Below are 54,722 nucleotides of genomic sequence, written 5' to 3' on the forward strand. Positions count from 1 at the left end.
AACTTCTCTGTTTGTTTATATTACTCGCAAGATGGGCAAGCATCGGTAAAAATTGCACAATACATTCAAAAACACACAATAAACAACATGGGATACATTTTTATAAGTAAATTGATCCGATTGTATTCCGTGCGATGTAGCGTATTTATAGAGACGTACCGCGTAAAATTGACAACAATTATTTATTCGTAAGGGCTCCTCTATTCTTATTGGTTATTACATTTCTCTGGTTAAATCACGCCGTTTCCGACCCGAATTGTATAAAACGAACCTAGATCAAAATTCTCTTTCTCTCCACCTCCCAGTTACCCAGAGTTTGAGACCGAAGGAGAACATATCTGAAAAAAACAAAATGAGGCATGATTAATTGAAACGATGGATGTATGTGCAATACAATGTGGTTTGGAACCCCTGAGTCCGCATAGTAGAGCTAGTGTCTAGTAAAGTAGTGGTAGTAGTGTCAGTGTGTAGTGGTGGTGGTAGTGGTAGTGTGAGTTTACTGGCGGCTGTCGGCTGTCGGCTGTCGGCTGTTGGCTGTCGGCTGGCGGCTTTCGGCCCACAACAGCCACAGCCACAGCCACTTTTGTTCCCCTGCGAGCTTCGTCAGTTGCGCGCCGTCGCTTGTGCGGTGCGGACGCCCCTCCGTTGTTGTCGCTCTTTCGCTACTATCGTCACCAACAGCCAATACTGCTTTCAGTGTAACGTGTCGCATTCGCACTCGCACTCGCACTCGCTCTCATCCGCCATACAAAACTGAGACACGGCTCGGTCGAAGAAGAGATGGTCGGAGGCGCCGCAGACCTCGAGCTCGCCCCCCTCTACTCCTGACCCTCCTCAGACGCCCTCATCCCCACCCCCACCCTACAATACTCTTCGAATCGACTTCACTTCTTCGCCCATTCTTCAGGTAACTACATATTCACATTTACCACTATTTCTGTATCTGTATGCACTCTCACCAGCGACCGACACTGCCACATTCGTTGTAAACATCGCTCACTTCATTGAGCAAATTTTGTACGTGCGGTCGCTCCGAGTTCTCCTTTGCAACTGTCAAATGGGCTATTTTTTTTCATTCTTTTGTTTTGTTTTTTTTTTTATTTAATTTTTTTTTTTTTTTGTTCTTAAATACATATGCATAGTGTTCAAATTTGAATTTATTTCTTATGGTTGTTAATACACGTATGTATGTATGTGTGCGTGCGTTTTTTTTTTATCTATTGTCAGATGAACATGTTTCGTTTTTTTCTGTGTGACGTTTGTTGTTATAAGTATTATTATCGCCCAAGTGTTGGGAAAATCGTTTTTCGCGCGCGTTTATAGTCTTTAGTGTGTCGGTGTGTAAACGCGTACAGTTTTAGAAACTGCGCGTGTCGTATCCGCGTCTACGCTCGTCCGACTGTGGGTCGCGTTCGTTCTCATTTTATACACACATACATACATACATATGTCGTGCTTTATTTTCCAATGAGAAAATGGCGATTAGTATTAATTTTCGTTTTAAATTTGACTAAGTAAAGTTTCCGAACGATAATGTCCTCTAAATGGGTCGCGAGCACTCCTCGTGTCGCTTACATTATCGTAGTTTCGTTATCTTTTGAGATTAAAACTAGTATTTAATTTTATTTTTGATGTGGAGTTTAAATCCCCTTTTTTATTTATGACAATAACTTATACTGAAAGCGTTGACAGTGAAATTTAAAATTTGTACAAGTTTTCCGCGCAATGCGCACTATGAAAATTCGTCTTATCGGTAACTGTCCGTTATCTACCCCTGTAATGATTGATTTTTTTTTTTGTATGTATTCAATTATAAAATCAAATTTGATTTTTGTTTTTTTAATACTTTTCATTTTCATTCTTGCGTATTTTTTGTTATTATGTATTTGAAAAAAAAAAAGCATAATTCTGATACCACATTAAAAAATAATTACTGTCGTGTAGCCATAAGCATTAGATGCACAATGAAACTAAATATCTCGAGATAAAATAGTATTGACACTAATTGGAAGATGACAGTGTGTCCGTTGATCAAATAATCAACCTTGACTTATCTTGATGTATTCTTCATTGACTTCTGAAAAATTTTAATCAACCATAGATTTATTTTTTCACCATATTTCGACGCAAAATATCGTAAAAAACCTAAATAATCTAAAGTTTTCTTAATTCACTTTGTCATTTCTCAGGTTCAAGCAAGAAAAAACCTTTCGATGTCTATGTTTACAGTATTCATTAATTTGTATCGTAACGTATTGTGCATTGTATACTTCTCACAATGAGACACTCAAGAAACTATTTTTTATACGCAAACTATCAAAGGTTGAGTGCATATTTAACTCGGTAACCGCATTTGAGTCACTAACTATGCAGAAACATATTCTTCGATGAAAAACTTACGCTCGATGGATGATTATTCAATTTATAAAAATGCAGTCCGTCATTTTACGCGCTTTTTAATTGAAATATGATATTTTGTATATATTTCTCTGAATTTATTTCTAAATAATTTATTGTAATAGTAATTTCTAAATTAACTTAGGAAGAGGAGTCATCGATGTTCGACCTTTAAATCAACCCCGCCCCTTTTCCCGACCCTGTTAACGAATGCTTTTAAATTATCCTTAATTAACACCCAAAATATTAACTTTTATGTATTTTTGAATTTCATCCCTTTTTTTTACTTTTTATGCAAACAAATCCGTATTTGATACGTTTTTAATTGACGTAAAAAATCAGCAAATGTAACAGCGATCATTTCAAAATGTAATATACTTGCCTACTTTATATAAAATTAAAGACCGGGAAAATCGCATTATTCAACAAAGACCACTGAAATAGTAATTAATTAATCGCAGATAATTGTGTTTGTATACTTTCAGGCGTAGATAAAGTAACAACGAAGCCAACCGTTCGCATATTGACTGATAATATTGAATATTATTAAATTGTTTAATATAATCATTTTTTATTATATGTACATATATATTTTAACGTTATAAACTTTCCAGTTGAAAAGTATGAGTATGGAAACTCGCTTGTGCTGAAGACTCGACCTTCGATAGCAGAACGTTCGAAGCGCGCTCACTATTGATCATGTGTCCCTATATTTAAATACTAAAAAAAAACATTCATAATTTGTCATAAATTCGATATAAAATGGCTGTAGGACACCAACGACACGTCGAAACGGGGAACGTATTGAACTTTGCAAATTGAGGTTAAACTTGTGTCCTTTGAAAGGATTGTTAACGTCTGAAAATACTTGAGTACTCAATTCATTACATGCCACGTGCTATTATATGTGGCTAATTTTACTTCGTGTCGAAATGTAATAAGATTTTTTTAATATTTTAAATTGAGGTAATTTTCCATCGGCCGATATCGGAAACTTGCTTGTGGCATTATTTTTTTTTTTTGTATTGTTAATTTATTGCAAAAAATACTATCGGTTCGGTTATGAATCGTGTTTCATATTTATAACGTTACATTTTTTTAATTATACGCTTTAAATTAATAAATGTATTAATTATTAGCTGCCGTATTATTGATTTAAAACTGCGTTAATAAGATGCGGTAAAAATGTTATGAATGTCGGATGTCGGTCAACCGGAAATGGTATTTGTTTTATTCTCGTATCGTTTGTCATTTCAGTTACATATCTGCTATTATATCGATTTTTATACAATGCTTCAGCGAGCAAAATATTTATTTTTTTCTGCTTTCTTAACAATATATGTAATCTGATTTCAATTACTATCCAATCCACTCTTGGCGAAGAACTTGTGTGTGCTGCAATTTGTCGATATGCATACATTCATATGTACCAGGTGCATACAATGTGTGTAGAAAGTATAGCAAAAACGTGCATGAACAAGACGCGATGAAATTATAAGGACCGAAAGTGATGCTTTCATCAATATTATTTTTATTGTTATATAAAAGTGCTTATTCAGATAGATAACGGTCGTACTATCGTGAAACTGCAACAGAAGGTGGACGATAAGATTACATAAATATTTTCGAGCCCATATTTTTATATATGTATATTCAACTTGTGTGGTATCCATTGATATTTCAACGGATGGTTTTGGAAAGGAATTTATGAACATGAAGCACACTCCAGGCTATTGTCTCTAGCAGTTTCAGTATGCATAACCATTGCGGTTAATTTGCATATAAATATGTATCTAAACTATATTATTGTGTTCATTATTTAATGTTGCCCTCGCCACCCCCTCGCTGCCCTCTCATTCCATCCCCGCACGCTCGCCCGGATGTCAGCCCTTATGAGCATACGTATGTGTCGTCGTCGGTGGTCCCTTCTGTGTTCTAACGTACTCGCAGTATATAAAATAATATTTTTCAAAATTTATTCCATCCCCGGCTGTTCACCTTAAAATCAGCAGTATGTGTGTTTTTGTTAGTAGTCTCGGCGTGATCTATTTGATTCTTATGAACTCATTATAGTTCGTACATATGTATATCCAGGGGCGGTTCGGCTTTAAGAGAAACCGGGGAACTGCCCCACACACATTTCTTCTAACCAAAAAGAATAGAAATTTTGTATTTTGTTGGTGACTCGTCAAAATTTAACACGTGTTTATTTATTCAGCTCACCATGCGGTGAGCGGAACCGGTTTGTAATTCAGTTCGGGGCAGTTGATTATCTGTCGTCGTCCCGTGGTCGCCAGCTTCAGTTTAGTTGCTACTCTGGTACTTGCAAATGGTACTGAGTGTAGACCGTTTAATTTAATTAAATATTTTTTATTAATCACATTTTTGCTTTTTTAGGACACATAACGAAGGAAGTCGATAAAGTAATTTTTCTTGCATAAAATGTTACTAAAAATGTATTAAGTTTTTTTTATGAAAAAAATTATATGTAGGGGGTTGGTTTTTTCCTCCTCGTACCCCACCTGATTTTAATGTCACGAGCCGCCCCTGCAGACTTCCCTTCCTTTTTTATACATTATATACATATGTATATATATATATTATATATGCTTACTAGAACCAACCCACGTAAGTAAATCGTCGACATCCACAACTTCGGTCTACTTAAAATTTAAAAATAAACAAGCATTGTTTATTTATGATTTGAAATTTTTACCATTGTCCAAAAAAAGTTGTTTCAAAAAATTGCACATGTGGGTTGGTTTCATTGAGCGGAATTGCGACCGTATGAAAATGCACGTTATGAAAGCCCGTTCGCGGAAAAGTGTAATATTATAATATATGCAGCATTTTCTCGGAATTTTCCCACAATTCATATTAATGGAAAATACTTTCCAAAATTAAAAAAATGTATGTAAATATGTAATATATAGTATATAAATGGATATTCGCTAACAGATTAATTTGCAAGAGTGAATGTAGGTACATATACAATGTATGTATGTACATATATGTGAAGACACTCCCTTCACACATATAATGGTGCTTACGGACTAAACCAACGACGATTTTGGGCCAACTTTTTAACAAGCAGTAGCGTACAAAATATCGAAATAAAAATTAAATTTTAAAATTGAAATTAAATATCAAAATCAAGCTAAAGAGCGAGATTGAGCTAAAATTAGATCATCGTTGATGTTTTGAATTACGACGATGCGCATTTAAAACCAGAGAAATATTATAATTTCTCTGCTTACGAGCGAAAAAAAAATATTGTTAAAGTCGTCACGAGATGTTACTGTATTTCTACCGTCGACGATCGATAAAAAAAAACAATTCATAAAAAAACGCGGTGTCGGATGTCGGTGATTTGTCTAAGGGTTTTTTTTCTGTCGTCGAAATAAAATTAATAATCACACATTATCCGATAAAATGTACCTCTGAAATGATTTAATTAATTGATTTATTTCGACGAGAGAAACAATTGAAGACTAAAAAAAATTCGTTTGATAAACCGACAACATACCGGGTTGGGACCATCGCTCGGTCACCCATACTTATACATGAGATATTCTCAGTAACTGCGCATTACGGGGATAATAAATTAAAAATAATAATTCTTTGATTTTTTTTTTTGATCTTAGTGCGTATCTTCGTAAGTCAAAACATCTTCGACAAACAAAAGTCGAGGATTACCTGCATGTGATTGTTGATGATCTAATTTTAGGTCAATCTCGAAAATTTATTTAAATTGGGCATGTTCTGTTTTAACTTTCAATATTTTATTTTAATTTTAATATATTGATTATAATTTTATTTTGATATTTGAATTTAATTTTAATATAATAATAATATTTTTAATTTTAATATTTAATTTCAATTTTTAAATTTAATTTTTATTTCGATATTTTTACGCTACTGGTTTTATCCTGCTGGTTAAAACGTTGGACCAAAATCGTCGTTGGTTTGGTCCGTACGCAGCATTAAACGAGTCCTCTTACGAATTTTACTTACATATGTACATCACGCAATATGTAATATACATATGTACATAACGACTTCTCGATATTAATTACTACAGATTTTTTTTATATTTCCGTCTCTATAACGTCTGATATAGCGATTAGGCTATTTTAATTAACCTCATAATTCCAGTTGAAACGTTATCGACTTTGTGCCTCAACACCGCAATGTATACATTGCCCCATCGTGTACACTCATATATATATATGTATGTACATATTGTATATACATTATCTTAGTAGAGTTTCTAGCTATATACATACATGGTGTGGTAGCTATGTACAATTTTTTTTTGATTTAAAGTTTGATCAGAATCAAAATCAATACTTAAGCCTTTTCTATATATGTACGTACATACTGGCGTCTATTAGAAGGAATTGTTTGCCTTATTTGTTTTGTAAAACTTTTTATACTGAAAAATTGCTGAATTGTATGAGAATTTCAATGGAACGCAATGAATCCGTACGAAAGTAATGTTTTAATTTTCATTTTTAAGGCGAAGGTACGAATTTTAATACAATTCAACGTGTTCACGTTTTCTGTAATTATTCATGTAGCCTTTTGTTTAAATACTCAAATGTATGTATTATACATGCTATTGTAAAAGCATTGAATAATAAGGAGTGTTTCTTAATGATCGTCAATATCTTCAAGACTAACAAAGGACCTGTATAATTCATGATGAAAGTTTTGTCGCCCTAATATTTGCTTAATTTAATCTTAAGTTTTCCCTTGAGAGGCATTTCAGTGTGTTAAAATAAGAAAGTTGTCTCAAATACTCCAAAAGAGTGCAAAAACTGACATAACTTGGATAGTCTTTATGCAATATCCTTAAAAGATTTTACCCCTGAGCGACACCTTTGGTTTTAAATTTGTACATATATAAATTTATAGATTATAAATTTGAAATCATATTCAAATGGTAGGTATGATGGTTTTGCCAATTTGATGAGGAACCGTTTCAACAATGAAATCGGATAAATTGGAGTCACAAATATTCAACTCTGACCAGCAGCACTGCAGAAATACTCCAGATAAATTATTTTCAATCGAGGTCAACCCAAGGTTTGAACCTGGGAATCTCAGTGGTTAGCATTAACGCAACCACCGAGCTATACTGTTAGCTAATTTAATTTTACAAATGGCTTCATGGGATTATATTATTTTTGAGTCTCTTTTGAAACACTAAAATATAAAATTTTAACAGCTTGGACTGTGCTTGACTTGTATAGCACACTTGTCGCATTGGAACAATCTGTTAATTTTTATTTTTTACAGATCGCTCCTTAGCGACGAGTGCACTTAAACAGATACAATACAATCAATATACGAGTATATACATTTTCATACAATGCGAACTCATAAAAATATCCACAGTGATATATATGGAGAAATTTTTGCAACATTTTATAATCAAATTGGCGAATCTCAAAACGTTGAATAGCTTGAGATTAGCGAAAGAGATAGGAAAGGAGATGCCAATTCTACAAGAACCGTTTCAATGATAAAAATCGATCGACCTGGAGTCACAAACCAAGGTCTGGCCAGCAGCGGGACTGTAGTGGGACTCGAACCCGTGACCTCTCTGCTCGAAAGTATAATATGCTAACCACTATTCCACGCCGCTAGTTAATACGAGTGTGCATGGTTGATTTAATAAAACATAAATAAAAATAAAACTTGAGTGCCAGATATTCCGTATTCGCGATTTCCGTGACAACGATTGTCGTGTTCGCAATTGCAATGTGCGAAATAATCAGTTTACTAATAGAAAAACTACGTGTCAGGTCTGTATACATTGGGTATTGGTGAGTCACTCTTAATTAGTAAGTCAATATGGGTCTACGTGACGAGCCAGAATGTTAAATTACAGAAAACACAAATATCGGAAGGCAAAGATCTTAAGTCGAAAGATAAAAAAAGGGTGCAAGGGTATTCTGCGCGCGCACATTAATATGGGAGGAAAAGCCTGTTCCTCTTGTTCCTGTTGTATATCTGCTCGCGCAAATTAAGTGAGTATGTACCGTTTACCATGCACCCTTTTTTTTTGATCTTTCGACTTAAGATCTTTCGATTTTCGATCTTTGCCTTCCGATATTTGTGTTTTCTGTAATTTAACATTCTGGCTCGTCACGGAGACCGACTCAATACACATAATAAATGTGATTTTAACGCAGAGTCAATCTGCATGATTTAAACGCGAAATCGGAATCGCTCGGTGTTTTTAATTAACGACTTCGACTCGGACTCCACAGCCCTGACATATACAGAAAGCATTCCTAAGCCGTGTGCGTACATACATATGTATGTATATGTATGCTCTTACTCATAAGCCGCTTTTAAATAAATTTTCATTTTATTTAAAAGCGTCAATCGTGCTCAAAACGGTATATTCGTCATTAGGGTGTATTTGCTCTGCATCGATAGTATACCGGGCATGCAGATCCCTGCGATTATGGAAATTGCACGATCGCATCGGTCAGAGGCGAAGGCGAGTTTTCCATGGAATTTTCCGAGGTTTCGTCCGTACGGCGTACACTGTTTGAGAAGCTCTGCGATTGGTTCACGTCCGGCTGGGTTCTTTACCTGTTACTTACTGGTGCCCGCGAGTTACAACATGCACAATCGCTGAGGACGTCTACCTGAGGCCGAACCTCACCTGCAAACCGACCGTCCTGAGGCCTGGGGTCACCGTGACCCCACCGCAATCGTACTTGCGCACATATTCGCAATTATTATCATATTATATACATATACCCGCTGTGTAATGAAATCATTACGTGAGGTGGTACTTTGGATTTGAATTGTTCAAAAGTGTTCGATTCTAGTGTTGTCAGGGCTGTGAGTCAGGCGGGGAGTCGCAGGCCTAAAGAATTCGAGCGAATCTGACTCTCGTCTCGTGTTTAAATTTATTTATTTTTTACGGTAAACGGATTATTGCGCAAATTGCGACAATCTTTGCCGCAAAAATCGCGAATACGGAATCTGGCACTCGAGTTCTCGTTAGTACAATATTTCGCGTTGTTAGCTGTCGATTGATGAAGTTTTTGGGTGCCAGATGTTCCGTCATAGAGATTTTAGTGACTTTGTGACGAGCCTTTTGTGACCAGTAATCACCGAACCCGAAAGAACATGATATATTATAGATATATCATGATAGAACATGATATATATTTGGGTGCCAGATGTTCCGTAATCTGACGTGTGCGTACATATGTCAATATGAGGAAAATGGGTCTACCTCACGGTACGTTTAACGTTCGAAGTAATTTCTTTTTTATTTGCGTCGATTTTTATGTACAAATAAACTAATTTTATCATTGCGTTTGGCAATTGAATTGAAGCGAACTTGAATAAAAAAAAGTATTATGTATACCTCTTAAATTTAAGTACAGTCTAGATCGTTTCACCAAAGAGGCGTAAAGGTGCAAACATACAGAATGGTACGCGGCACGTGTTTTATTTTTAGATAAAACACTGGCACGCCTGATCTATGCTGTGGCAATCCAGGCTAAAACTCACCCCCCTATAGTGTTTTCAGCGGTGGCCGTCACTGCAACGAAAGTGACTTGATCGAAAGTCGAAAAACCAAGATTGTTCGCGATTTTTATGACAATATGTGAAATAGTCCGTTTACCATGCATACATATGAAGAGCGGGTAGTATTACCATACATCGGTCTCCCTCTCGTGCCCGAAAGTGAAACGCCCGAAAACGCAAATATCGGAAGGCAAAGATCGAAAATCGAAAGATCTTAAGTCGAAAGATAAAAAAAGGGTCTCTCCCCCCGTCGTACATACTCACTTAATTTGCGCGAGCAGGATACAACAGGAACAAGGGAACAGGCTTTTCCTCCCGTATTCTGCGCGCGCACATTAAACAAGGCTGTATGACAAAAAGAGAGATAATTTCACCGCATGCCACTCATATATATTATATATACATAGTACCGTTTACCATGCACCCTTTTTTTTTTGATCTTTCGACTTAAGATCTTTTGATTTTCGATCTTTGCCTTCCGATATTTGCGTTTTCGGGCGTTTCACTTTCGGGCACGTGAGGGAGACCGAAGGAAAATATATCACCGAAAACACTCCAGGGGGTGAATTTTAGCCTGGCATAGATCAGGAGTACAAAACTATAAAAAAAGAGCACGTGCCGCGTACGATTCTATATGAAGTGTGTATGCGCCTTTAGTTTCCTGTATATAAATAAAATTAAAAAAAATAAATAAATGTCAATGATTTACATCAGCTCACTGTATCAGTACTCCAGTGATATTCAAAATTATAAAATTTATAAAACCAGAGCCGGAGATGTGTTTTTTTTAATGACTCCGCAGATCCGATCATTACATTTGAGCCCACTTGCATCATTAGTAGACTTAAAAAAAAGCAGTCAAATTGTTTAGTCAATTTCAAAAATGTGTCCAATAAAAAATGGCGTGAACAGGAATCAATACCAGATACAAAGCTAAAATCTCGAAATTGAAATTTTTCACAAATGTGATATTTTGTTGATGTTACGTATTTCATTTATTCTTTATTTAAAACTCTAGTTGTTTAAACAGCTTAAACATGGCGAATCTAACAGTAAATATTCATTTTTATTAAATTTATTTGAATCGAAAAAAATATTATATTCAACCAATTGAATTTTTGTCATAGAGACTTTGTTTTGTTTACGAAGTTCCCAACCAAAGATACTTACATATATATATATATAGGAATGATTTTTAAACGAGTCGTATGTGTGGTTGGCCAAACTGCTAGGGATAAAGTATGTTTGGTATGCATGGGAGAGACCGGATGCGTGTTGCTATGATCACTTGTTGGAGAACAAGCCAGACGACATGGTTATAATAAATAGATCTGACTGAATCTGCGCTTTTCACTTGGAATCCTTCACATCCGGATCCTATATATACATACTAACATACAAAGTCTCTTTCGAAATTATATATTAGATTACTCAAAGAAGTATGGAACGTTGTGTGCTCGGCATAACGAGGACAAATAGGAAAGGAATGCGTAGGTGAGAAGTATGACAAGCGTAGTTGAAATAGTGGAGAGAGTGTAAAGAGATTGAAACGGCAGGTCATGTAGCTAGAAGAATGAATGAAAGGTGGACAAATGAAGTGCTGGAACGGTACCTGAGAGAATGTAAAAGGGAGAAAAAAAGGCCGCAAGGCAGATGGGTAGATGAAATTAGATAAATGTGTGGGGTGATATGGGTGAGAATTGCGCAAAACAACGGGTGGGAGCGTGTTGGGGAGGCCTTCATCCAGCAGTGTATAGCTAGTGGCTATTAAACATGAATGTTTGTTTATATTTCCGCTATACAAAACTTCAGTTTTCAATTTAGAAATACTAAATTTGGTATACTTTCTCGAGGTTACGTAGATTGTAGACGGTTTTTGGAACGGGTTGAAATTTAGGGTCAAATTCTTGTGAGAAAATTCCGTTTTTTTAATTTCTATAATGAAAGAAAATTGTCTATTATGAAAAATATTTACACGAATCATTTTTAAAAATTTTGAAAACAAATAAAAATAGAAATAAATGAAAATAACCAAAGGGAGAATAAACAGAATTTTTGTGTTTGATGAAATGATATATACATATGTATAAAATAATTGACTAGGGCGCAAAATTAAGTTATAGAAAGCAATGAAAGTTGTGTACTAAAAAAGCATGTGATTACTTTTTTGCATTAATTTTTTTATTTGTAACAAATTTTAAAAAAATTATCTCGGTGCTGGCCCCCCTCGTGGCCTGGCCCATGATTTTATATATACATACATAAATTTGTCAAAAATATGTACATTAAAACTATCAGTGTGGCAATTTTTTGCCTTTAATGCTTATCTATTTACAATTTAAAAATACACTGAGATTAGGTTATATTATACATCATTTTATAAAACTGTGCATAGACGATTGTCATGTATGTATTATGTACGATTTGCTTTATATCATAGACATAGATTACATTATAAATTTTCATTTCCGACACTATCTGACAGTCACGGAGTATTTTAATAATGAAGTTAAACTACATGTTTACATATATGATGATTTATTAAACTATTTTCGTTTTCTTTTCAGAATTTGCAGTCGATTACGATGGGGACCAACATGAGCGAGAGTCAGCCGTTGAAGGATCAAATGAATCCGTCACCTTCCGTGTCTGCACCGGAGTCGAGTGTCGAGGAGTCTACAATTTGCAATCCACCTTCGCCAGTTCTACCGATAGCACCGCCGAGTGACAGTGCAGTTAAATCAGACACATGTGACGATTCCAACTTTCGCGAAACGTCTGAGGAGATAGACGAGAATACCAGCAATGTGGACACCGTTACAAAGTCCAGTGACATTAAATTGTACTCTTCGTTCAAAATAAACTCTGAAGTGAGTGATGTCGTTAATAAGGAGAGTGAGTTCAATTCGAATTTTAAATCTGATATAGATGTGAAGTTTCGCATGACGGACGCTTTAGCGGACAGTGCGTCTGTTGACGATGGTAAAATTGAACAAGATGTGGTGTGCGATTTCGAAGATAACAAAACCGACGTGGCATCTGCTGACAGTGAAGATTCTGCGTTGGGAAGTCTGCCGTGCGAATCAGTCGCCATACCGGAAACTGAAGATGAACCTCAAGATAGATCTGACGGCAGCGATTCCGGTCTAGGATCTGAGATAACCGAAGAGCAAACCGTACAACAACCTTTTACCGAATTGACTTCGCCTGAGGTTGAAAGCAGAGTGGTGTCCCTAACAACGGACAGTGCCAATTTTAATATAACTAATGATAATTTAGAATGTAAAAATCTTGTAAATAACACCGATGAAGCTTTAAATACATTACAATTCAAGAATGAATCGAAGTTAAACGAACTCAAGAGTGCGTTATCAGTACGAAGTAACTTAAAAAGGAAATTATCGGTGGATATCGATACTGAACCAGCACCTAAAAAGAAAAGAAGTATTACATTTGACGATGTTACAGTGTTTTATTTCCCTCGAGCTCAAGGGTTTACGTGTATACCGTCTCAAGGAGGATCAACCCTTGGGATGGCTAAGCGTCATACGCACGTACAAAAGTTCACTCTCGCCGAGCACACGTCAGAACAACGTCGGTTGCACCGACAAATCCTTCAACAGTTGAGGTGCGAACGTCATTCATTGCAAGGCTCATCGGTGTCGTCGAGTGATTATAGCGATTCCGAAGATGAACCGAGTGAAATGTCGGAATCGGAACTCGATTTGGATAGCTACTACTTTTTACAACCTGTGCCGACTCGGCAGAGAAGAGCACTCTTGCGAGCAGCCGGCGTTCGAAAAATCGAAGCCTTCGAGAAGGACGAGTGTCGGGACATACGCACTTCTAGAGAATTTTGCGGCTGCAGTTGCAAAGGATACTGTGACCCTGAAACCTGTTCTTGCAGTCAAGGTGGAATCAAATGCCAGGTAGACCGATTGAACTTCCCATGTGGTTGTACGAGAGACGGTTGCGGTAACACCACCGGTAGAATAGAGTTTAATCCGGTGAGGGTGCGAACTCACTTCATACACACACTAATGAGATTAGGCTTAGAGAAGAAGTCGGAAGAAAACATATCCAAGATAGACACTGTTGACCAGAGTCACTGGTCCGATCCGAGCAGTAGATTGTCAATGCCGAACAGTTCGTACAACCAAAGTGAATCATTAACATGTGGCAACTCGTCTAATAACAATAAATATAATGGAAATTTGCTAAGAGATGTTAATTTATCAACCCATCTCGAAGTCGAATCGTGCGTCAACACGGGAACGTTCAATAACATGCATTACGAAAATGCCAACACTTCCAAATCGGGTCCAAATTTACAGTGTCGAGAAGATTCTTTGGATCTGTACGCATTCCGAGAAGAAAATTACAATGAGGAAAACGGTAACGACACTTCTAGATTACCGACCAACAGTAATAATACTCAAAACCAACAAATCGACAACAACTACGCAACAAACAATGCAAAAAGTAAATCAACACCACATTATACAGACTCCAACCATCCGAACTTCTCAGCGAACCCTTCCACTCTTTCGAGGTTTTCATGCGATATCAACTTTTCATACCCTCAACATCATGACTCTAATCATTATCCGAATCAACAATTTTCCGCAACCAACTTCGAAGACTTCTCCCAGTCGTCGATGACGAATGTTTTCAATCATTACAACCCAATGTACATGAACGATTATGGTGCAAAAGCTAGCGCACAAGAGAATGAAGAGAATCCGGCGAACAATCCAGAATATCATTCGGCACAGATGAACAACTACGGTGTGTACAGAACTTCAGATAATACATGTTACACGCACACGAGCGATGCAAAAGAAGCCAACCAATACACCAATTTGAATTCGGCCGCATACCCTCTCAGTAATAAATTGGAATCTTTCTCCGAGTTGATCCAAGGTCGATACACGTACAATACATACGAAAACGGAGAGAATATGCAACCAGTAGCGCCGGCAGCCGAACAAGTGGATTCTGCTGAAACCAATTCGAATCCCGTTACAGTTTCGAATACCGAAACGACCAGCGCTGATTGTCCGCAACAAAGTAGTCCTAGTGACGGTGATGAAAATTTTGGTGAAATTATCAAAAAAACTATGGTAGAAACAGTTTCAGCTTAATTGCTTTTTACCTATTGTATATTCCTTTATAATGTAATAATATACGTACATACATATACATATAATATTATTAAGGTGTAAATACATTTTTAATAAATATATAATAGAATTTTCATATGTATTTTCTTTACTGGATTAGGAATTATAAAAACATGCAATATAATCAATACAATTTATTACAAAAATATTTTAGCCCTTCATATACATATCACAATCTATGAAGTATAATCGAATTTTTATTCATATTGAATGTTTGCAACAATTAAAAAGTAGGATGTATGATTTTTTCATTTTGGCTTTCATTTCGATTGATGAAGTCAATCATCCTAAATTATTTTGGTTCGGTGATTACTAGTCAAATGTGAACCGGTCACAGGACAACCGGTCGCTCTAGATCTGTCAGACAAAAACTGGTCACGAGAAAAATTGGTCACACCCTAAAATCGGTCAACCAGTTTTCTCGAGACCGATTTTAGGGTGTGACGGGTGATCACGTGTGACCGATCTAGAGCGACCGGTTGTCTTGTGACTGGTTCACATATGACTAGTAGTCCGTTTACCATTATTTTATATATAAAGGAAAGTATGTTTAGCGATTTTTTTATATAAATGTGTTAATCTACTATTAAGGAGGCTTTAATATTATAACATACATATGTATTTTTAAAAACCATATACAATACATATGTATATAAAAACTCATAACAAAACAAAAGAAATAACGTATATTTTATTAAATTTCAAAACTTAAAATACAAGACAATTTTCAAATTCAATTCATTTTTATTTTTAGTCCAACTATTCGACATTGAATTTTAGATAGTCACTCACTCTTCGTCTTATTGATTTTAATGATAATACCTACAGACTAGTGTTGTAATATCACGGTAAAATTTCAGCATACTATGTATATTAGTATATTGTATACATTTTCAAATCACAAATAATACATACATAGAAAATAATAAACTTTTAACATATTATAATATAAATCAGAACAGATCTACTGTAAGTATAATATAATGATAAAAATAACAACATATTTTATGTATTCAATTCCTTCAACGAATTCAAAACTTTAACATGACGATCTTCACTCCCTGTTGTAAAAAGTAAATTGTTTGGTCCAATAGCGATACTATTAATGGCTTCTAAAAATCAGTAAATATATATTATTATTTGGGATCAAACACGTAAACCAAACAGTGAAACAACTGAAAACTACCTTGATGTACTTGAATTTGATATATTTGAGCGACAGTTTGTAAATCCCAGAGATACAAAGTTCCTTTTGCACCGCCCACACATAAAATACTACCTTCACAGACTAGAGAAGTTAAACCTTCATCGATTACTTTATTGAATACCTAGAATTGCAAAACACACATTACAATAAACTAAAGTAATAAAATTTACATATTCAACATGTCACCGGTTTGTATTGCAAACGATAAGCCACCTGAACGTTAGCTCCTAAATCAGTCACCCTGAATTCTCCGTCAGAACTACAAACGACCAGTCTTTTATCTTCAGATATGAAACAAGCACCTGATATTGCACCGGAATGTGACGGCAATTTGCATTTTATCGATCTGGAATCAATACTCCACAGTGTAACGTCTCCGTCGTCAGTTCCTGACATCAATATGTTTGCCGACCTTAAAAATTCAGTTTCACATTCAGAAATATAAGAAAAAAAAAATAACACGTTAAACTCTATCAAATATCTTACTTATCAAGAGCAATGGAAGTAATTTTAGAATCATGATCGAATTCCGCTTTCAAACTTTGAAGCGGTCGGAAAACTCCTTTGCCGAAGCCATCCAAAGAACTCCAAACTCTCACTACACAATCCCAGCCTCCTGATACTAACAAATTACCTACAAAATAAAACAATTAATATGAACTCGATGCAAAATGTAATCATATTCACTAAAAATGTACCTTTTAACGACCACACAAGACAGCTCACAGCATCGTCGTGTGCTCTGAAGCTATCTACAACTCTACCATATTCTAAATCGTACATCATACTGAAAATGTCACAAAAATATGTCTCACGTCGATTGCAGATATTTTTAACGATACGATCGCGTATTTTCTTATACTTACATATAATTATCCCAAGATCCGACAATGACCGTATTATTATTCATCTGTACGCATGAACTCAGGGGCAACGAACCGACATTAACACTTCTAATTTGCTTCCCATCCGAAATAGAATACACTTTCAGCAGCGAATCTTTTCCGACTGATATGACACGTTGCTCGTCTTCGGAAACGATCACACAGCTCACACCTTCCTTGTGAGAGTGGAAAGATAACTTTTCGGCGAGCGAACGTATAGCAGTCGGTGCTAAAGTTAATTTCTCCATGGAAAGGTTACTGGCTACACTTTTCGTGGTAGTTATTCTTCTTACGTGCGGAGTTTTAAACAACTGTTTGGGAATCTGGCCGAATTCCATTATCTGTACTTCGATAGCGTCTTTTTCATTCATGTCAGCAATATCGTCCAGATTAACAGAACCCTCATAGCATAAATGGAAGAACACTGCAAAAAAAATGCATTAATATATGTAATTCTAAATTTTAATAAAATTGTGATGTAATATTTAATTTTATACCATTATCAGCCTTTTCAGCCTCCTCTCCTCTTTGCTTATAACCAAATATCAAATCAATCCAATGATGCAAATTTTTTGATACATATTCTGATTCTAATGCATCGCGCATAGTTTTAATAAAATGTTCAGGAGATTCGGCCCATGGAGGTAATTTAACATGTTCAACTTTAGTACCATCATGTCTGAAGCCAAACTGAATTCCATATTTATTCACCAAAAAGTCACCATTGTTTTCTGTATCGAAAAATTCAGGCACCAATTCCTATAATTCAAACAACTTATATAATACATTGTCAAATATTACATATGATGCATGTATTGTATAAAATCACCTTAAAATCTGCCATATTATTGAGGCAATTGCGGAAAACGTCCGATATTGAATTAAACATTCTATCGGGATGATCAAACCGTCCGTTTTGCAAACAAAGCATAAAATGAGGATAAATTCTCACCTTGAAAAGAAATTAAACATATGTATATCAACTTTTAAACAACATAAAACTTAGATGAATCGAAATCATTACTTACAATGTAAAATAAAATAAGACCGGGTGCAGAATAGTGAGAGCCGTACAAAAACTTTGGTGGACCCATTTCCGCATACCTATCTTTTAATCTTTGCAACCGTTCAGGGTTTAAAGCACCGATTGGTTTCCTCAAATCGCGATACACATTAATGTCGTTCAAGTCGATACTCGATGACGTGTAATCGTTCAAAATCCAAGGAAATATAGGGTATTGAGTTAAATCGTTCTTAGTTCTGTCAGCTAAACTACAAGAATTATACATTTTGATTATTTCTATTTCTAATTTTGTTAAAAAATTACACTTAATGTGATGTATTATACCAATTGAGATAGAGAAGATAGTCGTAATTCGATAAAACGCCATTTTGCCATTGCATCGTCATTTCAGTTTGTCCAGTATTGTCCAGATTCAAGTTAGGCAACTCTAATATCTTAGTATATAATTCGTCTCGGTCCTCTTTGGACTTAAATGCTAAGTATATGTGAGGTATTTCACACGTCTCAACATTATATATTTCTAATCCCTGAAAAAATTAATCAATTCCAGATTACTACAATATATGTACATATGTAGGGTAAAGCGGAAACAATTAAACGATTGGTAACTTGAAAATGAATACTTAGAAGTTCAATTTTTTAATTGGTTCTATTCTATCCTGTATAATATACATTTCAAAAAGATAATTAACTTACTATTTGTCTTAACAAAAATCTTCTTTGAAAAATTCTTTTCATATCGCTTAATTTTATCTTTAAAACGGGATACTGAAAAATAATACATACATGAATATAAATCAAAAAGTCATACAAAGAGTGTTTATAATTTACTAAATGATGACTCACAGTTTCGATATTATTGCACGGCTGAAAAAATAAGGTGTTCGCCGTCAGTACAATTTTACCAGGATTTTTAACCAACGGTGATATGCGATCGGCGTTCTTCTCTAAAATAATCTTATCGTACAAGTTATCGAGCCACAGCAGGTCGAATCGCATACGGGAATAACGGGAATGTAATATAGTGGCTACCATGCTGTTCTGTTCGCATGCGTGAAGATCTGAAGCGCGTTTCAGTTGATTCATTTGCTGAACACAATCAGCTATTGACGCGTAGTTGAGCAGGAATAGAAATTCTGTCGGCGATCCTTCAATTTGATACGGGGCGATTACATTCCCCTCTAACATTTTCACGTAATGATTGCACATTATTACTATGATGTTGTTTGAATTGGCGATGAGCATATTGTCGCATTGTGAAATTCGTTGGCATTCCTTGAATTGCACTTTGATTAGCGGTTTTATTCTGTCTTTCGGCTCGAATACAAGCGATTTGGAGCACAGCTTCAGACGGCCGTCTTGTTTTTCAGTGGAACCTTTCTTTTGGACATCTTTTTCCATACATACTACTGAATAGTCTTCAAAATATATCTCTCCGGGTTCCAAGAGTAGCATTGAAAATCTGAAAGTTAATGTCACAATTATAAAACATTTGAATAAAAAGATAAAATAGTGCGATACCTAATTTAATGATTGGTTAGCAACAAAAATTAAAAAAAAACCTTTCTTTATCCATTTTGAAAAAAAAGCATAGAGCTTTAGTAAAAAACAGTGTTTTGACAGATGACTACAAAGTTTGCACAAACGACTCGTCAGAACATAAAAGGCCATTGGCTTAGTAATATCAACCATAGCCATAAATATATTTTTTTGAGAAATCATAGCACCAAGAGGGAATGGATCAAAAAAAGACGACCGGACTTTGCCCTGTTCTTTTTAGACACCTATATTAATTAATTTTCATCAAACTATAAAAAAATTTGAGCAATAATAATAATCTTATATGTATGTCTATTACCGATAGTTGGCGCGAACAAATAGGTGTATAGCATGCTGTCACACTGCATTAATTAATAAAAAGACGCTCTGTTCCTTTCGCGCGCTTCAGTAACAGACCTGTACATTAAAATGTATATATGTACATATGTTTGAATATAGCACAGCGTGTATTATCCTAAATCACTCCTCCAAAGTCGAGGAACTACTTCCTTCACCGTACAACCAATGAGTTTCAGGAGTTCAACCTTCCCACGGTTTCGAAGTCGAGGAACTACCTCCTTCGCCGTACAACCAGTGAGCTTCAAGAGTTTTGCCTGCCCACTCCTCCGAATTCTAGCAACTACTAATAACACTTGTATCAACTGAACAATAAATATCCTCTTCCAAACACACACGTGTTTCTATAAGCCGGAACACTAGTTAAAACACCTTCCCGTTCTACATATGGATATTATAGTTGAGTAATAACAGCATTGAGACAGAGGCTATGTGAGCAGAGGCAGTTCTAAAGGAACTGCGATACTGCAGTACCCCATGCAAAAAATTAAAGTGTATAGAATATAATAGAGCTCTGAATGTTTTTAAAATAATTATTGAAAGGTTCATAATAAATGTTTCTCAACTACTGTAGTCTCGATAGAAACACGCAGCAACAGAAATAGCAGGCTCAGAATCAGCAGCTCCCAATTGCTTGGAATAATTATGATTTTTCGACAGGTTATAATCAAACAATTGTTCCATTGATTGATATTGTCTGATGTTAAAAAGATTATTTTCTTAATTTAGTTGTTTATCAGATTAATTTCAATTAAAAATAGAAATATGTAGGTATTAAAATGAGTTTTATACAATTACTATTCTACAAATCACTGATTTTATTTTCAAAGACAATTACAGAAAACCACACTATCAAGTATAATCAGCTGAAGAACTGAGTTAAAATAAACAACATTTTAAATGCATATGTACATGTACAATTTCGAACAATGATTCGAAGAATTTTTTTCACTTGTAGTACATTTTTTTTCATAGTTGCTTATATAATCTTTACAAAATCTTCAATATTTTTTTTAAATTTTTGGTGTACATATGTATATATGTACTTAAATATTATATTATTACTAAGATTGCAAAAACACCGAAATTTCCGATATCGGTATTATCGAAAGAAAAAAAGAACAATATCGATAATTACCGGTGTATATATTTTTTTAATTGTTAATAAAAAAAATCTGTGACCCCGATATCCCAAGCACCACTTGTATGTTTATTGAAAAATAAGCCAAATCCAAACATTCAAATACAGGATATACGGGTAATAATTTATTACATATAACATATATGTACATATATATATACTACTATGTATGTATTACATACATACATATCTGAAATCTAATGTTTGTAACATTATTTAATTTGTTTTATTTAATAAAATGAAATAAAACTATTCAGAAATTTAATTTATATAAATTAAATATATTACCATATAAATTTTGGTTAGACCCTGACTTTTTGAGGGGTTGGGGCAAAATTTTAAGTTCCACTACCGCTTGGATGCCTTTTTTATTATGAAAAAACTGGGCCTACAACTTTTATTGAGTTGTACGTTTTTATGGCATAAACAATTTACAACATTGTGTTCTATCTTCATCTTTATAGTCAACTTATTTTCTTAATTAAAAATCAAATACTTTTCACATTATCAATGTGCAGTGGCGGATTAAGCGGTCGGCCGTCCGGGGCCCACCAAGCTAGGGGGCCGTCCGAGCCCTTATTCTTCACAGGTACAGTGACTATTTCGCACACGATATGGTTCTAGCTCTAATGTTGTGATTCGATTCAAGTGATTCGACAAACGGAAAGAAACTCGCTGTAATTTAAGCGCAGTCTTTGATAAAAAAAATATGAATAAATATGAAACTGTTTTGATCACGATTATTTGGAACAAGATTATGCAGAGAGTAAACGCTATTAGTAAATCTTCGCAATCAGCAAAGTGCACCGTCCTTTAAGGTGTATCTTTACTGAATTAACTTGAAAGTTTAGTAAAACAATTTAAAAATGAATTTAAAACCTTTAAAAAACAGGCCGAAACCTATAAAAGTAATAAATTTGAAGAAAGAATAACGAAGAAACTGAAAATGTCATATGATGAAAGAAGCGATAATTTGTAAGAGAAGATTTCATATCTAATACGTCCTATACAACTTGTGATCAATCTGATAACATAATTTGATCGTAGAAAAAATCATTTTGCAATATTTCAAAATATTCTTCAATCTTTCTATGCCAGAAAATTGAAAAAAATAACGCATTAGCAACCTCAAAGAAATTTAAGAAAAGGAAATCAATAAATATCAATTCGAAGATGAAGTTGAACAATTTCTGCTTTTTATAAAAGAAAGAAAAGAAGAATATTCGACTGCTGATGCATTTAAAGTAACTTCAGATTTGTTAAAAACATTTCCCAATGTGGAAATTATTTTACGAATATACTTCAGCAGAACTTTCTTTTGTTTCAGTCTAAAAAGAAATAAAAACCAAGTAAGAAACAAAAAGAAGGGGATCTGGTTATTTTCAATAACAATTCTGTATATTGAATATGAATTATTAAAATCAACTGCGATTACATTATTGATAATTTTTCAAAAGAAAATATATATATGTGATAAAAGTGTTGAACTGATATCTGATGTAACTACAAATATAATTGTCATATTAATTAATTGTTCATAATGAGTAATTAAAAATTGAATACTCAAAATGGAAATCACTATGTAGGTATTAGTATATTGGTAAATTTATCAAATTAAATTAGTCTATGTAATAATATGGGGCCCATTTCAATTTTACCGCCCAGGGGCCCCAAGCAACTCAATCCGCCACTGTCGATGTGTCATGTTTTAATTGTTTTGATGATTTACTTTTATTTTTATAACGCATCTCGATCGGGATTATAAAAGTGAAGATTGAATTCATTTTTAAAAATCTTTCGATACACGCTCTCAGTCACATGTGACAGATTTTCTTTTGTACATTTTTCAACATAGAGGTGGAACATTTTCCTAATATTCAAATCAGGATTCAAAAATTTTTTATCCGAACTAGTTGCATTATACGGGCAATCAAATAAGGGAAAACTCGAAATATGATCTTTAACAACTTTAATAAATGCATCACTTGTTTTTCGTAACGATCCTATCATTTTTCCACGAAAATCTGACCCTGAAATTTTCGCATTTAAAGCGCGAGTTACTCTTCCATCAGAAATTGAAAATGTATCTAAAAAAAACTTTTTACATACAGACACTTGTGAATTCTCGTTCCACAGAGAATATCTGTAATTATGTTTTCTTGGTTTTCCTTTACGATTTTTTTTCCTCTGCTTAACTGGAATGGGTACGGCAGATTCACAAAGTAATAAATTTTGCTTTTTAAAATCTCCCATACCCCAAAATTTATCGAAACTCTTTTTTCGCTCATTGACACTCAACAAACTTATGCATTTTTTTGAACAGTGGCAATCCTTATTTTCAAATTGTTTTGCACGAACTATTTTTAGATTTTTTGTAACATATTCTTGACCATGATTTCTCTTTATTTTTCTATCAATTTGTGAGTACATATTGTTTTCGTTCCCGGTTTTATTTTTGTTTTCATTCGGTTTAACAATCACAGAACCTTTTTGTATTGAAGACGATTTTCTATCCATATGTTCTGAAGATGATTCTGAAGCTTAAATGAAAACATATATATTTATTAATATAAAATAATTGGTATCATTAAAAATAGCTCAAAATATTAACTATTAATATTAAAAAATAAAAATACTTATGTACATTCAGAAAAATTATTGTCGATTAAACCTTCATTGGAAAAATTACAATTCATTCTAAGCTCTTTCTGAAAACACAATCAATATCATTTTTATTACACAGTTTATTGAAAGCTTTAAAACGTACGAGCTACAATCTTTACCTGTAAAGGTTTCTGTTCAATAATATCGGGCTTCGTTGTATCACAGTAATATTTATACGAATTTGAATTCTCATTTGCAGTATCCATAGCGATAATTTCTGGCTGTACACTAATGGTTTTAATATTAGGAAAATTCAGACAATCATTATTTGTTTCGTCGCCAAATTCGGGAAACATGACCTCTTGTTTAATATTGAGATTTTTTATAAACCTATTCCTTAAAATCTCATCAGAACGCTTACAAACTTCTTTAAACTCCACGAATGATTCCAATTTAGTTTCGCAAACTGAGCATATTCTATCGGGCAATCCATCGTCCATTTCCACCTAGCGAGAAAAAATCAACATATAAATTTAGCATGACAAGTGGTGCTATTTTTAAAATCAACAGATACTAAATATAACATAACTGACGTTTAATTCGCAGCAACTCCAGATACGGAAAACTAAAGAATTGGGAGATCCCCAGATAGACGTTAATGGCTCCGAATCCAGACACAGACGACATTCCATCACTGAAACGTTGACCTACTTCACTATTAAAGCACAAACCACCCAATTCTATTTCTAAGCAAACCACTGGCAATGACAGTGACAGCAGTATTTACAGGTTTACCAATCACTATTTTGTTATTTATTTTAAGCAATTTACAATAATTTTCGCTGAACTTTCGGTAAATGGATTATTCCGTAAAAAGACATTTCGCCCAAGTCACTAAAATCTCGATCACGGAACGTCTGGCACTCGAGTTCTCGTTAGTACAATATTTCGCGTCTGTAGCTTTCGATTGATGAAGTTTTTGGATGCAAGATGTTCCATGATCGAGATTTCAGTGAATTGCGCGAGATCGCTTTTTATTACATACCTCCTTTACGTTTCACTTACGATTACAATTCAGGAAAAAGTTTGCCTCTTATCCGATCGTTTTCATACTTTGCCATATTGCTCATTTCGGTCATCAATATAAGTAAATGGAGCCTCCGCCATTACGATAGAGATAAAATATCGTATAAGAAGCATTTCAGGTCCGAAGATTTTTAATCTCGGTGACAGTTGGTAGTCGTTAATTTTATACATAGATGGCGGTAGTAAAAAAAAAATATTGGTGTTTTTATTCAAAATAATAATTTTATATACAAATTATTGCGGAATAAACACCGAACCGAACTTTCATAGCGAAAGAACAGTAATTGGATTATTCGTCACATTGCGGTGGTCACAAAGACAATTTTTGCCATGAAAATCACGAATGCACAATATTTGGCACTCAAGTTTTCGTTAGTATGATGGACTTTTCGGCTGCCAGATGTTCGGTTATAGAGATTTTAGTGACTTTGTGACGAGCCTTTTGTGACCAGTAATCACCGAACCCGAAAGAACATGATATAGAAACGTTATTGAGCTTTTTTCAAATATAATTATTAGAACTTAGTATTAGCTTTTGAGACATTTTCTAAAATTTATTATTTATTCCATCAATTCAACTTTGATTCCAATTGTATAAATTTAAAAACATCAACTGGAATTTTGTTCCTATATATGTAATGGCTTCTTTTGACGTTAGCTAATTTATAACAAATATCGCCATGGCGAAACATTGCATCCACAGTAATTTTTTTTCTCGAATTTATATATTTTTGCGTAATTGGATTATTAAGCGACATTGCGATCACCCAAAAGATAGTTTTTGCTTTGAAAATCGTGAATACGGAATATTTGGCACTCGAGTTCTCGTTAATATGATAGTTATTGTTAGTATGATGGACTTTTCGGCTGCCAGATGTTCTGTTATAGAGATTTTAGTGACTTTTGGGCGAGCGCTTTGTGGGTAAAAATCACTGAACCGTCTTTCTGTGCACGAAGATTTCTCAAAAAAACACGTCAAAGGGCCAATGGCAGAAGGTCATTTACAGATACATAATTACAGTCATCATTTCACTAGGCAATTAAATTCAAAACCACGACATTTCTTCAGGACACAAAATTCTATAGAATTCCGGTGAAAATTATACTTACTGATTAGTAAACATTTTTAAGTTTCAACATTCAAATGTTCAAATGGACATTTGTTCATAATAAATTCTTCATGTTCATAAAAGAAATAAAAAAGCTGCATTTATTCCTGCTAAACAATATTGTAAACCTGAAGACAATATTCGATTAATTTGCCAATATTTTTGTAGGAGACATCATTTTTGTTGAAGATTTTGAATATTTCAATCCATCTATTATATACAACTACCGAACTATGTATGTATATAAAAAAGTTCCATTTTATAAAAAATTATACTGGTTTTACATATTTCACAACTTACCAGGACAGATAATGGACTTATTTTTATATATCTTTGATGTATTATACTAATACAAATGTTTGACGTGTTATACTAATATGAGCTGATGTAAATCATTTACAATATGAGATCGAAGTCGGGGTCTCACGATTTTCAACGACTCCACAGTATCTAAAACACTTCATAGACCTGTTCCAAAAAAGTTCTATTACAAATTAATATGGAAAAGACGAGGAATGAAAAAGAATAAATATAGATTAACAGGAATGCCAGAAGATATGGATTAAGCAGTTTATATTACACATACCGAGCAAAGCCAGGTAAAAACACTAGTAAATAATAAAAACAAAAAAAAATAGGATGTTTTCAAGTTTTATCTACCTATATATACAGATCTATTTATTAAAAGCTAATTTCAAATATCATAAATACATATTAAATTAAAAATGTTTTTATGATTGACTTAAGTTTAATTTACTATTCTTAACTTTAACTTCAACATACGTATTTACATACATTACTCATTACGATCCCTGAAAGGTAGAAGTAGAAGTTTCCAGCATTTTAATTCAACTTATTGTGAAAATTTTATTTTTAATATAGGGTATATTGACTTGATTATTATTTGACCTAATACAAACCCAAATTAAATTTTATATATGTTCATATAGTGAGTAGCAATTTTGAATCCGAATAATTGTTGTTTTGTATTTCGCTACAGATTAGCATCGACGTTCGATCAGGAAAGGAAAAATAATTTTAAATTACTCTTAGTATACTGAAAAGGTTGATGAATATTGCATAACAGAATTAGACGTAAACAAAAAAAGAAAAACCGCAATATTTGTATCAATTGTTTATTGAATATTTTAAAAATAACGAATATCTGACATAATTAGTAAAAAAAAACTTATAATTGAATGTGGAATTAGAATTAAAACATCACTTTTTCTGCTTCTTCTTTTTCGCTTCTTCGTCTTTCTCTTTTTCTATTGTCTCCACATGAGCATCGATAGTGGCCGCATCTAACATAACGATTGGTTTATTGCGTTGCATTACAGCTATCTCTAAATTTTTCTGGCCCGATTGAACCACTTCTAATAAGGCGCGGATAGCAAGCTGTCGACAAAAACAAAACACATAACACAAAATCAACAAATCAAATAACTTACAAAAACCAGCAAAAAATCTACATACTTTCACAGCACCGTCTTGGGTCGAGACTTCCTCGGCCGTGTAGTGTTTTTCAAGAAATTCCCTGACCGTCTTCGCAGATCTACCGGTAGCATTGGCCTTCCATTCGTAAAAGATACCGGACGGTTCAGTTTGGTACAAATGTGGTATACCATCATAGTCAAATCCCCCGATTAGACAAGATATGCCGAAAGGCCGGCGACCGTTGCTCTGCGTATATTTTTGTTTCAGTCCAGCTATATACCTAGTGATGTATTCAAGAGTTACGGGATCTTCCAACGTCAACTTGTGACTTTGGCATTCGATCTGAGCTCTGTTGATTAATATCCTGGCATCAGCTGTCAAGCCAGCAAAAGCCATCACTACATGATCGTCCAATAGGCAGATCTTTCTTACGGTCCTCTCTTCTTGGAGCTTAGCCACTGATTTCTTTTCCACCCCAAGTACGACTACATCTTGTCCCCTAACGCCAACCTGAAATAAAATATTTAAACGTCATTATGATGAATCGACTACAGCCTCTCATACTTGATTTAAAAACATGTTAACATTTCATATGAATTGTGCAAAATTTTAGCAGCAAGTCGTATCGTATATAAATCATTGAAATTAATGTGTATGAAAATTTCAAATCTATCCCAAACAGGTGCCTTGAAATAGTGTAGAGGATTTGCAGATGTATGTATGTTATATGTAATGTAAAGAGAAGAGGTTATGTTCAAATATTTGAATGTCATCATCCCCCTAGTTGCGGACACATATAGAAAGTGTGACAGAAAGCGAAAAATATGAGAATAATTAGAATTAGAAGTATGCAGTGATATGATATGGATATACTGACAGCTGTAGATCCTTTGCCGACGGCTTCTTGAGCGTATTCGACCTGCAGTAGATGGCCGTCAGGCGAGAAGACTGTGATGGCGCGATCGTAGCGAGCCGACATTTCCGCTGATGATGGAGCTGATGCTCACAAGAGAAGTCAACAGTTGGAGTCAGAAACTTTGTCGGTCGGAAACCCACCGGCAACTCTGTCTCTAACTACAGCCACAACTTCTGCCAGTAATGCTGTCGCCGGTCGTCGCGTTCGCGACCACCGCAATAAACACGCATTCGCGAACACGCCACAACTCACTTGTCACCTTATTCCCTATATCTATGTTTTATTCCCTTTCTCTTTTAAATGTTTTAAATATGCATTTGCTATTTTTATAATCACCATTAAATTTATTAAATTGATTTACACCGAAATAAAAAATAGTAAAAAAAATTCTATGTCTAAACAACACCGTTGGAAGAGTATGAATAAAAGCATTGTAGGCAGGGAAAGTAAGGGTTTGCTGCAAATGATTGCAAACCACCAGCCTGCATGCTCTTTCGATTGCATTTTAACTGTTTGAATGTCAGCATGTACGAAAGACGAGATATTCATGGGGTTGCGCAGATGACATTTCGATGTACATTGATGATGGTCATTGTTAACAAAAGTATTGTCTAAAAGCGAGCCATCGAAGAGAGAGACGGAAAGTCAGAAGAGAGACAAATTTTACAGAAGAGAGACAAAAAACAATGAACAAACTCTGCCGCGCAGAGTTTTTGTAGCAACATTTTTGGAGGCTGAGAGCGATTCTATGCATTTTACTTATATGTTGGCAATTCTTAAAATTGAGCTGGATCTGTAGGCATATAGTACAACTGAAATGATCGCATCAGGTCACTGCGACACATATCCAGGAAAGTCATTAACGCATGGCACACGCTCGCCTCGTCAAAAGGTCGACACGTGTCTTGGAAACAAAGGAAGAACTCACTGAACCCATAAAAACCACGAACTACGTCCAGGCGTATGAACCCTAAAAACCACGCTCGCGAGTACCAAGAACAAAAGATGTGCACACGACACACTTCAACCCAAAACGTTTATAAAGCAACGCAGCAACCTCCACCGGCAGAGTGAGCCTCTAGAGTTCAACTAGATCACATCTCCGAAGAAACCTCTTCGTACATACAATAACCATTGTACCAATTGAACAAAAATAAACGATCCTCTTTCAAACTACACAACACGTGTTTCGTTAGACCGAGATACGGTCAACATACCTTCCCTGTCTTACAGATCTTTCTGGCAAGTTTAAAATGGTAAAAGCCGAGACAAAATTATGAAATGAGCATGTGGGCACTTGGTTTGCAATCGTTTGCAGCGCAGGGGAAAAGTAAATTAGAGTGTGGCGGCTCGCTTATACGACATGGTCGAGTTTGGTTGCCTTCCTGCGAGTGGGAACCAACTCGGCTGGGTTCGGAGAGCCACTACTCACTCTGCCTTTAGCTGTCATATAATAAACACGTGCATTAACATGCCAGTCGTCTCATTCGTTCATCCTCCATAAGAGTATGTAAGCATGTTCTGTTTTCGCCAATTATAGTGAAAACTAGCATTCTATTCAATACTCCTATATACACAGCCATAGGGCTATTTAGCCATATAGCTGATTAGACAGACATCGACATATTTAGTACTACTTTTGGTCGGTTTATAATATCCATTCAAAATATTGTTTTTCCATAATAATTTTTTTTTCATTTATGTTCTATGTTTTTTGTTATATAAATATGCCATGTGATAAAACCGCATATTATTGTTTTTCACTACTTTTTCTATTGATATTGTTTTCTTTTATTGTTAATTTTTATATTATATGATTTACTTAATGAGTTTTTGCCTCTACAAATAAATATAAACACGTCTGTTTGGAAGAGATCTTTATTGCTCAGTTAATACAAGTGTGTTTGTATGTACGGCGAAGGAGGTTAATCCTCGGCATCGGAGGAGTGAGCAAACTGAGCTCCTGAAGCTCACTGGCATCTGGGGATGATGCGCTGGTGTATATACTAGTTGATTGTGCAACGCGTAGCTTGGCTGGTGATATCATATTCTGGAAGATTTCTACGGGGACTTAACATATTTGTACAGGACGCGATGATGTAATTGTACAGCTCGAGTTTGATGGGGAAATAGGTGATATCATCAGTCAACCTGTGCTTTTGTGTAAGCGAAGAAAGAATATATTTTGGCCAAGGTTGGTTCTGGATGCTCGTATAGGAATGCGACTTGTATTTTGTAGGTGGGTGAGACCATTGACCTCGATTCGGGATCTAACAAGTTGTACTACATTACTACAAGGTCATATTTTAATGCAAGGGGGGAAGTTTAGTTTAGTATATAGTGAAAGGGGTGATGTTTTTCTATACTCACATATCTATCAAGACTTTTATCAATTTTACCAAAATCAAAATACTGAATTTATCTTGTGGGGACCCTACGACATAGTCAAACCTGGGTTGACATCAATTCAAGTATGTTAGTAGATTCTGCTTTACTTCCTTCTCACCAGTCATATTAAATGGTCGTCCCTATAACAAGGATGAGAGGCAAGCCTCTCTCCTTCAAGCTGATATTAACGCTGTCTTGGAGTTCAGTTCTAGTTTAGGCCTTGAACTTAATTTAAACAAATGTGCAATTATGAGCTATGGACGTGCACATTCGCTCTATTGTCACGGATATTCCATTAGATCCGTCTTGTTGAAGCGTGTGGAATCTATTGTCGATTTGGGTATCACTTTTGATCCTCAGCTCACCTTTCACAACCATATCAAGAAAGTCGCTGACGTTTCCTTTCGTCGACTTGGATTTGTTTTGAGATATGCAAGATTATTCTCCAATCCTTTGTCTTCTCGCTTGCTTTTCAATTCGCTTGTGAGAAGTAAGCTAGAGTATAATGCGATTGTGTGGAATCCGCATGAAGCAAATTACTCTCTGATAATTGAGAAAGTGCAAAAAGCATTTCTTCGTTTCCTATATAGGAAAGAATATGGGTATTACCCATATCTCTACCCCACTCCTTTCCTTTTGGGCATGCTTGGGTATAATTCCCTTGAACTTCGGAGAAACTTATCTTTAATTCGTTTCGTTCTCCTGCTCTTACGTGGTAATACGTCATGCCCGTTTTTGCTGGAGCAGTTGGGACTTTATGTCCCTACTCACTATGTGCGTGGTAGACATCATCATTTGCTGGCTGTACCTCCTGCCCGCACAGTCCTTTTTCGAATGGCTCTTATTCCAAGAGCTATTCGACTTCTTAATGAAATCGTTGCTGCCGAGACTGAATGTGATATTTTCCACCTTAGTGAGCGTAAATTGTCGGAAATTACTCTAACCCATTTATCTGGTAGTCTGCGCTCATCATTGTTTTCATGATTGATTGTGATTTATGAGTGAAATTTTGATTAACTCTCTTCCATTTGGGCCTTACAGGGATGTTTTGTATTTGTAGTTGTTTCTTACATATTTATTGAAACTGGCTGTAGGTGCAAGGCATTCCTTATGCTATATTTTATTTGATATTTTTACTTTATCTGTTATCATTAAATGCTATTTTTTATGTTTATGTTTAATTGTTATTTTGTTTTTTTTTTGTGTTATATTTTTTGACCATTGTGGCGCTTTAGGAATTCCTGTTATGCCACAATGGTCTGTTTAGAATAAATAAATAAATAAATAAACACCGTAGTTTCACTCCTACCGTCCCCCATAATCTTACATTTCATTGCTTAACAATTGTATTATATGAACAACTCTTATTTACACATCAAATCCCAAATAATAAATAAAAATAAAAAAAAAACAATTGCAAGAATACGGAAATAATCTTTTGTAGAAAAAGATGTTTTCATTTGTTTATAAAATCTCAATAGCGAATCAATAAAATAACCAAAAGCATAGTGAAATTATATTTTATTTGTAATCATGAAATGTGAATGTGAGTTGACTCAACGTAGAAAACGATCAATGAAAAAATTAAATAAATAAAAAAACAGTATACGATTCTGCGAATGATCATTCTTTTTAATAGAAATAAAAAAATATTTTTACAGTTTTTACTTCCTCCTTAGAAAAAGAAATGCACAGCCTAAAAATATTTAAACTATTTGTAGTGTATTAAATTTAGTGGATGTGAATTGAACTTTACATGCTACCATTTGATTTAACTTTAAATGCTTTTAAATCGATTTACTCTGTTTACTATAGTACAATATATACACATCAATAATTTCAAATATACATAAATGTTATAAAACTTTTCTAATATACATATTTCTTCGTTATCAACAGCGATTTCATTCCAAACATGCCTACCGTGTTTCAGTCCATTTAGAATTTATTTGATTCAATGTTTAAAAAACCTCAATGATAAAATAAAAGGTCAAATATATGTATATATACATATATGAGTAAAACAAGAATAATAAATACATGCAAATGATTTTTGAAATGAAGTAGTAAAAACAATGATAGTAAAATGTTTGCTTCACAATGTAAAAACATATGTATATTACATATACATATTTGTATGATTGTTATAATGAAAGGCATTATATACCCATTTATTCGAATACTGAGAAAACGAAGGATTATAAAAATAAACAACTTTTAAACTAGTTGAACACATTCATTTCAAAATGATTCAATGACTTATTAAATTTGCACTAGCAAATTATGATGGTAATTAAAAAATAGCCTAAAATTGACAACAAGTTGTATTCGCTTTTTTGTACAATACTAATAGTTACACTTTCTTATATACATATAATTAAAAATATAATTCTCAACTACTACATAAAAATATAAACTTTATAACCATTCTATTTTATATAACTTACATTGCAGTTATATTATTAGCAAGACACTCAACAGTCCACTTCATCTAGCGGCCTTATGTAAACAGGTCCATATTTTGCCATGTATTTTTTTACAAATTCTTTCGCTTTTTGTTTCACAGAATCGTTACATTCCAAATCACTGACCGTTTGACAGTGCTTCAGTTCTTTGAGCATGACAAAATGCGTCAACTGAAAAAGAATAACAGCAAAATTATAACTTGACAAGAGTTTAATGTTTCCAAATATACATCATAACTAGAGGTAGGATAGTCACAGTGCTATCCATTGTTCCATTGTTGTAAATCCTTTGTAAAAAAGGTTTGGCAAACCTTTAACAATTCATTTACAACCTTTGAACAATACGCGGCACTTTCTGGGTCCGGTGACTAATCATAACTATGCACAGTAACAATACACACCTTTCTTGCTAAGTGTTTAAAATCAGCAGTATTCGTTATATGTCCAATAATACAATCATCTCTTCGGTACGGATCCAAATGATGCACCATGACACGAGCCATACTCGCTCTAAACTTTTCTTTTATGTGACGCGCTGCTTTTTCCCCAACTTCAACAACTGCAGGGGGTTCCTACAAAAAATATTTTTAGATTAAGAGTTTTTTTAATATATTATAGAAGATTTAAAAAAAATAGTATCAAAATCAAAAAAATTACCTTAACTTTCTTATGCTTACTACTTTTAGATCTCTTTTTATATTTATTTAATGAATCTGGACAACCAGCAGCCGCTAAAGCCAATTCTTTTCGTTTTCGCAATTTTTCTTTAGTTTCTTTATACCGTTTTAAGTCCATTTTTGCATTTATTTTATCTTCTTCAAGCCGAGGCTAAAAAGATAAAAACAAATTAAAAATGAGAAAATCATCATACAATACATTCAAAATAAAAATAAAACACAACTTACACTAATAATTCTTTCAGTTACAAGACGAGGCCGCGATTTTTTAACTTTATGTGTGAAATATTGTACCTTTTTTACCATTCCATTCTTTTTGAATACTTTATCCTCTTTAAGATCTAAAAAAAAATACATGTTTAAAAAAATAATAATCATAAATTCAAAACAATTGTACAAAATTTCAGATCTTACTTTTATATATACCGTTTACACCTTCAATCAATTTATCATAAGTTCCATCAGTTAATACTTCATTGTTGTCTTTCGTTTCATCATCACTCGCTTCCTTTTCATCTAGAGAGCTATCACCTGAAATAAACCCATCAAAACGTTAGGAATCTGTCAATTGAATTTCAACAAAACTAAATAAAAAGAAAACCACAATCACTAACCATCATCAGAATTCAACGTGGGCGAATAAAGAGGAGGTTCCCATTGAGGTATACGATACTTGACATGATAGTAATAAGTTCGACCTCGAGGATCCTTCATTGATCTCCATCTAGACGGCAATCTAACCGGAGTCCAAGGAATAACATCATTTCCAACATCATTAATATTATCCTGAAAACATAAATAACAATTCAAACATCGAACACGCATACACAAAGGTGACAAAAACTGACGAAAATTTATTACATTTACATCTTCAGCGAGAGTAGTCGTTTCGACTTTGCGATGATCTTGAATTGGTGGTAATTTCGTATCTGGTGGCGGTTGATAATATTTAACTGTATTACTATGTTGTGCGTTATTGGCGGAATACAAATATTGAGAAGGAAGCGATGGGACTAACGTAGGAATCGGCTGCGGAGCAATAGTTGGAGATGGATTTTGGATTACCGAGTTAGTCTGCATTGCTACTATTGACGGGATGGGTTGACTTGCCAACGGCGAAATATTAAGTTGAGATGGTATTGACGAAATTGTATGAATCGGCATAACACATGTCGACAAATTAGACTGAGAGTGTCCAGGTGGAATTGACATATTTTGGAAAGGCGATACCGGTGGCACCGGAGGAGTGTTGCAATAATTCGTACTCTGGTACGGTACAGTGTTATAATTAGGATTGAAACTATAGCCGGGTACCGGAGGAGGCATCGATGAATTTACCGGCGGAGTTGGATAAATTTGTTGATTTGCACTATATCCGAATTGATATTTATTAGGTTGTGCGTATTCATTGGATGGGTAATCAATTTGCATATATTCTGGTTGTGTGAAATCGGTCATGCCGTAATCCACCGGCGTAGTACCTGGCGCACCGTTGACTATGATGTTCCCATAATTGGCAGGCGGAATGCTCTGAAAAAGTGCGATTGAATTCTTAGTACGTATGTACAGAAATCGAAAAATAGTACCGTTTGTCTCAAAAAATAAACCTGAATTGGTTCGTGATTAGGTGTCCAATGACCGGTTGGTGTAAGTATAGGCCCTCTCGATGCATTTGGATCGACTAATACGGTAGTATTCGATAACGAAGCTTGGGCACGCCGCAGTTGTTCTTGATGGGCAGCTCGAGCGGCGAATTCTCTTCTTCTTTCCTCCTTGGACATGGGAGGTACGGAAGCCAGCACACGATCATCCAATCTAGATAATTCAATATTCAATAATCAGAAGGTCCATTTTAATCTAAATTATAATATTATCGATTATATTCATATTTTACCTAATTTGATTTCTACGAGGTAAATCAAGAACTGATATAACCGGACGCTTTTTCTCTCTATCGTGCCGATTGTACCGTTCTTCCCATCTCTCTTCTTTCGGTGTTTCCTTTTCTTTGTCGTTTTCCGCTTGGAGTTCATTTGCTTGACGTTCGTGCTCTTTCATTAATTGAATGCGTTCTTTTTTGGGTATTTTGAACACTTCCTGGAGCGTAGTATAGTAAAAAACGTTATCAAACCATTCATAATGCATAATCAATAAAGGAAAAAATATTAAATACCTGTAAGCTAGCCCAATTCTCCAAAAGTTGTTTAGATAGTTTATTGATGTTTTCATCATCTTTTTTAATACTGTCTTGTGAATCTTGACTGGAATCAGTGCTTTTAAATCTTGAAACATTTTCAGCGGGTAAACCAGTGCTTTCATCGATGAACACAGGTGTACCAGGCCTACTATCATCACTAGAATCATCTTTAGTATCTTCTTGCCATTTTTCTATAGTCGATAATATTTTATTCTCTTCGAGTAAAGTTTTATTCGGTATAGGTAACTTTTTTAGTGCGAATAGTATTTCTAACCTAAAAACAAAAATTTATATCAATAAGACTAAATAAAGACCGAACAAAAAGATTTAAAAAAATACACGATAGTCATAAACAGTACCTAACAAAATCATCGGCATCTTCGCACCACGAGGCCAACAAGCGCAACCCTCGATAGTCAAGAAATAGCCGTCTACAAGGTAAGTCTGCGGTCGCCAACAACCGTAGTAATAATATCCTGGCTTCTATCTGCTTGGCTCGGACCATAGCTCGACAGAGTGCAAGTGTGTGTGATTGATTTTTAATACCACTAAGATGCAACATATTCATTTCTTCTTCCAACTAAAATAATTTCGAATTTTGAATTATAAGCACACTTTACTATTACATAATATAAAGAATAATGGAATCATATTCAGTTACATCCATATCCTGGCGTAAATCATTTTTACAACTAGCAAATCGATTTCGTTTTGATCTCCTCCGAGTAACAGTAACAATCTTAGTTTGGTCTTCAACTACCATATTGTCAACGACATCAGGTGTTGGGTCTGAAACTTCATTTGATTCTTCTACTAAAACATCTAGATTCTCATCTTCAACCAAAGTTTTTGCCTCAATAACAACTTCACTGTCTACTTCAGGCTCTTCCGGTTCATCCTAAAATTATTTAAAAATATAAAAACATTCAGTGAAATATTAAAAAAGCTTAGCACGTAAATGCAAACCTCATCCTCGGAGGAATCAGGCTCTTCGCCGATCCAACCACGACAGTTGCTAGCTTCACAAAAACATCTCAAGCCTTCTTTTCTAAAATGAAAAAGAAAATTACATTTTAAACCATTAAAAATTCTAAAATATACATACAATCAACAAAGCATCAAAATGAACGCACCCATATCTTTGAAATTGATAGTCGAAAGTTATTTCATCACCAGCAGTGATGTCTTTTTTACTGAAAAAACCAATTCTTAGATCACCGTTCACTGTCCACTTTTGAGTTTCCGCATTCGGATCACATGAATGATTTATAAAACGAGAAATGTTTCCTTTCAACGTGGCGTCTATCACAGCGTCGCCTTTTAAGGACATGAAATAATGATGAGTATTCTTATCGGACGAATATTCTTGTGCTCTTTGATTGAACTGTTCCCAATTGAGCACTTCTCCCACATACTCCATCAGAAATTCGCCCCTTTGAAATACAAACGGTAATATTTGAAAGTACATTCAAAGAGAAGTATGAAAAATTATACAATAATATATACCGTGGAATATCATCAACAGCTTGAATACCCAAACCTTTCCTTTCAGTTTTAATTACACGCAACTCGGAATACTGATTGGTTTGAAATCTTCTATTAGTACAACGACCGCCGACAGGACAACGAGAATTACTGGAAAATAAATGCATATAAAACTTGTTATAAAACAAGTATGTTTTATATTAATATAAAATTAATTACCATTCTATCATCAGCAAGCGATTCAAGCAGTCTTCGCCGCAGCCCAACTCTCCTCGTTCAACTTCTTCTTTAGTCAAAAAACAATCACAAGTCATCTTCCTAGCTTCTTTACTAATCGCTCTATCACAGTGATATTCATTTTCAAGAATGATCAAGAATTGAGATAGTCTATCTTGTATGGCTTGGTCGTCGGATTTTTTACTAGTTTTAGATTCGGAGCAATCTACAGTTTCAACGGACATGCGACCGTTGGCATCATTCGAGTTCTCCGATGACAACTTTGAACTGCTGGCGTTTAAAGTATTGGGACTGTTTAAAGGCGGCGTTATAGGAGACCTGCTACCCATCTCCATCTCGCTGGATCTCCGCCACCGCGACTTCACTTTAACTGGCCTGTTTTCGGCGTCCATATTCGGCACAGAAAACACTGGAGAGCATTGAGAAGTCAATGTGGACAGATTTGATTTATCTAACTTTTCGTTTTCCAGGTTTTTAGTAATGACATCTTTGGCGAGTGAGGATTTCGGCGGGGTTTTAACGAGACCATGTCCCCTGGATCGCTGTTTGAGGACGTTAATAGTCTTGATTCTATTCGATCTTCTGATTCCAGAGATGCTTGACGACGAAGACGAATCCGTCGAACAATTCGAAAGTGGTTCAACTCTCTCGGGTTCCAATTTACTAGCGGTGCGTGAATCTTCTTCTGAAACCATCGACGTAGGCGTAGAGCATGTTTCCGAAGCGTTAGTCGAATCGTCAATCTTTCTCTCTTCGAGTACTGTAAGCGATTTACTAGGAAAATCAGAACATACATTTTCCGACATGCTGTACGTTTCAATATTCGAAGACAATTTTATGCTACTTATCCTATTTTCAAAGTCGTCTAAATCCGTCGACACGTCTTTGACTGGTGATAGAGTATCTTTTCTGTCGTCTTTCGTTCGGCTAAAAGACGAACTGGCATCAGTGTTGACTAAAGTGTTATTGACTGAATTATCGGACATTACCGAGTCCGACACTGAAAATAAATTGTGTTCCATCTTTGAATCGCCGCATTCGCCTTCGGGATTGTCGTCTAATATTTCAAAAATAGTATACATTTCATCATCATTATTGCTCATTTTTTCAACATAATCTTTACTATCGTCTTCGGTGAGCTTTTCATTTTCATAACTATCTGCAAAACCATCGACGGCGTCATTAGAATCCACGTCCGCTTTCATAATCGGAGAAAAGCTTTCGAGTATATCACTATAATGACTAACAGACGATGTGAAACCCCTCCTCGGATCGTTACATGTTATTATATTCAGCGTGGGATCCGGCAATTGAGTATCAAAAGAAACGGTAGATAAAGTTATATCATTTTCATTATTAATTTTATTTTCACAGTTTATTTTCTGCAACAACTTCGTCCGCAACAGTTTGAACGAGATGGGGCTTCCGGAATCAGAGCTACGATCGCTGCGATTGATTCGGCCCAACGAGCGTAGCACAGGCATATCGGAACCACCGGTGTGATTCATTGAATTTAATATTTCTATGGAGTTACTGTTGTCCGATTCGGAACTGGCACACGGATCCACAATTTTCACTTCCACGTTGGGAGGCGGAGTACCGCAAATGTCTCCGCACATTTCGCTCATTTGTGAAACCTTTTCAGCTAGACACCTGTATTTGCCGAAGTTTTTGTGACTCATCGAAGCCATCGGCATCGTTAAGCTGTTAGAATCTTGAGATTCGCTCTCGCTGCAGTCTTTGTTCATAAAGGCTGGATCGCTTTTGGTGATCACCTTGGGCGGAGCTCGAGGTTCAACCGTGGACGCTTTGTTTCTTGTTGTGGCTTTCCCCCTGGTGGTTGCCGTTGCTTTCTTTTTACGCCCCATTTTTTAAAATTATATTGCTATCAAACCTTTAAACAAAATAATAGAATGTTACAATTTTAAATATACATACAACACGGTATAAAAGCTTGTTATAATGAACTTCTATAGACCAATAATGAAACTGGATAACTGATGAACTAATGTATTAATTTCGTTATTCACAATTTAGCTATGTATGTATGTATATGTTACAGTCCAAGTGTTAACTACGGTTTGTTCATGAACATACTAGTTTGTTCATACACAAACATTTGATTTTAGTGTTAACAGACAAAAGCTATCTTCAAATGTACTCACCAGTTATCGCATGAAATTTTAAGCTGTCAAAACCTTTGAGATGTCAAAACGCCAAGTATTTAAAAGGGAAACCACATTACGGCGTAGCTATAATTCCTGTTTCTGCTAATTTTCAAAATATTGCAATACATGTTAAGCATACAAACATAGAAGACAAAAGATTGAGAATACTTAAACTCATGCCTAATAGTTTGTGCATGAAAAAACTAGTATATTCGTGTATGCACGAATATTATACATTTTGATTAAAAAAATTATATGCTAATTGTACGCTAGTGACTAATATAAAAGGCAAATAGTAAATTATCGACTGTTTACATTTCAGCTAGAATTTTTATAAATTTCAATGATAAAAATTTAAATTCAATCAAAATTTTGTCAGTTTTGCGTTTATTTTCTGATAAGTTTGAAACAACTGATCAAGTTAACTTTGTCCAATCATAGTTATGCAAATTTAGACATGTTCTAAATGTATTTTTATACTTTTTCCCCCAAAATTTATTGAGCATATATAAAAATAGTCTGTGATTCACACCTTATATATAAAGAATCTACTTTTATTAATATGATCTTTGAATTTAATTGAAATTAATTACATATTGTATGCAAAAAAAAAAATTGTACCCTTTTCTAAATTGATCTTACAACACATTTGTTAATGAACTCGTTAATTTGAGTTTATAATTGAAATATGAAAATAATTAGTATTTTATGTGTGTTTTCGTCTTGATAAGATTTTTTTCGAATTGAATCTGCAATCACAACACTGACACTTATCAATATTTATTAAAAATTTCAATAATTTTATCGATTAAATTAACCTCCTATTTGTTTCATATTCAACGATTAATGTCCGCTTGGTTTTTATATCGTCCGTGCGATAAAATTAACATCACTTTTACAGCTCACAATTTAATTTCTTACACTCAAACGACTTTATTGTAGATATTTCCATCTACACGAAACATCGCAGTAATAAAATGATAATTCGACAAATAGAGGTTATGTTTGAGTGGAATTCAATTCTGGAATACTACCTAAAAAAAAATTTTAGTTCGATACGTCTGTGTAAATTTCACTTAAGCATTATATATTATAAAAATAGTTCCAAAAAAATCGTTTCCATGTCGTCGAACGTGCATGCATGGAATGTTATCAACGGTGTGAATAGGTTCTTCTTAGGTATAATATTTATGTAAGCCTACAAAAATAACGAAAAATTAATGTAAGCAATTAATGCAAAATGTATATGTAAAAACCTGAGAGATGAGGATGCAGGTCGAATGCCTCATGAGTATCAAGAGCAAATGTCACAACACCAAACTAGAAGTGGACTTGAGGAGTTGTGGAGCTGCGATGAAACGGCGGCGAAAAGGGGCGGCGCCACCTCTGCATGGTGGGGCGGAGCGCCCGCTAAGGGGCGCGGCGGGGCGGGGGGGAGAGGCGCGCGGGGCAGAGGCGGGGAGCGCAGTCGGGCGAAGCACCAGCCTTAGCCGGTCAGCTCGAAACACAGCTGCCTGCTTTACCGACTCGGCTCACGCTTGCCTATTGCACAGATAGGTGACAGCACTTGCATATATTATGTCACTGACATCTATTGTTCTATATTCTAAGCTATATTACTGATCGACTTTATCGACTACGAGAGCGGCAAATATGAAATTCATTTTTTTTAAATAGTTTTAATTTTTCAAATATACTTTTGTATATAAGTGAATAAATTTTGTTTTAAAATAAAAAATGTTTTTTTTTTTGATAAATGTGTTTTGCTAGTAATGACGTATGGATTCAAAACTTTTACATATAATGCCTAAGGCCATGTTTATAGTCTCGACTTTGTCACAGCGATAAAGTCGAGACTATGAACAAGGCCTAAAGTCAAAACACTCGGAAAAATATGGAACGATGGGTTTGGTGCAAATAAAAATGTATCCCATGTTGTTTATTGTGTGTTTTTGAATGTATTGTGCAATTTTTACCGATGCTTGCCCATCTTGCGAGTAGTAAAAACAAAACAGAGAAGTTTTTATCGGACATACGTCGAGCGGGTTTGGTGCAAGCGATCGAAAAGCGCCAGACAGATTGACTGGATGGCTGATTTAAACGCAATTATCGACTTCACGAATGAAAAATTGCACATAGTAACTTTTCGATGTGCACAGATGCAATTATTAAAATTGATATTTCTGGCGAGCTTTTAATAATTTAATAAGGAAAAATTCGGAACTAATGTATCAGAAGAACAGAACGTATACAGGGTAGGTATGTCGGGACTTAGGGTAGATTTCGCTTAGTGTAAGTGCGAGCAGTGCGCACGCATAAGGTACACGTGTCGTTAATCTGTGGTTCAGTCTGTCTGGCGCTTTTCGATCGTTTGCACCGCATCGGGAACGATGTATACTTGTTATAAAAAGAAATACACATATTGTATAAACACATGTTTCTGCTTTAGAAAGTTGACTTTAAAGAGTCATTAATTTATAGACTAAACTTTTTTTATTTCCTATTATGCTGTACACTAACATCAAAATAAGATGATCATTAGACCAGAAACTATTAGAAGAGGACTCAAGATAAACAATAAAAGGCATTACAAAATCAAATAACTAGAAAGAGGTATGATTGATAAGGGACGGTGGTCGGTTTCTTTTTGGATAGCTTAGTAGTCTAGCTTAGTAGGACAATAGTAATTGAAAATAGTCAACCCTCTTTCCTGGGAAATGGAAACGCCACCGCCGATATCTAATGAATGGAATCGTTGAAACAGTGGAGCGAATAAAGAGGAGGCAATGGGTAAGCCAAGGGACGAAATGAAGACAAGAAAAGTGCTCGAATGGTACACAAATAAGTGTAAAAATGTTCAAACAAATATGACTACAAGTGAGATGGCAAGGAAAATGCATGGGAGAGGTATTGGTCTACAAATGGAGATGATAACAATTACATTGAACTTGAACGCCAAGATGCTATATAAAGTCCAATGCACTCAAAGAAGTATGGAACGATGTATGCTTGGCATAACAAGGAATGATAGGAAACAGAATGCGTGAGTGTGAAGTACGACAAGAGTAGTGGATATAGTGTATTAAAAAGAGATTGAAATGGCAATGGCCACGTGGCTAGAAGAATGGATGAAAGGTGGAAAAAGAAATACTAGAATGTTACCCAAGAGAATGCAAAGGGGTAAAGGGAAGACCACAGGGAAATAAGGAAAATATTTGGTGTGAGATGGATGAGAACAGTGGATGGTGAGCGGTTGTACATATGTACATAGATGATGATACGTTTTATGTATGTTGGAAACAATTATCGGACTAAAGATAGGTGATTATGAAATTAAACAATTTTTGTGTGATTCATATTGTATTGATGATTTTTATTATTGTTACATTTGATGAGTGTTGTCGTACCATTTGGGAAAAGGTCCCAAATTGCTATTTTTTATTATTTTCTTTCTTCCGGAGGCTGTAGCTGTGGGTCTCTGCTGCCTCCAGAACTCCTGTCGTTTGTTTAAAAATTGAACGGCTTCTTCGGCATGTACGGCTATATTGTTTGTCTTTCTATCGGCTACATTCAAATCGGGATTTTTCAACAGATTCTCCAAATACTCTTTGTCAACGTACAACTGCCCCAACAGCTGACGAGACAACTTCTTGTCCGGATCTTTTACCTTTTTCCCTTGTTTGACGGGAGTGGCTCTCTTTTGAGACTCTTTATCGCTCTTATCGGCGTCAATTGGAGTACTAGCAGGAGTATTTCCCAAAGATTTCAAATCCACCAAAGGTTTTGATGAGCCAATAGTATTTTCAATTGCCTCCTGTGCTTTTTGAACACCTAGCCGAAAACCTTCGAGCTCGGGACGCGCTCGTAAGCCTCTATGAAAGAACATCAAACTGAGCTCAAAGTCACCTAGGAAGTACAGTGCTTCTGCTTTCTGATAAATAGCTTTAATGTAGGTTTTATCCATTTTTAGAGCTGCTTCCGCGTCTTCAAGTGCCAATCTGGGTTCACCGAGCAACAAGTAACATTTGCTTCGAGCCACCAACGCGCTTTTCTCATCTGGATTCAACTCTAGAGCCTGAAACAATATAAATAAAATATTATATTTATTTCTCTTCAATAAAAATACGTACTATAACCAAAATACTATGAATACATAGTTTAATATCGAAATTCTGCATATAAATTTTTACGTTTACTTATCATACGATAGCAATAAACTTGGCATGATCAAATCACACATAAGACATTTCCCTGCAAAGGAAACTCCACTGTGACGTACTTATTATGTATGTTCATATGTATACAAACATCGCTATAATTTACCAGGATACCATTTTGATACATGACATATGAGTGAACTTCCACGTCGTAATATTTTGTGACGAACCATAAAAAGGTAGATATTATATGACATGCAATCGCCGTATATTTTCGTCTCAGCATAAAATCCATTCGATAAAACCAGTGATTTCGATACAATAATTTTTAGGTTTATGTCAGTACATTCAGCATGTGGTATAGATTTCCGTATTATTTATGACTGAACATATACATATATGTATGTATGTATATAATATATGTAAATCTGAAGTAATATACATATGTACACAGTACCTGGGCGTGTACATACTTTGTACAATATAACAATTATTCAACGTACCTACTGGGTTATAGCATATGTATGTATGTATTTACATAAAAATCAATATTTTTTTCATTTCTAATACACGGAAAGAAGAACTGAACACATTTCAATTTTATTGGTATTTCACCTATAATACCACTGTCTTCGTATAGATTGTTGTGAATTTCATTGCATTCCAAATACATATACGTATGTATGTACATAGTAACATATGTATGTATATGAATATATGTATGTATGTATAAACAACATACCGCAAAAAGTGTTGCTAATTTCGAATGCCTTTTCTTCCAATTTAATTGAAGAATAAATTTCACAAAATCGAAAAATGTTTGATTTTTAATATATATGTATGTATTTGTAGTATAATATTCTACATGAAAAATTACTATTAGCTATATGAATATTAAAAGTTATCCTGTTCCTATCAAGTCTAAGCATGTGAAGGATGCAAATAATTAATTAATTAAAATTGTAACAATTTACTTAAAAAAAAATAAGTTTTCGAGTACTCATGAATCGTGTATTATATAAATAGTAGTGTTGTGCCCGATGGAATATCATCGCATGGGTTATGGCTAGAGACACGTATTTTGGGCATTTTGCTATTAAAGCTTAATTGATGCTGAAATTCGGAATAGATGCTAATAGATGCTAAATTCATAAAATATGCGAATAGATGCTAAAATAACAAACAAAAGTGAAATTTGCATAAAATATATAAAATTAATAAACAATTTAGAAGGGTCTTCCTATCCCTTTGCCCATTTATTATGTGAAGAAATTGAGGGGATAAAACAGAGCTTGCAGTTTACCATAGACGGTGTTTTTCCTGTCGAAACCAAGCAACTGCTTTTGTCTACTACTGTAAACAAAAGAAGACAGTTTGGAGCTGTGTATCCAAAAGGCTGCTCAAAAAAGCGTCTTAAAACTAGACTCGCACTCAAGACTAAATGAGACAAATCTATTCCTCCAAACATTGAGTAAACTATTCAATCCATCTGTGGCAGGTAAAAAATCTAATATTAATGGTTAAATAAACAGTTTTGTTTTTTAGAAACCTGCCATTGTTTGATGTATAATATTAACAGAGGCCCAATGTTTGGAAGGATATCAACACTTTTTTAGACAATTAATAGTGAATATAAAAAGTGAATCCACGCCTTATATATTGCTATTATTGATGGCAACAAAAATGAAATATGAAGAGTTTGGTTGTGCAGGTCAATAGTGTGGATGCTGAAAGGTATTTTAATAAATGCAATATAATTGTTACTGATCGTCGCACGAATCTCAAAAAAGAATCTGTAGAAATATGCTCCATGTTGAGTTTTAATAAATTGTAATTGGTATTATATTTTTATATTCATATTTTTTGTCTTTGTACTTTTATATTCATGTTTTTTTCATCGTAATTTTAATTCAAAAACATTTTAGAATTTTTATATTATTTTTTAATTATTGTGTTGTCTTTAAATTGTATATACATATGTATATATATAAATTTTATTAAAATTCATCAAAATTATTTATTATTTAAAATTAAACTCTTCATAAAAATAGATGCTAAAATTGAACATTTTTAATGCCCTAAAATGCTAAAATTGACAAACATATATGCCCAAAATACGTGTCTCTAGTTATGGCATATTAAGCTATTAATTAAAAATAAAAATTAAAAGAAATGTTCGATCCGCACGCGGTTCTATATTTTTCAAATATGTTTAATTTAATATTTATACTTAGTTGTTTAGTATGAAAAAAATGGTAAAAACTACCTCCCTACCTACATATAAATAATATAAAACACCGTTAGAAAAAATAGTCAAATAAATTTTCAATAGATGGCGCTAAATGCTCAGAGATTAATGTGCCTAGAAGAAACATTGATAGCAACGAGTATATATAGAAGTTTTTTGTTGATCTGTTATTATGTTCGTAATATATTCGTACGTTTTGTTGGCAGTGTTTTAACTATGACGTACATATGTATGTCGAATCGAAACGACTATTATAGTACGGTAAGCCTTATCCTACACAGACACACAGACACACAGAATAGTGATATTACATACATATATGATGGACGTTTATATGATGATTATTGTACAATTACTTATTTACAATTTTAAAATAAAACGGTGAAATCTAAATTTTGAACTAAATTTAATCGATTCATTGCATTGTATTTCATTCATTGATTTCTTTTAAAAAAAGTGAATACATTTGGAATTATTTTTTTCTTTAATAGTTAAATCTAATATATAATTTCGAAAGAGACTTTGTAAGTTTGTAACTTGTAAGAATTATTGGTTGGTAATCGAAAATCAGTTTCTATGACAATTCGATATATATTTTTTCGATTCAAATAAATTTAATAAAAAAAAAAATGAATATTTACTATTAGATTCCATGCCATGTTTAAGCTGGTTACATATATTACAAATACTGAGCGAAGCCGCGTTAAACAACTAGTATTATATAAATAGCACTGAGCAACAAAAGAAATTACCAGAGTGAAAATTAGTCCATATTTACTATGTTTAGCTTACTAAATCTAATATGACATTGATTTTAGTTGGTTTGCTCTCGTCTATGAAATATGAACGTTTAAATGATATGGGGCTTGTAAAAAATGCGCCGTTTTACAGATTTTTGGCTTTTGTAGTCTTTAACTCAAAAATCTAGTATTGCAATGTCATTTATAAGATATGTAAGTACATATAATGAACATTTATAAGAATTTTAAATAGGTTTTTGAGCTTTTCTTCAAATAACACTAACATTAAAATAAGATAATTATATAATATATACGTACATATGTACATACATACATCTCAAAAAAATATTCTAAAATAAATAACTATCACTAGATCTGAAACTATTACAATAGACCTAAGATTTATTTTGAACATAATTTATCAAAAAAATAAATAATTTATCATACAGAAATACAATATAATAAAATGTAAAATTGAATTTCAATTCAACAGTTAAATAAATAAGATAATCATAATTCTGTGACTATGATATTAACTTAGAAAAATATAGGTAAAATTTTGGTATATAATTTGTTTGTAATGAAAATTTTGAAAATGTTAAATTTTGGTCTATAGTTTGTAATGATAATTGAATATCTATGCAAAAGATTTTTTTATCCTAATTTAGCACTAAAGAATATTGACAGTAATTTATGATAAATTCTCGACAGTAAACAAAACTCAATTAAAAATATATACAAAATATATTAATTAAAATTTCTTCCTCAACATTTTATGTGTTACTTTGAAAATACTAATATTTCTAGAATTCAATTTTAATAAAGAAATAAACTGAAGCTAAAAGTTGAAAAAACATTTCTAAAATATTTGAATCAAAACAAATTAAGTCTTTTTTTATTAATTCGATAAATGCAAATTAATTTATAACCAGCTTCGGCCATTTAAAAGATAAATAATTATATTATAAAAAAAACCTTATTAACAAATCCGATGGCATTATTAAAGTTTCCGGTGCGCAATTCGTTCCTGCCAAGAGCCAAAAGTGTTCCAGGATCTGCCTCATCCGGCAAGGACAACGCCTTGGTCTTATCCTGACGCAACTTCGCGTTCAAGGACGACTTGATATCCTTGGAGCCCATGTTAACAGCAGCAGCTCTGTCCTTGTCGGTGTAGACCTCCTCCTCTCTGCGAACCCTACGCCTCCTGTTACCCTTGTTCTTCATCTCCTTTTTGATCTGCTTGAAGATAGCCTTGCCAGAGATGGTCTTGTGCCTCGGCGAATGACCCCTGTCCTTATCGGTGTCACCGCCTATCTCCAACGAAGTCTGCTTCGGTATGTGGAGTGGTCTGTGTCCAGACCTCGGGTCTTTCTCCTTCTCGTCATTTGCGCCGAGATCGATGCGCACGAAACTGTGCAATAGTTCGGTCTCCTTGCTCAAACCCAATATTTTGCTCGCTTGAGCTTTGGCGTTTTCGTCAGCTGACATTTTCGAGATTTACTACAATTTTTCAGCGACTTTTTCACAGACTTCAAAGCCACTACGTCGCTATGGTGATCGGTCGATAAGTACCATTGTGTGTGAACGTTCACACTATATATGCCACAACATCACCATTGATCTAACAGCTCGAATACGACCATAGTCTATACTTTAAAATATACTCTGGTTCAATGTTTTATAAATGAAACCATCCGATGTATTAATATTAGTGCGAAAATATTATTTGAATTGTTTTATATGACGAAAGCAACCTCTCAACTGTTTATGGTAGGAGGAAAAACAACTCGGCTCCAAGAAAATGTTCTCACCATTAGGGTATTAGTATGCGTATTAATTTTTTTTGATTTTTAAATGCTTTTTATTATTACGAAATTATGTTCACAATACATCTTATATCTATTTTAATAGCTACTGATCTACTGATCATTTTCTATTTTACAATTTAATTTAATTTGGTTAGTAAACATAGTATTATATTATTCTAATGTTAATCTACAGCATAATAGGAAAAAGAGCTCATAAACCTATTTACAATCCTTATTTCATTTTTTTAAAGTATTGAATAAATATGAGTATGACATCTCAAAATTTCAAATTTAAATTAGGCTGATTTTTAAATTAGGCTGATACATAAATCCATTAATAAGAAAAAAAATCCAAAATACAACGCACGTGATCATTACATAATATGATCATTATATGTTTAAAACTTATTAGTAAATATAGGAATTATTTTAACCCTTTGAGTGCTGACGTTTTTTTTGTTGAAAGCCCGCCACACTGAAAATTTCGCCAACATTTCCAACTAGAATTATTTAGAAATCCAATAGAAATCGGGTATAAAAATTGTAGCTAATCCAAACAAACCCGAGATAACTAGATAACTATAGATAACTACCGCTGAGGATTTTGAGTTTTGTAAAGTTGTGTATAGACTCTCTAATATATCTCGCAACAATATAAAACAAACAAAATAAGTCTATTAATGAATGTATTTTTCCAAAACTAGTTCAATCTTCTTCATTGTTGTTAAAATGTAATACATACTCACAATCTAAATACCAAGCCACAATCTAAAATACTCAGCAGTTAGGCATTTCCATCGGGACATTCTGCTTTGGTTATAAATTCAGAAATTCCGATGTAAACCAGACTTTATATACGTTGACAAATGAATGACACGGATTACACACCCATGTTCGATGCAGCTTTTTATAATGCTACCTGGAAAGGCTTTAGCGGGTAGTATTCTTGTTTACTTTGTACATGCTCAAAATACAACGCCTATTGGCGTTTCCCAGACCCATGGACTTGTTGACAAAACGCCGATCAGCGTTGGTCAGCATCAAAGGGTGAATAGATAAGATTATTTTATAATATATTTCATTTTCAGTATTTTTGAGAATAAAATGTTCATTTTTATTATCTAACTAAGCAACCAATTCATAAAATTGTGCTGGATGAAATTTTACTTTGAAAATAGATATTATATTATAAGATAAAGAATAATATAACGAATAACGAATCTTAGATAATTTTCAATGTCTGAACAAACTGAAATAAAATATTTTGAATTAGAAATAAATGTTTTGTGCCATTGTTGGGTTATGAAAACAGACTCCACTTATAATTAGAGGCCGAAAGCTATGTCTTCAGTTCAAATTATATAAGTCAATAATGAATAATATGTACATATACACAAGAACTCTATGTATGTAGTGTTATTAAAATGCAATGACAAATTTTCATCGTATACATATCTTTGCTAGCAATTAGAATGATGCTAAAATAATATCTTTCAAATATTGAAGTCTGTGCTGAGCATTATTTACCTAACAAAATATCTCAAGTATAGTGAGCCATTAATCATACGTATGTACATATCAACAAACAAGTTATTATAAAGGTAATTTTTCACAAACAATGATCGTACTCGTCGGTGTAAGTCCCCTGAAAGATTTCTTTATGTAAATTTCAAGGAAAGCTTCAACTTTTTGTGAATGTCTTCAATAATTAAAATCTCATTCGTTCATCGGTCGTATAGTAATAAATGGCACGATTCGATTTAGCAAATTGCGTGCTGATAAACGTGTCGCAATATAACAAAGACGCCGCGCTCCAGTAGAATTGGAAACACACGTAATAGATTAGCTGCTGTTGGATTGAAGTGTTCACAGGCGCTTAGTTTATCGGCTATTTTTGCTATTTCGTATTCCATTAGCCAAAGTAACGAGGTCCTATCACGAAATCACTGCCAGCGACGCATTGAAGGTTTCGATAAACTTTTATATTCTTCCAAACAATTCGGCGCAATTTCCTTGTCGTGTCGGGTGGTTGGTTGTAATAAATAATGAAAACGTCACAAAGTTTCGTATGGTATGATCAAAAATTGAATAAAGAACTTTTGAAACATTTATCTTTTTGATTTTTCTAGGTCGATGTGCAGTATGTAATATATTTCCGTTTATCGTAAAATGTTGTCATCCTTGAATTTAAAATCGATTATTTTATTTTTTGCGGGAATGTTTTTTTAACAACCGAATCTTTTAAAATTGCTCGAGCGGATGAAATTATACTTTTTAAGGAGCTTTAACAAAATTAACTACATAATTAATTTTGTACGATAATATACCAGTACCATAATATATTTTTACAAATCTTGTGGTTCAATTGAAGACTGGATTTGTTTATATATTATCAGAAAAACAACCAAACTTTTGCAGAAAATACAATATGAATATATGTACATATGTATTTTGTGCAAATTTTCCGATATGTATTATCATTTAGTGTTTTTATATGTACATCTGTGTATTTACTCACCAAATTGTATGACGTGAGAGCTTTCGTATAGTTTCCATTTTTCAAATGTCCCGCCGCTTCATCACAATGAATTTTCGCTTCTGCTACTTCGACTGGTTTTTCCTCTTTGTTTTTCTTATTGCGTCCTGCCATCTATGAGCGAAATACAAAATTAAGCAATTGAAAGAAAATGGAAAATTTACGTCAGGTTTGTATCTTGGCTGAGTTGATTTTTGCATTTAATTTTTTTTTATCCGACATCTATGAAAAAACACAAAATTTAATTTTACTTTAATTTCGTTCGGAAATCACATTTTTATTGAAAAATTGAGTTCGTTTGTTTTGAAGCAAATTGTTTAAATTTAAAATAAAATATTTCCTATTCCAAAAACAAAATTAAAACAAGAGATATCATTAAATATTTTTAAAATTATATATTTTTAGAATGTTAGTTTTCCACAAGTTATACTAAAAATACGTTATTACAAAAAAAAACATAATGTATGTATGTAGTGTAATCGTACAACTATCACAACAGTTTTTAAGACTATCGTGGCTAAAAACAATTCAAATGAAAAAGTTCGTAAAAACTACTTAAGCTCATAGAAAATATGCAGTAACAATGTTTACAGGAAACGCAGTGTTTATTACATAGCAAAGCAAATTCCGTCAAAGTAATCGATAAATACGTACATACATAACTTAAATGTTTATACGGACATTAATTTATTACATACATACATTATAGATAAGTTAATTTAATCATCATCGTCTATTTCACAATTTTAATATTTCCATAAATAAAACTTGTAAAAAATAGCATTAAATGACGACTTAAAAAAACATTATAAAATAAAGTAATAGAAGCATGTGGAATTAGTTTAGAAAAAAACCAATATCGTTGTATCGTGAGTTGTCACAATATTTACATTCGAGTTAAGTGAATTTGTACGACTGAAGTTCGTCGTTTTTGTACATAGATATAATACATACATATTTATGTATGTGCATAGTACATATGTATATCATCCATTCAATGATCAAATATAACCGAATTTAAAATGGAATTTTCCGAAATTTAGTCGAAATCATTACGCGATCATGCAAGTAAGAAACAAAACACACATAAGTTTAGGTTAACATTTTCAGTCTTGATAAAAATTTATTACCGGAATCGCGATACATCGAATTCGTACATTAGTGCATTTTAATTAACATTCCGTGCATGCATTGTTACAATTCGGAATGCCATTTCCTAATACACATACATACGTACAATTGTGTGGGAGTATAATGTCAATCGAACGTTGTTATAAATATCTTCCCTTTCGTGCTGAGTAATAAAATGAAAAAAAGAAAAAGAAATAAAAGCCAAATCACCTGCATCACGGAAGTATAAAAAAGAAATGTCCCTATAGTAAAATTTGACTACGAACGGTATATTTAATATTTATACGCAAAATTTTGATTATTATACGTGTACATGTGTATATATTATAATATAATTTATATACCTATACCTATACATAAGTATATACACTGTTAGCCAGTGACGTTCTAGAGACAATCTGTCATATCAATATAGCAAAATTGTAATTAAAAAAATAATAAGAAATACAAAATCTTCAATGTATTTCACTGACCAAATTATAATAAAGTTAATATTAAAAATCTGAAATTCGTTAATAAATCAAATGCACTTCGAACAAATCCGATTGGAAAAACTTCTAAAAATTATTTTCTAAATAGAAAATATATACATTTATACAATATCCCAAATAAAATAATTTTTATATTTACATGCATAATTTAAATGTGTTTTAAACTAGAGGTTTCAAAATTTTGGTTAAATCATCCTCAAATGGGTAAACGCGGAAGTTTTGACGATGATAAAGATTCAAACCAATCGTGGTCGTCGACTTTAAAGGGTCTTTAGTTAAAATAATTTGTATAAACTTTATACCATGAAATGTATTATGAACATTTACAAGAATTGCAAATAGGTTTTTGAGCTTTTATTTCAAGTGTGATGTACGCTAACATAAAATAAGATATCATTAACGAAAACAATGTGAAATAAAAAATGATCAGTAGATCAGTAGATATTATTATATGTATAATAGACAAATAATAAAAATTATTACAAAATCAAAACCAAAACCAATCGTAAATGACCTATACTGTACATATGCAAAAAATTATGATCATATTGTTCATACACAAAGATTCAATACACTTTTATGAATTTAAAAAGTTTTTGACGATTCCAGAATCAATTGAATCAATGGAAAAAACTTCAAATTCAATAATTGTAACAAAATATATTTTTGAATACTACTCAAAGAAGTTCAGAAATCTCTAATTTAGACAAATACTTAACATATTTTAATTTGATTCATGTCAAATTTAATTCATTCCACCAATTCTATAATATTTTTGAGGTGGTTTGTAAAAAAATCAAATCAAATTTGAATATCTTGTTTGAGAATTTTATTATATTTTATGAAACAATTGAAAAATCTAAATATTTCTATTCATTATTTAAAATACTTTAAACGTGCTTTGTGAAAAATCCCAATTAAATTTGAATCTCTTTCCAACTATTTTATTTTATTTCATGAAACAATTGAAAAGTCGAAATATTTCTATTCAGCATTTAAAATACTTAAGACGTGCTTTGCGAAAAATGCAAATTAAATTTGAATCTCTTTCTGATTATTATATTTTATTTTATGAAACAATTGAAAAATCGAAATATTTCTATTCAGTATTATAAAAGAGAATAAGAGAAGCCTTCAAGAGAGAAAAAATAAACGAAAGCCTGATTATGAAGTCGAGGTGTAACCCAACGTACCTGTATCGATGAGTGTTTCGAGTGCAACTAATTGATAGTATTCCCGCAAAGTTCGATCCGTTCGAAGGCTTTTCTCGTTGAGTCGATTTCTGAAGTCGGCCGCAAATTTCCGCCGTTGAAAAGTGTCTGAAGTTGAGTTTCGGTCACGTGTCGACACGTGCAATGATTGCGTTATAACGGAATAAATATAACTGAAGTCGAGGAGCGTTTTGAACCGTGTCGTCGCGTCGCCAGGAGACGTCGTCTCTAGTAACCGATACAAATAAATCCCGTAACTACTACATTTAAACTATTATTTGGTTCATTGTATACAGCGGAAAATTTGCTTTTCGTTAAACTAACCGCTCATTATAC

At 33.8% G+C, this 54,722-nt stretch overlaps 6 protein-coding genes across 9 annotated transcripts; 1 reads left to right on the forward strand and 5 right to left on the reverse strand.

Annotated features, from left to right (window-relative positions):
- Positions 1 to 447: 447 nt before the first annotated feature.
- On the forward strand, positions 448 to 15,216 carry Axud1 (AXIN1 up-regulated 1). Its single transcript, XM_077444249.1, has 2 exons — positions 448 to 907; positions 12,528 to 15,216. The coding sequence occupies exon 2, from the start codon at positions 12,546 to 12,548 to the stop codon at positions 15,102 to 15,104; it is 2,559 nt and encodes an 852-aa protein (XP_077300375.1). The 5' UTR covers positions 448 to 907; positions 12,528 to 12,545; the 3' UTR covers positions 15,105 to 15,216.
- LOC143921122 (protein FAN-like) lies at positions 15,211 to 19,924 on the reverse strand. Of its 2 annotated transcripts, XR_013261397.1 has the most exons (14): positions 19,821 to 19,924; positions 19,105 to 19,720; positions 18,955 to 19,026; positions 18,583 to 18,785; positions 18,263 to 18,506; positions 18,064 to 18,186; positions 17,732 to 17,993; positions 17,217 to 17,658; positions 17,049 to 17,137; positions 16,837 to 16,984; positions 16,564 to 16,762; positions 16,330 to 16,471; positions 15,643 to 16,255; positions 15,211 to 15,494 (listed from the first exon to the last, which is right to left on the reverse strand). XR_013261397.1 is itself a non-coding variant. In XM_077444248.1 (13 exons), exons 1-13 carry the CDS (start codon positions 19,832 to 19,834, stop codon positions 16,149 to 16,151), a joined length of 2,661 nt encoding a protein of 886 aa, XP_077300374.1. In that variant the 5' UTR covers positions 19,835 to 19,924; the 3' UTR covers positions 15,211 to 16,148. The 2 variants fall into 2 exon arrangements, 1 of the variants encoding a protein (XP_077300374.1); XM_077444248.1 differs by having other exon boundaries at positions 15,211 to 16,255.
- Positions 19,925 to 21,595: 1,671 nt separating this feature from the next.
- Positions 21,596 to 24,702, reverse strand: LOC143921124 (uncharacterized). 2 transcript variants are annotated; one of them, XM_077444250.1, is made up of 4 exons: positions 24,493 to 24,702; positions 24,079 to 24,405; positions 23,940 to 24,003; positions 21,596 to 23,835 (listed from the first exon to the last, which is right to left on the reverse strand). In XM_077444250.1, exons 1-4 carry the CDS (start codon positions 24,589 to 24,591, stop codon positions 23,033 to 23,035), a joined length of 1,293 nt encoding a protein of 430 aa, XP_077300376.1. In that variant the 5' UTR covers positions 24,592 to 24,702; the 3' UTR covers positions 21,596 to 23,032. The 2 variants fall into 2 exon arrangements, with proteins under 2 accessions (XP_077300376.1, XP_077300377.1); XM_077444251.1 differs by having other exon boundaries at positions 23,035 to 23,829.
- A 2,506-nt stretch (positions 24,703 to 27,208) lies between these two features.
- Positions 27,209 to 28,697, reverse strand: LOC143920843 (proteasome subunit alpha type-7-1-like). Its single transcript, XM_077443830.1, has 3 exons — positions 28,409 to 28,697; positions 27,571 to 28,041; positions 27,209 to 27,492 (listed from the first exon to the last, which is right to left on the reverse strand). The coding sequence occupies exons 1-3, from the start codon at positions 28,508 to 28,510 to the stop codon at positions 27,316 to 27,318; spliced, it is 750 nt and encodes a 249-aa protein (XP_077299956.1). The 5' UTR covers positions 28,511 to 28,697; the 3' UTR covers positions 27,209 to 27,315.
- A 3,642-nt stretch (positions 28,698 to 32,339) lies between these two features.
- On the reverse strand, positions 32,340 to 41,613 carry Set2 (SET domain containing 2). Of its 2 annotated transcripts, none has more exons than XM_077443705.1 (17): positions 41,321 to 41,613; positions 37,879 to 39,790; positions 37,681 to 37,809; positions 37,308 to 37,607; positions 37,141 to 37,222; positions 36,836 to 37,072; positions 36,534 to 36,754; positions 36,151 to 36,448; positions 35,872 to 36,074; positions 35,585 to 35,792; positions 34,845 to 35,507; positions 34,592 to 34,763; positions 34,392 to 34,508; positions 34,206 to 34,318; positions 33,958 to 34,128; positions 33,702 to 33,872; positions 32,340 to 33,471 (listed from the first exon to the last, which is right to left on the reverse strand). In XM_077443705.1, exons 2-17 carry the CDS (start codon positions 39,762 to 39,764, stop codon positions 33,310 to 33,312), a joined length of 5,133 nt encoding a protein of 1,710 aa, XP_077299831.1. In that variant the 5' UTR covers positions 39,765 to 39,790; positions 41,321 to 41,613; the 3' UTR covers positions 32,340 to 33,309. The 2 variants fall into 2 exon arrangements, with proteins under 2 accessions (XP_077299831.1, XP_077299830.1); XM_077443704.1 differs by having other exon boundaries at positions 34,839 to 35,507.
- Positions 41,614 to 42,720: 1,107 nt separating this feature from the next.
- LOC143921596 (uncharacterized) lies at positions 42,721 to 48,697 on the reverse strand. The gene is made up of 4 exons (XM_077444945.1): positions 48,185 to 48,697; positions 43,840 to 44,139; positions 43,451 to 43,761; positions 42,721 to 42,889 (listed from the first exon to the last, which is right to left on the reverse strand). The coding sequence occupies exons 1-4, from the start codon at positions 48,695 to 48,697 to the stop codon at positions 42,721 to 42,723; spliced, it is 1,293 nt and encodes a 430-aa protein (XP_077301071.1).
- Between the last annotated feature and the right edge of the window lie 6,025 nt (positions 48,698 to 54,722).

The sequence above is a fragment of the Arctopsyche grandis genome, chromosome 13 (genome assembly GCF_051622035.1).
Source record: "Arctopsyche grandis isolate Sample6627 chromosome 13, ASM5162203v2, whole genome shotgun sequence".
NCBI lineage: Eukaryota > Metazoa > Arthropoda > Insecta > Trichoptera > Hydropsychidae > Arctopsyche > Arctopsyche grandis.

Excerpts from the sequence above, each read along its gene's own strand:
- LOC143921124 (XM_077444250.1), bottom strand. The coding sequence starts at position 24,591 with ATGGAATGTCGTCTGTGTCTGGATTCGGAGCCATTAACGTCTATCTGG. Across the intron at positions 24,406-24,492 it reads GGAGTTGCTGCGAATTAAAC|GTGGAAATGGACGATGGATT; the intron begins GTCAGTTATGTT and ends TTTTCTCGCTAG. Across the intron at positions 24,004-24,078 it reads TTGAACAGAAACCTTTACAG|AAAGAGCTTAGAATGAATTG; the intron begins GTAAAGATTGTA and ends TTGTGTTTTCAG.
- LOC143921596 (XM_077444945.1), bottom strand. The coding sequence starts at position 48,697 with ATGTCAGCTGACGAAAACGCCAAAGCTCAAGCGAGCAAAATATTGGGT. Across the intron at positions 44,140-48,184 it reads CCATCGGATTTGTTAATAAG|GCTCTAGAGTTGAATCCAGA; the intron begins GTTTTTTTTATA and ends ATATTGTTTCAG. Across the intron at positions 42,890-43,450 it reads TACGACAACACTCATCAAAT|CACTTTTCTTGTCTTCATTT; the intron begins GTAACAATAATA and ends GTACCATTCGAG.
- Set2 (XM_077443704.1), bottom strand. The coding sequence starts at position 39,764 with ATGGGGCGTAAAAAGAAAGCAACGGCAACCACCAGGGGGAAAGCCACA. Across the intron at positions 37,223-37,307 it reads TATCAATTTCAAAGATATGG|AAAAGAAGGCTTGAGATGTT; the intron begins GTGCGTTCATTT and ends TTTTCATTTTAG. Across the intron at positions 33,873-33,957 it reads GTAAGCATAAGAAAGTTAAG|GAACCCCCTGCAGTTGTTGA; the intron begins GTAATTTTTTTG and ends TATTTTTTGTAG.
- Axud1 (XM_077444249.1), top strand. The coding sequence starts at position 12,546 with ATGGGGACCAACATGAGCGAGAGTCAGCCGTTGAAGGATCAAATGAAT.
- LOC143920843 (XM_077443830.1), bottom strand. The coding sequence starts at position 28,510 with ATGTCGGCTCGCTACGATCGCGCCATCACAGTCTTCTCGCCTGACGGC. Across the intron at positions 28,042-28,408 it reads TCGGCAAAGGATCTACAGCT|GTTGGCGTTAGGGGACAAGA; the intron begins GTCAGTATATCC and ends ATTTTATTTCAG. Across the intron at positions 27,493-27,570 it reads CCCAAGACGGTGCTGTGAAA|CTTGCTATCCGCGCCTTATT; the intron begins GTATGTAGATTT and ends TTTTGTCGACAG.
- LOC143921122 (XM_077444248.1), bottom strand. Across the intron at positions 18,786-18,954 it reads GATTTTTGTTAAGACAAATA|GGATTAGAAATATATAATGT; the intron begins GTAAGTTAATTA and ends TAATTTTTTCAG. Across the intron at positions 16,763-16,836 it reads ACTTCCATTGCTCTTGATAA|GTCGGCAAACATATTGATGT; the intron begins GTAAGATATTTG and ends TGAATTTTTAAG.